Genomic DNA, 72089 nt, shown 5'->3' with positions numbered 1-72089 from the left:
TGTGCCGCCCACTTGTGTCGCTTAACTTAGTCATACAGCTACAGTACCTCATTGCACCTCTTCTATTTCTTTGCATGATGTGCTGTTTGGGGCCTAGTTTTTGAAAAGTGCCATCCTGTCTGACACTGCAGTGCCACTCCTAGATGGGCCAGGTGTTTGTGCCGCACACTTGTGTCGCTTAGCTTAGTCATACAGCAACCTCAGTGCAACCTTTTGGCCTAAAAACAATATTGTGAGGTGTGAGGTGTACAGAATAGACTGTAAATGAGTGGAAATTAATGTTATTGATGTTAATAATACCGTAGGATCAAAATGACCCCCACATTCTGTGATTTTAGCTGTTTTTAAGTTTTTTTCAAAAATAATCCAGATCCAAATCCAAAACCAAAACCCAAAAGGGTGGTTTTGGCAAAACCTATCCAGATCCATAAAACGAGCGGGGATCCAGATCCAAAACCAAAACACAAAACACGAAAAAAGCATGCCGCACATCTCTAGTAATAATGGGGTATGGGGACCTGCTACAGTCAGTGAGGAAGTGGTGTAATAATGGGGTATGGGGACCTACTACAGTCAGTGAGGGAAGTTGTGTAATAATGGGGTATGGGGACCTGCTACAGTCAGTGAGGGAAGTGGTGTAATAATGGGGCATTGGGACCTGCTACAGTCAGTGAGGGGAGTGGTCTAATAATGGGGTATGGAGACCTGCTACAGTCAGTGAGGGAAGTGGTGTAATAATGGGGTATGGGGATCGGCTACAGTCAGTGAGGGAAGTGGTGTAATAATGGGGTATGGGGATCTGCTACAGTCAGTGAGGAAGTGGTGTAATAATGGGGTATGGGGACCTGCTACAGTCAGTGAGGGATGTGGTGTAATAATGAGGTATGGGGATCTGCTACAGTCAGTGAGGAAGTGGTGTAATAATGGGGCATTGGGACCTGCTACAGTACAGACAGTGAAGGAAGTTGTGTAATAATGGGGTATGGGGACCTGCTACAGTCAGTGAGGGAAGTGGTGTAATAATGGGGTATGGGGATCTGCTACAGTCAGTGAGGAAGTGGTGTAATAATGGGGCATTGGGACCTGCTACAGTACAGTCAGTGAGGGAAGTTGTGTAATAATAGGGTATGGGGACCTGCTACAGTCAGTGAGGGAAGTGGTGTAATAATGGGGTATGGGGATCTGCTACAGTCAGTGAGGAAGTTGTGTAATAATGGGGTATGGGGACCTGCTACAGTCAGTGATGTAAGTAGTGTAATAATAGGGTATGGGGATCGGCTACAGTCCGTGAGGGAAGTGGTGTAATAATGGGGTATGGCAACCTGCTACAGTCAGTGAGGAAAGTGGTGTAATAATGGGGTATGGAGACCTGCTACAGTCAGTGAGGGAAGTGGTGTAATAATGGGGTATGGAGACCTGCTACAGTCAGTGAGGGAACTGGTGTAATAATGGGGTATATGGACTTGCTACAGTCAGTGAGGGGAGTGGTGTAATAATGGGGTATGGGGAGCTGCTACAGTCAGTGAGGGAAGTGGTGTAATAATGGGGTATGGGGACCTGCTACAGTCAGTGAGGGAAGTGGTGTAATAATGGGGTATAGGGACCTGCTACAGTCATTGAGGGAAGTGGTGCAATAATGGGGTATGGGGATCTGCTACAGTCAGTGAGGGAAGTGGTGTAATAATGGGGTATGGGGATCGGCTACAGTCAGTGAGGTAAGTAGTGGAATAATGGGGTATGGGGATCGGCTACAGTCAGTGAGGGAAGTGGTGTAATAATGGGGTATGGCAACCTGCTACAGTCAGTGAGGAAAGTGGTGTAATAATGGGGTATGTAGACCTGCTACAGTCAGTGAGGAAGTGGTGTAATAATGGGGTATGGGGACCTGCTACAGTCAGTGAGGTATGTGGTGTAATAATGGGGTATGGGGATCTGCTACAGTCAGTGAGGAAGTGGTGTAATAATGGGGCATTGGGACCTGCTACAGTACAGACAGTGAGGGAAGTTGTGTAATAATGGGGTATGGGGACCTGCTACAGTCAGTGAGGGAAGTGGTGTAATAATGGGGTATGGGGATCTGCTACAGTCAGTGAGGAAGTGGTGTAATAATGGGGCATTGGGACCTGCTACAGTACAGTCAGTGAGGGAAGTTGTGTAATAATAGGGTATGGGGACCTGCTACAGTCAGTGAGGGAAGTGGTGTAATAATGGGGTATGGGGATCTGCTACAGTCAGTGAGGAAGTTGTGTAATAATGGGGTATGGGGACCTGCTACAGTCAGTGATGTAAGTAGTGTAATAATAGGGTATGGGGATCGGCTACAGTCCGTGAGGGAAGTGGTGTAATAATGGGGTATGGCAACCTGCTACAGTCAGTGAGGAAAGTGGTGTAATAATGGGGTATGGAGACCTGCTACAGTCAGTGAGGGAAGTGGTGTAATAATGGGGTATGGAGACCTGCTACAGTCAGTGAGGGAACTGGTGTAATAATGGGGTATAGGGACTTGCTACAGTCAGTGAGGGGAGTGGTGTAATAATGGGGTATGGGGACCTGCTACAGTCAGTGAGGGAAGTGGTGTAATAATGGGGTATGGGGACCTGCTACAGTCAGTGAGGGAAGTGGTGTAATAATGGGGTATAGGGACCTGCTACAGTCATTGAGGGAAGTGGTGTAATAATGGGGTATGGGGATCTGCTACAGTCAGTGAGGGAAGTGGTGTAATAATGGGGTATGGGGACCTGCTACAGTCAGTGAGGTAAGTAGTGGAATAATGGGGTATGGGGATCGGCTACAGTCAGTGAGGGAAGTGGTGTAATAATGGGGTATGGCAACCTGCTACAGTCAGTGAGGAAAGTGGTGTAATAATGGGGTATGGAGACCTGCTACAGTCAGTGAGGAAGTGGTGTAATAATGGAGTATGGGGACCTGCTACAGTCAGTGAGGTATGTGGTGTAATAATGGGGTATGGGGATCTGCTACAGTCAGTGAGGAAGTGGTGTAATAATGGGGCATTGGGACCTGCTACAGTACAGACAGTGAGGGAAGTTGTGTAATAATGGAGTATGGGGACCTGCTACAGTCAGTGAGGGAAGTGGTGTAATAATGGGGTATGGGGATCATCTACAGTCAGTGAGGAAGTGGTGTAATAATGGGGCATTGGGACCTGCTACAGTACAGTCAGTGAGGGAAGTTGTGTAATAATGGGGTATGGGGACCTGCTACAGTCAGTGAGGGAAGTGGTGTAATAATGGGGTATGGGAATCTGATACAGTCAGTTAGGAAGTGGTGTAATAATGGGGTATGGGGACCTGCTACAGTCAGTGAGGTAAGTAGTGTAATAATGGGGTATGGGGATCGGCTACAGTCAGTGAGGGAAGTGGTGTAATAATGGGGTATGGCAACCTGCTACAGTTAGTGAGGAAAGTGGTGTAATAATGGGGTATGGAGACCTGCTACAGTCAGTGAGGGAACTGGTGTAATAATGGGGTATGGTAACCTGCTACAGTCAGTGAGGAAAGTGGTGTAATAATGGGGTATGGAGACCTGGTACAGTCAGTGAGGGAAGTGGTGTAATAATGGGGTATGGAGACCTGCTACAGTCAGTGAGGGAACTGGTGTAACAATGGGGTATAGGGACTTGCTACAGTCAGTGAGGGGAATGGTGTAATAATGGAGTATGGGGACCTGCTACAGTCAGTGATTGAAGTGGTGTAATAATGGGGTACGGGGACCTGCTACAGTCAGTGAGGGAAGTGGTGTAATAATGGGGTACGGGGATCTGCTACAGTCAGTGAGGGAAGTGGTGTAATAATGGGGTATGGGGACCTGCTACAGTCATTGAGGGAAGTGGTGTAATAATGGGGTATGGGGATCTGCTACAGTCAGTGAGGGAAGTGGTTTAATAATGGGGTATGGGGATCGGCTACAGTCAGTGAGGTAAGTAGTGTAATAATGGGGTATGGGGATCTGCTACAGTCAGTGAGGGAGGTGGTGTAATAATGGGGTATGGCAACCTGCTACAGTCAGTGAGGAAAGTGGTGTAATAATGGGGTATGAAGACCTGCTACAGTCAGTGAGGGAAGTGGTGTAATAATGGGGTATGGGGACCTGCTACAGTCAGTGAGGGAAGTGGTGTAATAATGAGGTATGGGGACCTGCTACAGTCAGTGAGGGAAGTATTGTAATAATGGGGTATGGGGACCTGCTACAGTCAGTTAGGGAAGTGGTGTAATAATGGGGTATGGGGACCTGCTACAGTCAGTGAGGGAAGTGGTGTAATAATGGGGTATGGGGACCTGCTACAGTCATTGAGGGAAGTGGTGTAATAATGGGGTATGGGGACCTGCTACAGTCATTGAGGGAAGTGGTGTAATAATGAGGTATGGGGACCTGCTACAGTCAGTGAGGGAAGTATTGTAATAATGGGGTATGGGGACCTGCTACAGTCAGTGAGGGAAGTGGTGTAATAATGGGGTATGGGAATCTGATACAGTCAGTTAGGAAGTGGTGTAATAATGGGGTATGGGGACCTGCTACAGTCAGTGAGGTAAGTAGTGTAATAATGGGGTATGGGGATCGGCTACAGTCAGTGAGGGAAGTGGTGTAATAATGGGGTATGGCAACCTGCTACAGTTAGTGAGGAAAGTGGTGTAATAATGGGGTATGGAGACCTGCTACAGTCAGTGAGGGAACTGGTGTAATAATGGGGTATGGTAACCTGCTACAGTCAGTGAGGAAAGTGGTGTAATAATGGGGTATGGAGACCTGGTACAGTCAGTGAGGGAAGTGGTGTAATAATGGGGTATGGAGACCTGCTACAGTCAGTGAGGGAACTGGTGTAACAATGGGGTATAGGGACTTGCTACAGTCAGTGAGGGGAATGGTGTAATAATGGAGTATGGGGACCTGCTACAGTCAGTGATTGAAGTGGTGTAATAATGGGGTACGGGGACCTGCTACAGTCAGTGAGGGAAGTGGTGTAATAATGGGGTACGGGGATCTGCTACAGTCAGTGAGGGAAGTGGTGTAATAATGGGGTATGGGGACCTGCTACAGTCATTGAGGGAAGTGGTGTAATAATGGGGTATGGGGATCTGCTACAGTCAGTGAGGGAAGTGGTTTAATAATGGGGTATGGGGATCGGCTACAGTCAGTGAGGTAAGTAGTGTAATAATGGGGTATGGGGATCTGCTACAGTCAGTGAGGGAGGTGGTGTAATAATGGGGTATGGCAACCTGCTACAGTCAGTGAGGAAAGTGGTGTAATAATGGGGTATGAAGACCTGCTACAGTCAGTGAGGGAAGTGGTGTAATAATGGGGTATGGGGACCTGCTACAGTCAGTGAGGGAAGTGGTGTAATAATGAGGTATGGGGACCTGCTACAGTCAGTGAGGGAAGTATTGTAATAATGGGGTATGGGGACCTGCTACAGTCAGTTAGGGAAGTGGTGTAATAATGGGGTATGGGGACCTGCTACAGTCAGTGAGGGAAGTGGTGTAATAATGGGGTATGGGGACCTGCTACAGTCATTGAGGGAAGTGGTGTAATAATGGGGTATGGGGACCTGCTACAGTCATTGAGGGAAGTGGTGTAATAATGAGGTATGGGGACCTGCTACAGTCAGTGAGGGAAGTATTGTAATAATGGGGTATGGGGACCTGCTACAGTCAGTTAGGGAAGTGGTGTAATAATGTGGTATGGGGACCTGCTACAGTCAGTGAGGGAAGTGGTGTAATAACGGTGAATGGGGACCTGCTTCAGTCAATTAGGGAAGTGGTGTAATAATGGGGTATGGAGACCTGCTACAGTTAGTGAGGGAAATGGTGTAATAATGGGGTATGGAGAACTGCTTCAGTTAATGAGGGAAGTGGTGTAATAATGGGGTATGGGGACCTGCTACAGTCAGTGAGGGAAGTGGTGTAATAATGGGGTATGGGGATCTGCTACAGTCAGTGAGGGAAGTGGACTAATAATGGGGTATGGGGACCTGCTACAGTCAGTGAGGGAAGTGGTGTAATAATGGGGTGCAGGGACCTGCTACAGTGAGTGAGGGAAGTGGTGTAATAATGGGGTATGGAGACCTGCTTAAGTTAGTGAGGGAAATGGTGTAATAATGGGGTATGGGGACCAGCTACAGTCAGTGAGGGAAGTGGTGTAATAATGGGGGATGGGGACCTGCTACAGTCAGTGAGGGAAGATATGTAATAATGGGGTATGGGGACCTGCTACAGTCAGTGAGAGAAGTGGTGTAATAATTAGGGATGAGCGGGTTCGGTTCTCTGAGAACCAAACTCTACCGATCTTCATGTCCTGAGCCCGGATCCGATCCCGGCTTGGGACATCCCGCAAGACTCGGAAACCAGAACGGGTCAAAATGTCATCATCCCGCTGTCGGATTCTCGCAGGTTTTGGATTCCATATAAGATGTCGCGCGTCGCCGCCATTTTCACTCCAGTCCTTGAGTGTATTGAGAGGACGTGTCTCTCTCCCCAGTGTCTGTCTGTGCGGGAAAGTGGTGACTTGCTCTATCTTATGCGTGTCATTCCAGTGCGGTCTTGTGCTACATCAGTCCAGTGGTGGTGTCTTGTGCTGCATCAGTCCAGTCACAGTGGTGGTGTCCTCTGCTGCCATATGTCCAGTGCTGCTGTATAAGTCCAGTTCAGTGCAGTGGTGCTGTGTTGTCCTGCATCAGTCCAGTGGTGGTGTCTCTGTGCTGCCATAAGTCCAGTGATACTGCCGTATAAGTCCAGCGGTACTGCCGTATAAATCCAGTGGTACTGCCGTATAAGTCCAGTGGTGCTGTCCTGTGCTGTATATTGGCCCTCATTCCGAGTTGATCGCTCGCAAGGCGATTTTAGCAGAGTTACACACGCTAAGCCGCCGCCTACTGGGAGTGAATCTTAGCTTCTTAAAATTGCGACCGATGTATTCGCAATATTGCGATTACAAACTACTTAGCAGTTTCAGAGTAGCTTCAGACTTACTCGGCATCTGCGATCAGTTCAGTGCTTGTCGTTCCTGGTTTGACGTCATAAACACACCCAGCGTTCGCCCAGACACTCCTCCGTTTCTCCGGCCACTCCTGCGTTTTTTCCGGAAACGGTAGCGTTTTTAACCACACGCCCATGAAACGCCGTGTTTCCGCCCAGTAACACCCATTTCCTGTCAATCACATTACGATCGCCGGAGCGAAGAAAAAGCCGTGAGTAAAAATACTATCTTCATTGTTAAATTACTTGGCGCAGTCGCAGTGCGAATAATGCGCATGCGTACTAAGCGGAATTTCACTGCGATGCGATGAAATATACCGAGCGAACGACTCGGAATGAGGGCCATTATTTACTCCAAATAAAGGTATTATTAATATTTAATCCAAATAATTTTTACAGGGTTTGCCTTGTGTGGTTTAGGAGTACGCTCTTTTGTGTTGCATATTGTTATATAACTCCGTCCAAATAAAAGGGTTATTATTATCCAAATTATTTTTACAGTCTTTGCCATGTGTGTGTGGTTTAGGGGTACACTCTCCTGTGCCGCCAATATTGTGCATGTATTACATCTGTGCAAATTCCAGCATGTCCCATGTTTTGCACATACAATTAATTTGGTGGTGCAGAATTTTTTGAAAAATGACAGGGGCGTGCAGGAGATGTTGTCGGTAGCCCGAAAAATTGCGGGCCACTTTCGACATTCAGCCACTGCCTGCCACTCCTAGATGGGCCAGGTGTTTGTGCCGCATACTTGTGTTGCTTAGCTTAGCCATCCAGCGACCTTGGTGCACCTCTTTTTTTCTTTGCATCCTGTGCTGTTTGGGAACTAGTTTTTTTTAAGTGCCATCCTGTCTGACACAGCAGTGCCACTCATAGATGGGCCAGGTGTTTGTGCCGCCCACTTGTGTCGCTTAACTTAGTCATACAGCTACAGTACCTCATTGCACCTCTTCTATTTCTTTGCATGATGTGCTGTTTGGGGCCTAGTTTTTGAAAAGTGCCATCCTGTCTGACACTGCAGTGCCACTCCTAGATGGGCCAGGTGTTTGTGCCGCACACTTGTGTCGCTTAGCTTAGTCATACAGCAACCTCAGTGCAACCTTTTGGCCTAAAAACAATATTGTGAGGTGTGAGGTGTACAGAATAGACTGGAAATGAGTGGAAATTAATGTTATTGATGTTAATAATACCGTAGGATCAAAATGACCCCCACATTCTGTGATTTAAGCTGTTTTTAAGTTTTTTTCAAAAATAATCCAGATCCAAATCCAAAACCAAAACCCAAAAGGGTGGTTTTGGCAAAACCTATCCAGATCCATAAAACGAGCGGGGATCCAGATCCAAAACCAAAACACAAAACACGAAAAAAGCATGCCGCACATCTCTAGTAATAATGGGGTATGGGGACCTGCTACAGTCAGTGAGGAAGTGGTGTAATAATGGGGTATGGGGACCTACTACAGTCAGTGAGGGAAGTTGTGTAATAATGGGGTATGGGGACCTGCTACAGTCAGTGAGGGAAGTGGTGTAATAATGGGGCATTGGGACCTGCTACAGTCAGTGAGGGGAGTGGTCTAATAATGGGGTATGGAGACCTGCTACAGTCAGTGAGGGAAGTGGTGTAATAATGGGGTATGGGGATCGGCTACAGTCAGTGAGGGAAGTGGTGTAATAATGGGGTATGGGGATCTGCTACAGTCAGTGAGGAAGTGGTGTAATAATGGGGTATGGGGACCTGCTACAGTCAGTGAGGGATGTGGTGTAATAATGAGGTATGGGGATCTGCTACAGTCAGTGAGGAAGTGGTGTAATAATGGGGCATTGGGACCTGCTACAGTACAGACAGTGAAGGAAGTTGTGTAATAATGGGGTATGGGGACCTGCTACAGTCAGTGAGGGAAGTGGTGTAATAATGGGGTATGGGGATCTGCTACAGTCAGTGAGGAAGTGGTGTAATAATGGGGCATTGGGACCTGCTACAGTACAGTCAGTGAGGGAAGTTGTGTAATAATAGGGTATGGGGACCTGCTACAGTCAGTGAGGGAAGTGGTGTAATAATGGGGTATGGGGATCTGCTACAGTCAGTGAGGAAGATGTGTAATAATGGGGTATGGGGACCTGCTACAGTCAGTGATGTAAGTAGTGTAATAATAGGGTATGGGGATCGGCTACAGTCCGTGAGGGAAGTGGTGTAATAATGGGGTATGGCAACCTGCTACAGTCAGTGAGGAAAGTGGTGTAATAATGGGGTATGGAGACCTGCTACAGTCAGTGAGGGAAGTGGTGTAATAATGGGGTATGGAGACCTGCTACAGTCAGTGAGGGAACTGGTGTAATAATGGGGTATATGGACTTGCTACAGTCAGTGAGGGGAGTGGTGTAATAATGGGGTATGGGGAGCTGCTACAGTCAGTGAGGGAAGTGGTGTAATAATGGGGTATGGGGACCTGCTACAGTCAGTGAGGGAAGTGGTGTAATAATGGGGTATAGGGACCTGCTACAGTCATTGAGGGAAGTGGTGCAATAATGGGGTATGGGGATCTGCTACAGTCAGTGAGGGAAGTGGTGTAATAATGGGGTATGGGGATCGGCTACAGTCAGTGAGGTAAGTAGTGGAATAATGGGGTATGGGGATCGGCTACAGTCAGGGAGGGAAGTGGTGTAATAATGGGGTATGGCAACCTGCTACAGTCAGTGAGGAAAGTGGTGTAATAATGGGGTATGTAGACCTGCTACAGTCAGTGAGGAAGTGGTGTAATAATGGGGTATGGGGACCTGCTACAGTCAGTGAGGTATGTGGTGTAATAATGGGGTATGGGGATCTGCTACAGTCAGTGAGGAAGTGGTGTAATAATGGGGCATTGGGACCTGCTACAGTACAGACAGTGAGGGAAGTTGTGTAATAATGGGGTATGGGGACCTGCTACAGTCAGTGAGGGAAGTGGTGTAATAATGGGGTATGGGGATCTGCTACAGTCAGTGAGGAAGTGGTGTAATAATGGGGCATTGGGACCTGCTACAGTACAGTCAGTGAGGGAAGTTGTGTAATAATAGGGTATGGGGACCTGCTACAGTCAGTGAGGGAAGTGGTGTAATAATGGGGTATGGGGATCTGCTACAGTCAGTGAGGAAGTTGTGTAATAATGGGGTATGGGGACCTGCTACAGTCAGTGATGTAAGTAGTGTAATAATAGGGTATGGGGATCGGCTACAGTCCGTGAGGGAAGTGGTGTAATAATGGGGTATGGCAACCTGCTACAGTCAGTGAGGAAAGTGGTGTAATAATGGGGTATGGAGACCTGCTACAGTCAGTGAGGGAAGTGGTGTAATAATGGGGTATGGAGACCTGCTACAGTCAGTGAGGGAACTGGTGTAATAATGGGGTATAGGGACTTGCTACAGTCAGTGAGGGGAGTGGTGTAATAATGGGGTATGGGGACCTGCTACAGTCAGTGAGGGAAGTGGTGTAATAATGGGGTATAGGGACCTGCTACAGTCATTGAGGGAAGTGGTGTAATAATGGGGTATGGGGATCTGCTACAGTCAGTGAGGGAAGTGGTGTAATAATGGGGTATGGGGACCTGCTACAGTCAGTGAGGTAAGTAGTGGAATAATGGGGTATGGGGATCGGCTACAGTCAGTTGGGAAGTGGTGTAATAATGGGGTATGGCAACCTGCTACAGTCAGTGAGGAAAGTGGTGTAATAATGGGGTATGGAGACCTGCTACAGTCAGTGAGGAAGTGGTGTAATAATGGAGTATGGGGACCTGCTACAGTCAGTGAGGTATGTGGTGTAATAATGGGGTATGGGGATCTGCTACAGTCAGTGAGGAAGTGGTGTAATAATGGGGCATTGGGACCTGCTACAGTACAGACAGTGAGGGAAGTTGTGTAATAATGGGGTATGGGGACCTGCTACAGTCAGTGAGGGAAGTGGTGTAATAATGGGGTATGGGGATCTGCTACAGTCAGTGAGGAAGTGGTGTAATAATGGGGCATTGGGACCTGCTACAGTACAGTCAGTGAGGGAAGTTGTGTAATAATGGGGTATGGGGACCTGCTACAGTCAGTGAGGGAAGTGGTGTAATAATGGGGTATGGGAATCTGATACAGTCAGTTAGGAAGTGGTGTAATAATGGGGTATGGGGACCTGCTACAGTCAGTGAGGTAAGTAGTGTAATAATGGGGTATGGGGATCGGCTACAGTCAGTGAGGGAAGTGGTGTAATAATGGGGTATGGCAACCTGCTACAGTTAGTGAGGAAAGTGGTGTAATAATGGGGTATGGAGACCTGCTACAGTCAGTGAGGGAACTGGTGTAATAATGGGGTATGGTAACCTGCTACAGTCAGTGAGGAAAGTGGTGTAATAATGGGGTATGGAGACCTGGTACAGTCAGTGAGGGAAGTGGTGTAATAATGGGGTATGGAGACCTGCTACAGTCAGTGAGGGAACTGGTGTAATAATGGGGTATAGGGACTTGCTACAGTCAGTGAGGGGAATGGTGTAATAATGGAGTATGGGGACCTGCTACAGTCAGTGAGGGAAGTGGTGTAATAATGGGGTACGGGGACCTGCTACAGTCAGTGAGGGAAGTGGTGTAATAATGGGGTACGGGGATCTGCTACAGTCAGTGAGGGAAGTGGTGTAATAATGGGGTATGGGGACCTGCTACAGTCATTGAGGGAAGTGGTGTAATAATGGGGTATGGGGATCTGCTACAGTCAGTGAGGGAAGTGGTTTAATAATGGGGTATGGGGATCGGCTACAGTCAGTGAGGTAAGTAGTGTAATAATGGGGTATGGGGATCTGCTACAGTCAGTGAGGGAGGTGGTGTAATAATGGGGTATGGCAACCTGCTACAGTCAGTGAGGAAAGTGGTGTAATAATGGGGTATGAAGACCTGCTACAGTCAGTGAGGGAAGTGGTGTAATAATGGGGTATGGGGACCTGCTACAGTCAGTGAGGGAAGTGGTGTAATAATGAGGTATGGGGACCTGCTACAGTCAGTGAGGGACCTGGTGTAATAATGGGGTATGGGGACCTGCTACAGTCAGTGAGGGAAGTGGTGTAATAATGAGGTATGGGGACCTGCTACAGTCAGTGAGGGAAGTATTGTAATAATGGGGTATGGGGACCTGCTACAGTCAGTTAGGGAAGTGGTGTAATAATGGGGTATGGAGACCTGCTACAGTCAGTGAGGGAAGTGGTGTAATAATGAGGTATGGGGACCTGCTACAGTCAGTGAGGGAAGTGGTGTAATAATGAGGTATGGGGACCTGCTACAGTCAGTGAGGGAAGTGGTGTAATAATGAGGTATGGGGACCTGCTACAGTCAGTGAGGGAAGTGGTGTAATAATGAGGTATGGGGACCTGCTACAGTCAGTGAGGGAAGTGGTGTAATAATGAGGTATGGGGACCTGCTACAATACATTCACTGATCTAAGTTAGAGGTGAGGGGACATGGTGTAATCAGTGAAGGGGAAAAGATTTTTACTGTAATAGAATATAAGGGGGAAAGCAACAAATAATGAAAGTGGCATAACTCAGGAATGAAAATATAGTGCTATGTATTGTATGAGGGAGGGGGCCCTAAATCAGTATCTTCCTTAGGGCCCCATGATGTCTAAATCTATCTCTGGGGAGATGCATCAAATCTACTACAGGAGACAAGGGGAAAAGTTGCCCATATCAACCAATCAGATTGTAGCTCTAATTTCGTATAATGCCCTAGATAAATGATAGAAGCTGATTGTTGCCATTGGTGATTTCTCCATTTGTACTCTTTAGAAGTTTTGATACATCTCTCTCTAATTACCACAACAGTTCTATGGCAGAACTTCTCTTTATTATGGAATCAAATGTTCTTACTGCTAATGATAATGGATCTGTCACTCACCTTTTGATGAATAGCTGCCCATCATGCAGGAGACAGTCTGATTCTACTCTGTGTATCCTAGTAGGGAATAAACAGCAACTTATTCAGGATAAATAACAGTTACTGTGATAAATGTATATCACCACAGAGAGTGCATGCATAGAACCAGTATTGGAAACAAGATCAATTTAATAATATATATCAGCAACATATATAAAAACAATATACATACCTCCGACATGTCCCGATTTTCGCAGGACAGTCCCATTATTTTGGGTCTATTACGCTATCACTCCCGTGGGCCTCAGTGTACCCGTGGCGGTGGGCGAGGTGATTTGGGAGACTATTCCAGTGAGCCAGAGGGACTGGTGGGTATGGCGAGCAGCTCACAGAGTGCTGGCCATGCTCCCACTGTGACGGAAATGGGAGGCGTGGCTCGCGTTCACATCATTCACGTGAAGCCATGCCCCCTTTTCATTAGAACACACCCCTTTTCACGGCGCATAAGGTCCCACTTTCAAGACTCCAAATATTGGGAGGTATAAATTAGAGATGAGCGCCTGAAATTTTTCGGGTTTTGTGTTTTGGTTTTGGGTTCGGTTCCGCGGCCGTGTTTTGGGTTCGACCGCGTTTTGGCAAAACCTCACCGAATTTTTTTTGTCGGATTCGGGTGTGTTTTGGATTCGGGTGTTTTTTTCAAAAAACCCTAAAAAACAGCTTAAATCATAGAATTTGGGGGTCATTTTGATCCCATATTATTATTAACCTCAAAAACCATAATTTCCACTCATTTTCAGTCTATTCTGAATACCTCACACCTCACAATATTATTTTTAGTCCTAAAATTTGCACCGAGGTCGCTGGATGACTAAGCTAAGTGACCCTAGTGGCCGACACAAACACCTGGCCCATCTAGGAGTGGCACTGCAGTGTCACGCAGGATGGCCCTTCCAAAAAACACTCCCCAAACAGCACATGACGCAAAGAAAAAAAGAGGTGCAATGAGGTAGCTGTGTGACTAAGCTCAGCGACCCAAGTGCCCGACACAAACACCTGGCCCATCTAGGAGTGGCACTGCAGTGTCACGCAGGATGTCCCTTCCAAAAAACCCTCCCCAAACAGCACATGACGCAAAGAAAAAAAGAGGCGCAATGAGGTAGCTGTGTGAGTAAGATTAGCGACCCTAGTGGCCGACACAAACACCGGGCCCATCTAGGAGTGGCACTGCAGTGTCACGCAGGATGTCCCTTCCAAAAAACCCTCCCCAAACAGCACATGACGCAAAGAAAAATAAAAGAAAAAAGAGGTGCAAGATGGAATTGTCCTTGGGCCCTCCCACCCACCCTTATGTTGTATAAACAGGACATGCACACTTTAACCAACCCATCATTTCAGTGACAGGGTCTGCCACACGACTGTGACTGATATGACGGGTTGGTTTGGACCCCCACCAAAAAAGAAGCAATTAATCTCTCCTTGCACAAACTGGCTCTACAGAGGCAAGATGTCCACCTCATCATCATCCTCCGATATATCACCGTGTACATCCCCCTCCTCACAGATTATCAATTCGTCCCCACTGGAATCCACCATCTCAGCTCCCTGTGTACTTTGTGGAGGCAATTGCTGCTGGTCAATGTCTCCGCGGAGGAATTGATTATAATTCATTTTAATGAACATCATCTTCTCCACATTTTCTGGATGTAACCTCGTACGCCGATTGCTGACAAGGTGAGCGGCGGCACTAAACACTCTTTCGGAGTACACACTTGTGGGAGGGCAACTTAGGTAGAATAAAGCCAGTTTGTGCAAGGGCCTCCAAATTGCCTCTTTTTCCTGCCAGTATAAGTACGGACTGTGTGACGTGCCTACTTGGATGCGGTCACTCATATAATCCTCCACCATTCTTTCAATGTTGAGAGAATCATATGCAGTGACAGTAGACGACATGTCCGTAATCGTTGTCAGGTCCTTCAGTCCGGACCAGATGTCAGCATCAGCAGTCGCTCCAGACTGCCCTGCATCACCGCCAGCGGGTGGGCTCGGAATTCTGAGCCTTTTCCTCGCACCCCCAGTTGCGGGAGAATGTGAAGGAGGAGATGTTGACAGGTCGCGTTCCGCTTGACTTGACAATTTTGTCACCAGCAGGTCTTTGCACCCCAGCAGACTTGTGTCTGCCGGAAAGAGAGATCCAAGGTAGGTTTTAAATCTAGGATCGAGCACGGTGGCCAAAATGTAGTGCTCTGATTTCAACAGATTGACCACCCGTGAATCCTTGTTAAGCGAATTAAGGGCTGCATCCACAAGTCCCACATGCCTAGCGGAATCGCTCCCTTTTAGCTCCTTCTTCAATGCCTCCAGCTTCTTCTGTAAAAGCCTGATGAGGGGAATGACCTGACTCAGGCTGGCAGTGTCTGAACTGACTTCACGTGTGGCAAGTTCAAAGGGCATCAGAACCTTGCACAACGTTGAAATCATTCTCCACTGCACTTGAGACAGGTGCATTCTACCTCCTATATCGTGCTCAATTGTATAGGCTTGAATGTCCTTTTGCTGCTCCTCCAACCTCTGAAGCATATAGAGGGTTGAATTCCACCTCGTTACCACTTCTTGCTTCAGATGATGGCAGGGCAGGTTCAGTAGTTTTTGGTGGTGCTCCAGTCTTCTGTACGTGGTGCCTGTACGCCGAAAGTGTCCCGCAATTCTTCGGGCCACCGACAGCATCTCTTGCACGCCCCTGTCGTTTTTTAAAAAATTCTGCACCACCAAATTCAAGGTATGTGCAAAACATGGGACGTGCTGGAATTTGCCCATATTTAATGCACACACAATATTGCTGGCGTTGTCCGATGCCACAAATCCACAGGAGAGTCCAATTGGGGTAAGCCATTCTGCGATGATCTTCCTCAGTTGCCGTAAGAGGTTTTCAGCTGTGTGCGTATTCTGGAAAGCGGTGATACAAAGCGTAGCCTGCCTAGGAAAGAGTTGGCGTTTGCGAGATGCTGCTACTGGTGCCGCCGCTGCTGTTCTTGCGGCGGGAGTCCATACATCTACCCAGTGGGCTGTCACAGTCATATAGTCCTGACCCTGCCCTGCTCCACTTGTCCACATGTCCGTGGTTAAGTGGACATTGGGTACAACTGCATTTTTTAGGACACTGGTGAGTCTTTTTCTGACGTCCGTGTACATTCTCGGTATCGCCTGCCTACAGAAGTGGAACCTAGATGGTATTTGGTAACGGGGGCACACTACCTCAATAAATTGTCTAGTTCCCTGTGAACTAACGGCGGATACCGGACGCACGTCTAACACCAACATAGTTGTCAAGGACTCAGTTATCCGCTTTGCAACAGGATGACTGCTGTGATATTTCATCTTCCTCGCAAAGGACTGTTGGACAGTCAATTGCTTACTGGAAGTAGTACAAGTGGGCTTACGACTTCCCCTCTGGGTTGACCATCGACTCCCAGCAGCAACAACAGCAGCGCCAGCAGCAGTAGGCGTTACACGCAAGGATGCATCGGAGGAATCCCAGGCAGGAGAGGACTCGTCAGAATTGCCAGTGACATGGCCTGCAGGACTATTGGCATTCCTGGGGAAGGAGGAAATTGACACTGAGGGAGTTGGTGGGGTGGTTTGCGTGAGCTTGGTTACAAGAGGAAGGGATTTACTGGTCAGTGGACTGCTTCCGCTGTCGGCCCAAGTTTTTGAACTTGTCACTGACTTATTATGAATGCGCTGCAGGTGACGTATAAGGGAGGATGTTCCGAGGTGGTTAACGTCCTTACCCCTACTTATTACAGCTTGACAAAGGGAACACACGGCTTGACACCTGTTGTCCGCATTTCTGGTGAAATACTTCCACACCGAAGAGCTGATTTTTTTGGTATTTTCACCAGGCATGTCAACGGCCCTACTCCTCCCACGGACAACAGGTGTCTCCCCGGGTGCCTGACTTAAACAAACCACCTCACCATCAGAATCCTCCTGGTCAATTTCCTCCCCAGCGCCAGCAACACCCATATCCTCCTCATCCTGGTGTACTTCAACACTGACATCTTCAATCTGACTATCAGGAACTGGACTGCGGGTGCTCCTTCCAGCACTTGCAGGGGGCGTGCAAATGGTGGAAGGCGCATGCTCTTCACGTCCAGTGTTGGGAAGGTCAGGCATCGCAACCGACACAATTGGACTCTCCTTGTGGATTTGGGATTTCGAAGAACGCACAGTTCTTTGCGGTGCTACTGCTTTTGCCAGCTTGAGTCTTTTCATTTTTCTAGCGAGAGGCTGAGTGCCTCCATCCTCATGTGAAGCTGAACCACTAGCCATGAACATAGGCCAGGGCCTCAGCCGTTCCTTGCCACTCCGTGTGGTAAATGGCATATTGGCAAGTTTACGCTTCTCCTCCGACAATTTTATTTTAGGTTTTGGAGTCCTTTTTTTACTGATATTTGGTGTTTTGGATTTGACATGCTCTGTACTATGACATTGGGCATCGGCCTTGGCAGACGACGTTGCTGGCATTTCATCGTCTCGGCCATGACTAGTGGCAGCAGCTTCAGCACGAGGTGGAAGTGGATCTTGATCTTTCCCTAATTTTGGAACCTCAACATTTTTGTTCTCCATATTTTAATAGGCACAACTAAAAGGCACCTCAGGTAAACAATGGAGATGGATGGATACTAGTATACAATTATGGATGGACTGCCGAGTGCCGACACAGAGGTAGCTACAGCCGTGGACTACCGTACTGTACTGTGTCTGCTGCTAATATAGACTGGTTGATAAAGAGATGTAGTAGTAGTATGTATGTATAAAGAAGAAAGAAAAAAAAACCACGGGTAGGTGGTATAAAATTATGGACGGACTGCCGAGTGCCGACACAGAGGTAGCTACAGCCGTGGACTACCGTACTGTACTGTGTCTGCTGCTAATATAGACTGGTTGATAAAGAGATGTAGTAGTAGTATGTATGTATAAAGAAGAAAGAAAAAAAAACCACGGGTAGGTGGTATACAATTATGGAGGGACTGCCCAGTGCCGACACAGAGGTAGCTACAGCCGTGGACTACCGTACTGTACTGTGTCTGCTGCTAATATAGACTGGTTGATAAAGAGATGTAGTAGTAGTATGTATGTATAAAGAAGAAAGAAAAAAAAACCACGGGTAGGTGGTATACAATTATGGACGGACTGCCCAGTGCCGACACAGAGGTAGCTACAGCCGTGGACTACCGTACTGTACTGTGTCTGCTGCTAATATAGACTGGTTGATAAAGAGATGTAGTAGTAGTATGTATGTATAAAGAAGAAAGAAAAAAAAACCACGGGTAGGTGGTATACAATTATGGACGGACTGCCCAGTGCCGACACAGAGGTAGCTACAGCCGTGGACTACCGTACTGTACTGTGTCTGCTGCTAATATAGACTGGTTGATAAAGAGATGTAGTAGTAGTATGTATGTATAAAGAAGAAAGAAAAAAAAACCACGGGTAGGTGGTATACAATTATGGACGGACTGCCCAGTGCCGACACAGAGGTAGCTACAGCCGTGGACTACCGTACTGTACTGTGTCTGCTGCTAATATAGACTGGTTGATAAAGAGATGTAGTAGTAGTAGTAGTATGTATGTATAAAGAAGAAAGAAAAAAAAACCACGGGTAGGTGGTATACAATTATGGACAGACTGCCCAGTGCCGACACAGAGGTAGCTACAGCCGTGGACTACCGTACTGTACTGTGTCTGCTGCTAATATAGACTGGTTGATAAAGAGATGTAGTAGTAGTATGTATGTATAAAGAAGAAAGAAAAAAAAAACAACGGGTAGGTGGTATACAATTATGGACGGACTGCCCAGTGCCGACACAGAGGTAGCTACAGCCGTGGACTACCGTACTGTACTGTGTCTGCTGCTAATATAGACTGGTTGATAAAGAGATGTAGTAGTAGTAGTATGTATGTATAAAGAAGAAAGAAAAAAAAACCACGGGTAGGTGGTATACAATTATGAACAGACTGCCGAGTGCCGACACAGAGGTAGCTACAGCCGTGGACTACCGTACTGTACTGTGTCTGCTGCTAATATAGACTGGTTGATAAAGAGATGTAGTAGTAGTATGTATGTATAAAGAAGAAAGAAAAAAAAACCACGGGTAGGTGGTATACAATTATGGACGGACTGCCGAGTGCCGACACAGAGGTAGCTACAGCCGTGAACTACCGTACTGTGTCTGCTGCGACTGGATGATAAATAATGATATAAAAAATATATATATATCACTACTGCAGCCGGACAGGTATATATTATATAATGACGGACCTGCTGGACACTGTCTGTCAGCAGAATGAGTTTTTTATAGAATAAAAAAAAAAACACCACACAAGTGAAGTCACACGACGAGTGTTTAACTTTTTCAGGCAATCACAATATAGTATACTATACTACTAACTATACTGGTGGTCAGTGTGGTCAGGTCACTGGTCAGTCACACTGGCAGTGGCACTCCTGCAGCAAAAGTGTGCACTGTTTAATTTTAATAATAATATGTACTCCTGGCTCCTACTATAACCTATAACTGGCACTGCAGTGCTCCCCAGTCTCCCCCACAATTATAAGATGTGTGAGCTGAGCACAGTCAGATACGAGTGTTTAACTTTTTCAGGCAATCACAATATAGTATACTATACTACTAACTATACTGGTGGTCAGTGTGGTCAGGTCACTGGTCAGTCACACTGGCAGTGACACTCCTGCAGCAAAAGTGTGCACTGTTTAATTTTAATAATAATATGTACTCCTGGCTCCTGCTATAACCTATAACTGGCACTGCAGTGCTCCCCAGTCTCCCCCACAATTATAAGATGTGTGAGCTGAGCACAGTCAGATATATACATAGATGATGCAGCACACTGGGCTGAGCAGTGCACACAGATATGGTATGTGACTGAGTCACTGTGTATCGTTTTTTTCAGGCAGAGAACGGATATATTAAATAAAACTGCACTGTCTGGTGGTCACTGTGGTCAGTCACTAGTAAACTCTGCACTCTCTACAGTTCTACAGTACTCCTAAGCTCCAGTAAATCAGGTCAATCTCTCTCTCTCTCTTCTAATCTAAATGGAGAGGACGCCAGCCACGTCCTCTCCCTATCAATCTCAATGCACGTGTGAAAATGGCGGCGACGCGCGGCTCCTTATATAGAATCCGAGTCTCGCGAGAATCCGACAGCGTCATGATGACGTTCGGGCGCGCTCGGGTTAACCGAGCAAGGCGGGAAGATCCGAGTCGCTCGGACCCATGAAAAAAAACATGAAGTTCGTGCGGGTTCGGATTCAGAGAAACCGAACCCGCTCATCTCTAGTATAAATATATATATAAGTTAGACAATCTCTTTAGAATGCAAACTCATTTATATAACTGAAAGACCATTGTACTCCATAGGCAATCGCAGGGAGGTTTCCAGTTGCCTGGACACCCCCTTCTCTTGGCAAGTGGCTCAAATTATGACAATAGTAATGAAATATAATACGATTACTAGAGTTGACGCCACATCATGCAGTTTAAAGACCAGAGCAGATCTGCTGCACATGCCCAGTGGTAGCTTCTTCTACTGATTTTGCTGTGTGTGTGGATCTGTGTCCTCAATCAAGTGCACTGGATCAGAGAGTAGCTACCAGGAAGAAGAGACAGAAGCCGTACCATGAGGTGGGAGAATGTGTGCTTAAAAAGTGCAGTAATGGTTCTATTATGTTTGTGTATTTATTATGGTATGTGTAACCTTTTCCTGACAACTTATTTATATTATGTAAATGTTTGACACTGCCTATACTATAGACCATCTATAGTGTTAAATATTAATACTGTATTCCAAACAGTATCCAGTATACAAAAAGACCAATGTTTACATTAATGTCCAGGGTCGTTACTAGGTTATTCTACCGCTCCCCCAGACTCCCACACTTGCTCCAATGTTCCACAGAGTGGGAGATTGTAAGCATCATTTGGAAACCCCCCTTTAGAAATCCTACTTTTGCCACTGTACTCCGATCAGGAAGGAGTAATTACAGGTGAGCCCTGACGAAGCTGTCAGAGTAACGGCGGAACACGCGTGTGGGCAGCGTGTCTCCACGTGTTTCTATGTCCATGTTAGAATAAATGTTTAGTCACCTTATCCATCAATATGCTTAGTTAGATAGAATATCAGTATGAGATAGCAGGATAAATGATTATTGAATCTTGGAGAGTCACATCTCTGCTCAGCAGTTAATAATACTGTGAACTGACAGGCAATGCAGCATTAGTTGTCAGAATCACTGAAGGCATAGCTCTAAATTACTAAAGGCACGCTGGGTGTTTATTTGTTAAAGTGATAGTATCACTGAGCATTCATGACATATTTAAGCAGCTGCAACTGCAACTGTATTACCTAGCGTTTGTGATATAATTGAACAGATATAACTATAACAAATAGTGTCAAACAATTGCTTAAATCAGCTCAATACAATCATCATGTGCAGTGAATGCTACCATCATTATTAGGAGGCAGTTGATATACTAACACTGAATTATATAGAAGGTTTTCCCTATTCATTATGTATTAATATAGTGAATTAATAAGTAACATAGCATTAGCTGAAAAATCCTTTTGAGAACATATAAGGAATAAAAGGCACAGGCCCTCATTCCGAGTCGTTCGCTCGGTAAATTTCTTCGCATCGCAGCGTTTTTCTGCTTAGTACGCATGCGCAATGTTCGCACTGCGACTGCGCCAAGTAATTTTACTATGAAGATAGTATTTTTACTCACAGCTTTTTCATCGCTCCGGCGATCGTAATGTGATTGACAGGAAATGGGTGTTACTGGGCGGAAACACAGCGTTTTATGGGCGTGTGGATAAAAACGCTACCGTTTCCGGAAAAAACGCGGGAGTGGCTGGAGAAACGGAGGAGTGTCTGGGCGAACGCTGGGTGTGTTTGTGACGTCAAACCAGGAACGGCAAGCACTGAACTGATCGCAGATGTCGAGTAAGTGTGAAGCTACTCTGAAACTGCTAAGTAGTTTGTAATCGCAATATTGCGAATACATCGTTCGCAATTTTAAGAAGCTATGATTCACTCCCAGTAGGCGGCGGCTTAGCGTGTGTAACTCTGCTAAAATCGCCTTGCGAGCGAACAACTCAGAATGAGGGCCACTGTCTCAAGCCAAGAAAGATACATAGTATCTCTATATGACAAATTTGGCAGTACCACCAAGCACGTGTGATACAATTGAGCAGATGTAATTGCAACAAATGTTTCCAATAAACTCTTCATGTCAGTCAAATAACATACAGTGATATATGTGATGTAATGTGGCAGTTACAAACACAATAATATTCTAATCTTGGAATCTAATTAAATCCTCTTTTGAATCGTTGCTATCTACTTATATTAAACAAAGGTTTTTTTTCTTTCCCTTGAAATAAATATATGAGACAGTTAATGGTGATGTACAATTTAGCAAGGTGCTGATACTTCCTAAAAAAATGAAGGTATCTTCCTTCTATGGATAATAACATTCTGAATACTTAATATGTACAATTGACTGTCATGTATTTAATTATGATTGATACAGTCTTCAATAAATGAAGGTGCCTCCCTTCTAAGGACATAATGATATGAATATCTGACAGACTGTGATATACTGTATTTGATTTATTATAGACAAATGAGGGAGAGACATATCCTCATACAATATATTGGACACCATAATAATAACAATATAATAAAGGACCACCTTTTCAATAATATGCTTGGATGCTTGATGATGATGTACAGTCTAATAGCTTGATCATATATTAATGGGTAGAGAGGTGTCACTAATCCCTCATAATGAGGATATTTGCTCCTCTAGGGAAAATAATATTGTGAATACCTGACTACCACAACTGACTGTTACACATCTAATTACTATTGATCTCAAGCATTTGGATATTAACGAACTGCACTCTGCATAGAAAGTGTGAAAAGATAGTGGATCCAATTAATTAAGAAGGTATCACCAGCCCTTACAAATGAAGATGCCTACCTTTAAGGGGCAATAATAGTGTGAATACCCGAACATCATAAGAGAGTGCCATATACTATATTGATATGAACAACTGAGGAAGATATTCCTCCCCTCAGAGTGTATTACACATCAATAATAGATTCACAGCATCATCCTATATTCTATATTATATCACATTCCTGATCTAATCAGATACAGCAACGAATAATTAATTATACCCAATTTGAAACTAAATAGCCTAGAATAAACTTACATTTAGGGTATTACTACAATTGACACCGATGCCTCCTCCATAAATTTGAGAAGGACTAAACAGACGAACGAATACTGATTCAATTATGCAATAATAGACTATACTTACCTGGACATTAGAATAAAACACGTGGACACACATTTTAATCTTAAAATCACCTTTATTTTCATTTTGCACTTTATATGTTTGGTTTATGTCAACATTTTAACCTCTATGTTTCGCTTATACTCACGGTCATGTGTAAGTAATATACACCAGTTTTAAATGGATATCAATAAAAGTTACATTTTATCAAAATATTGGTAGATGTGATAACCAAATCTAGTCTCCCTTATGTGCGCTGACAATACAGTTCTTTTCTTCTTCTTTCCTGTATTTACGATATACTGTAGTTGGTAGCACCCCCAATGTAGATGGTAATTACCACTAATTCGATAGGGGTTTATGATGGAACGGATGTTCCAAATATAGATGAGATAAAGATAGTGTGTGTGCAGATACAATTTTTTGTATTCTACCGCTCCCCCAGACTCCCACACTTGCTCCAATGTTCCACAGAGTGGGAGATTGTAAGCATCATTTGGAAACCCCCCTTTAGAAATCCTACTTTTGCCACTGTACTCCGATCAGGAAGGAGTAATTACAGGTGAGCTGTGTGTGTGGATCTGAGTCCTCAATCAAGTGCACTTGACCAGAGAGTAGCTACTAGGATGAAGAGACATAATCCGTACCATGAGGTGGGAGAATGTGTGCTTAAAAGGTGCAGTAATGGTTCTATTATGTTTGTGAATATATTATGGTATGTTTAGAGTGGGAGATTGTAAGCGTCATTTGGAAACCCCCCCCTTTAGAAATCATGCATTTGCCACTGTACGCCAATCAGGAAGGAGTAATTCCAGGTGAGTTAATACTTGTTCCTGAGAAACAGTGAATCCAGGACTCAGTAATGGGAGTTATTCAGATGGGGTCGGAGTTACTATCACTTCCTTGGAAGCAGCAGTGGTAGCGCTGTATAGTAATGCACCAGGAGGCGTCTATTACATGAGTAAACAGAGAAGGGCCTCCCTTTGTCCGAGAAAGCAAGTAGGGAGAGCAAAGAAGTAAACCTGTTTTGGGGGGCATTCTTTGTTAAATTATATAATTTAAAATATAACTTTTATTATTTACAGAATAAAAAAAGATACAGAACACACACACATTATCACTGAGTGAATGATATCTTACTGTGATGTCACAACAACAAAAAATACCTCTAATTAAACATTAATTAATGCTTCAAATATAACTCACATAGAGGGGCAAAAAGAAAAGACTGATTAAAATTCGTAACAATTGTTATTAGGGTAAAAAATATTAAATAAATGTGTAGGACATACACAAAAAACCATCTGTCCGTCCATTACACATCAATATTAGTGTCCTAAGGGCCTAATTAAGAGTTGATCGCAGCAGCAAATTTGTTAGCAGTTGGGCAAAACCATGGCCCTCATTCCGAGTTGTTCGCTCGCTAGCTGCATTTAGCAGCATTGCACACGCTAGGCCGCCACCCTCTGGGAGTGTATCTTAGCTTAGCAGAATTGCGAACGAAAGATTAGCAGAACTGCGAATAGAAATTTCGTAGCAGTTTCTGAGTAGCTCGAGACTTACTCCTACACTGCGATCAGTTCAGTCAGTTTCGTTCCTGGTTTGACGTCACAAACACACCCAGTGTTCGCCCAGCCACTCCCCCGTTTCTCCAGACACTCCAGCGTTTTTCCCTGACACGCCTGCGTTTTTCCGCATACTCCCAGAAAACGGTCAGTTTCCGCCCAGAAACACCCACTTCCTGTCAATCACACTACGATCAGCAGAATGATGAAAAAACCTTGTTAGGCCGTGAGTAAAATACCAAACTTTTGTGCAAATTTACTTGGCGCAGGCGCACTGCGAACATTGCGCATGCGCAGTTTGCGACTAATCGCTCCGTAGCGGAAAAAAATAATGAGCGAACAACTCGGAATGAGAGCCAATGTGCAGTGCAGGGAGGGCAGATATAACAGTTGCAGAGAGAGTTAGATTTGGGTGGGTTCTTTTGTTTCTGTGCAGGGTAAATACTAGTGATGAGCGGGTTCGGTTCCTCGGGATCCGAACCCCCCTGAACTTCACCCATTTTACACGGTTCCGAGGCAGACTCGGATCCTCCCGCCTTGCTCGGTTAACCCGAGCGCGCCCGAATGTCATCATCCCGCGGTCGGATTCTTGCGAGATTCGTATTCTATATAAGGAGCTGCGCGTCGCCGCCATTTTTCACTCGTGCATTGGAGATGATCGTGAGAGGACGTGGCTGGCAATCTCTCAGTTTCTATGCTCAGTGTGCTGCAAATATCTGTGCTCAGTGTGCTGCAAATATCTGTGCTCAGTGTGCTGCAAATATCTACGTTCTCTGCCTGAAAAACGCTCCATATCTGTGCTCATTGCTTTATTGTGGGGACTGGGGACCAGCAGTATTATATAGTAGGAGGACAGTAGTATAGTGAACCACCTTTCATCAAACTTTTGACAGGTGCTCCACCCCCTTTTAAGCCCCGCCCATTTTTAATTGTGTTTAATATAAAACTGATATCAAATTATATAAAACTGATATCAAATGATTATTGATTGGTCATTAAGAACAGAATCCGACCCTTAGACAAGCCGCATTTATATTAAATGGCTAATCAAAAAAAGCTTATGAAAAAGGCGTATTATACGGTATTAAAACCGGGGAGTTATTGCGGTGTCGATAAATATTATAAGGCGAATAAAGGCAAGTTCAAAAGAGCGGAAATTAAAAAATGGTTTCAAGTACAAGACGCTTACACATTACATAAGCCGGCACGAAAAACCTATAAAAGGAACATGATTTGCGTATCGGATATAAATCAACAATGGCAATGTGATCTGGTCTCGCTCATAGACATTGCAAAGTACAATGATGGTTTTAAATATATATTAACCATCATCGATATATTCAGTAAGAAAGCATGGGCGGCTGGTCTAGCATCCAAGAATGCGACAACCGTCGCTAATGCTTTTGAAAAAATATTCCAACAGGGATGCGTGCCAAAGAAGTTGCAAACCGATAATGGTAAAGAGTTTGTAAACAAAATCTTTAAAAAAGTGTTAGAAAAATACGGCATACATCATTTCACAACCAATAATGAAGGGAAAGCGGCCATTATAGAACGCTTCAATAGGACTTTAAAAACAAGGATGTGGCGTTATTTCACAGCGCGGAACACGTACAGATATATAGATGTCTTACAAGATTTCATAAACAGCTATAATAACACATATCATAGAACGATTAAGTGTACACCATGTGCTGTGGGGCCCTCTAACGCTTTGAGAATTTTCAAGACGACGTACGGCGATTACTTTAGAACTAAGAAACTTACACCACGTTTTTACATCGGTGAACATGTACGCATATCCAAATATAAGGATATATTTCAGAAAGGGTATGAACAGAATTTTTCTGAGGAAATATTTGTCATACAGAATGTGAACACTAAAGGTGTTAAGCCGCTTTATAAGTTGACGGATCTCTACGGCGAAGAAATTACCGGCAGTTTTTACCACGATGAATTACAAAGCGTGCCAAAAAACTATAATAGAATATACAAAGTGGAAAAGATTTTAAAACATAAGACGGTCACCGGTCGAAAATACGCGTTAGTCAAGTGGCGCGGGTACCCCGCAAAATTTAACAGTTGGGTTGATGCATCAGAGATAAAAGATATATAAAACGTGCAGCACGCTAAACAAGACGAGCGATGGATGACAAATCGTTTTACATAACATTACCCAGCAATGCCTCAGCGGATACTTTTCCGCAAAATAAGATTTCAAACTATACAACAAAGCTTGCAAAGTCGATACACTTAAGCGGTGAGTGGGAAGTCGCTCTTACAGAGATACAATATCCACACACGTGGAATACCTTGGATATACAAGATTGTAAGTTACAAATAACACAGGATGTTATGTTTTCCAATCCAGTTGTGGAATTTGCAGCCGTGTGCGTTAAACCTGGATTTTATAAAACAATCGACTCGCTACTGGACGTAATCAACACGGAAATAGGGCGACATAAACTGGATGGGGGATTAAGACTAGTGTACGATCCGCTTGAACGCGTAGTAACATGCGATAGTAAGCGGCTGTATCATCTTACAGCCGGTGATAAACTGACGACGATCCTTGGATTACAACCTAAAACTAAGATTTCTAAACCATGCGCCGACATCAAAGACATCAAAGGCCGCACAGTTGAAATTAAGGGATATAACAATGAGATGTTCTTGTTCTGGTCGTTCTTTATCTCTATGGCTACAGTGTCAAAATGCGCTTTGCATAATGGTACGTAATCGGGTTTCTCATATCGTTTTGTGACCTCCTCATTGTTATATCCCTTAATTTCAACTGTGCGTAGTAGCGGTACGTAGCTATCACCGACCCGCTGGTGCTCGATAATGTCAGTATACACATACAGCGTATACTGGCCGCCTTTGATGTCGGCGCATGGTTTAGAAATCTTAGTTTTAGGTTGTAATCCAAGGATCGTCGTCAGTTTATCACCGGCTGTAAGATGATACAGCCGCTTACTATCGCATGTTACTACGCGTTCAAGCGGATCGTACACTAGTCTTAATCCCCCATCCAGTTTATGTCGCCCTATTTCCGTGTTGATTACGTCCAGTAGCGAGTCGATTGTTTTATAAAATCCAGGTTTAACGCACACGGCTGCAAATTCCACAACTGGATTGGAAAACATAACATCCTGTGTTATTTGTAATTTACAATCTTGTATATCCAAGGTATTCCACGTGTGTGGATATTGTATCTCTGTAAGAGCGACTTCCCACTCACCGCTTAAGTGTATCGACTTTGCAAGCTTTGTTGTATAGTTTGAAATCTTATTTTGCGGAAAAGTATCCGCTGAGGCATTGCTGGGTAATGTTATGTAAAACGATTTGTCATCCATCGCTCGTCTTGTTTAGCGTGCTGCACGTTTTATATATCTTTTATCTCTGATGCATCAACCCAACTGTTAAATTTTGCGGGGTACCCGCGCCACTTGACTAACGCGTATTTTCGACCGGTGACCGTCTTATGTTTTAAAATCTTTTCCACTTTGTATATTCTATTATAGTTTTTTGGCACGCTTTGTAATTCATCGTGGTAAAAACTGCCGGTAATTTCTTCGCCGTAGAGATCCGTCAACTTATAAAGCGGCTTAACACCTTTAGTGTTCACATTCTGTATGACAAATATTTCCTCAGAAAAATTCTGTTCATACCCTTTCTGAAATATATCCTTATATTTGGATATGCGTACATGTTCACCGATGTAAAAACGTGGTGTAAGTTTCTTAGTTCTAAAGTAATCGCCGTACGTCGTCTTGAAAATTCTCAAAGCGTTAGAGGGCCCCACAGCACATGGTGTACACTTAATCGTTCTATGATATGTGTTATTATAGCTGTTTATGAAATCTTGTAAGACATCTATATATCTGTACGTGTTCCGCGCTGTGAAATAACGCCACATCCTTGTTTTTAAAGTCCTATTGAAGCGTTCTATAATGGCCGCTTTCCCTTCATTATTGGTTGTGAAATGATGTATGCCGTATTTTTCTAACACTTTTTTAAAGATTTTGTTTACAAACTCTTTACCATTATCGGTTTGCAACTTCTTTGGCACGCATCCCTGTTGGAATATTTTTTCAAAAGCATTAGCGACGGTTGTCGCATTCTTGGATGCTAGACCAGCCGCCCATGCTTTCTTACTGAATATATCGATGATGGTTAATATATATTTAAAACCATCATTGTACTTTGCAATGTCTATGAGCGAGACCAGATCACATTGCCATTGTTGATTTATATCCGATACGCAAATCATGTTCCTTTTATAGGTTTTTCGTGCCGGCTTATGTAATGTGTAAGCGTCTTGTACTTGAAACCATTTTTTAATTTCCGCTCTTTTGAACTTGCCTTTATTCGCCTTATAATATTTATCGACACCGCAATAACTCCCCGGTTTTAATACCGTATAATACGCCTTTTTCATAAGCTTTTTTTGATTAGCCATTTAATATAAATGCGGCTTGTCTAAGGGTCGGATTCTGTTCTTAATGACCAATCAATAATCATTTGATATCAGTTTTATATCATTTGATATCAGTTTTATATTAAACACAATTAAAAAGGGGTGGGGCTTAAAAGGGGGTGGAGCACCTGTCAAAAGTTTGATGAAAGGTGGTTCACTATACTACTGAGGACAGTGCAGAGTTTTGCTGACCAGTGACCACCAGTATGCTACGTTCTCTGCCTGCAAAACGCTCCATATCTGTGCTGCATTGTAGTATATAGTAGGAGGACAGTGCAGAATTTTGCTGACCACCAGTATATATATAGCAGTACGGTACAGTAGTCCACTGCTCTACCTCTGTGTCGTCAAGTATACTATCCATCCATACCTGTGGTGCATTTAAGTTTTGCACAGTATATATATATATATATATATATATATATATATATATATAGTAGGACAGTGCATAATTTTGCTGACCACCAGTATATAATATATAGCAGTACGGTACAGTAGGCCAGTGCTCTACCTACCTCTGTGTCGTCAAGTATACTATCCCATCCATACCTGTGGTGCATTTAAGTTTTGCGCAGTATATATATAGTAGGAAGACAGTGCATAATTTTGCTGACCACCAGTATATAATATATAGCAGTACGGTACAGTAGTCCACTGCTCTAACTACCTCTGTGTCGTCAAGTATACTATCCATCCATACCTGTGGTGCATTTAAGTTTTGCACAGTATATATATAGTAGGAGGACGGTGCATAATTTTGCAGACCACCAGTATATAATATATAGCAGTACGGTACAGTAGGCCACTGCTCTATCTACCTCTGTGTCATCAAGTATACTATCCATCCATACCTGTGGTGCATTTCAGTTGTGCGCAGCATATATAGTAGTAGGCCATTGCTATTGATATATTACTGGCATATAATTCCACACATTAAAAAATGGAGAACAAAAATGTGGAGGGTAAAATAGGGAAAGATCAAGATCCACTTCCACCTCGTGCTGAAGCTGCTGCCACTAGTCATGGCCGAGACGATGAAATGCCATCAACGTCGTCTGCCAAGGCCGATGCCCAATGTCATAGTAGAGAGCATGTAAAATCCAAAAAAATAAAGCTCAGTAAAATGACCCAAAAATCTAAATCAAAATCATCTGAGGAGAAGCGTAAACTTGCCAATGTGCCATTTACGACACGGAGTGGCAAGGAATGGCTGAGGGCCTGGCTTATGTTCATGGCTAGTGGTTCAGCTTCACATGAGGATGGAAGCACTCATCCTACTGCTAGAAAACTTAAAAGAGTTAAGATGGCAAAAGCACAGCAAAGAACTGTGCGATCTTCTAAATCACAAATCCCCAGAGAGAGTCCAATTGTGTCGGTTGCGATGCCTGACCTTCCCAACACTGGACGGGAAGAGGAGGCCCCTTCCACCATTTGCACGCCCCCTGCAAGTGCTGGAAGGAGCACCCGCAGTCCAGTTCCTGATAGTCAAATTGAAGATGTCACTGTTGAAGTACACCAGGATGAGGATATGGGTGTTGCTGGCGCCAGGGAGGAAATTCACAAGGAGGATTCTGATGGTGAGGTGGTTTGTTTAAGTCAGGCACCCGGGGAGACACCCGTTGTCCGTGGGATGAATATGACCATTGACATGCCTGGTCAAAATACAAAAAAAAAATCACCTCTTCGGTGTGGAATTATTTCAACAGAAATGCGGACAACTGGTGTCAAGCCGTGTGTTGCCTTTGTCAAGCTGTAATAAGTAGAGGTAAGGACGTTAACCACCTAGGAACATCCTCCCTTATACGTCACCTGGAGCGAATTCATCAGAAGTCATTGACAAGTTCAAAAACTTTGGGTGACAGCGGAAGCAGTCCACTGACAACTAAATCCCTTCCTCTTGTAACCAAGCTCCTGCAAACCACACCACCAACTCCCTCAGTGTCAATTTCCTCCTTACACAGGAAAGCCAACAGTCCTGCAGGCCATGTCACTGTCAAGTCCGACGAGTCCTCTACTGGCTGGGATTTCTCAGATGCATCCTTGAGTGTAACGCCTACTGCTGCTGGCGCTGCTGTTGTTGCTGCAGGGAGTCGATCGTCATCCCAGAGGGGAAGTCGGAAAACCACTTGTACTACTTCCAGTAAGCAATTGACTGTCCAACAGTCCTTTGCGAGGAAGATGAAATATCACAGCAGTCATCCTGCTGCAAAGCGGAAAACTCAGGCCTTGGCAGCCTGGGTGGTGAGAAACGTGTTTCCGGTATCCACCGTTAATTCACAGGGTACTAGAGAATTGATTGAGGTACTGTGTCCCCGGTATCAAATACCATCCAGGTTCCATTTCTCTAGGCAGGCGATACCGAAAATGTACACAGACGTCAGAAAAAGAGTCACCAGTGTCCTAAAAAATGCAGTTGTACCCAATGTCCACTTAACCACGGACATGTTGAGCAGGGCAGACTCAGGACTATATGACTGTGACAGCCCACTGGGTAGATGTATTGCCTCCTGCAGCAAGAACAGCAGCGGCGGCACCAGTAGAAGCATCTCGCAAACGCCAACTCGTTCCTAGGCAGGCTACGCTTTGTATCACCGTTTTCCATAAAAGGTACATAGCTGGCAACCTCTTACGGAAACTGAGGAACATCATCGCAGAATGGCTTACCCCAATTGGACTCTCCTGGGGATTTGTGACATCGGACAACGCCACCAATATTGTGCGTGCATTACATGTGGGCAAATTCCAGCACGTCCCATGTTTTGCACATACATTGAATTTGGTGGTGCAGAATTATTTAAAAAACGACAGGGGCGTGCAAGAGATGCTGTCGGTGGCCCGAAGAATTGCGGACCACTTTCGGCATTCAGCCACCGCGTGCCGAAGACTGGAGCACCAGCAAACACTCCTGAACCTGCCCTGCCATCATCTGAAGCATGAGGCGGTAACGAGGTGGAATTCAACCCTCTATATGCTTCAGAGGATGGAGGAGCAGCAAAAGGCCATTCAAGCCTATACAGCTACCTACGATATAGACAAAGGAGGAGGAATGCACCTGACTTAAGCGCAGTGGAGAATGATTTCAACGTTGTGCAAGGTTCTACAACCCTTTGAACTTGCCACACGTGAAGTCAGTTCAGACACTGCCAGCCTGAGTCAGGTCATTCCCCTCATAAGGCTTTTGCAGAAGAAGCTGGAGACATTGAAGGAGGAGCTAAAACAAAGCGATTCCGCTAGGCATGTGGGACTTGTGGATGGAGCCCTTAATTCGCTTAACCAGGATTCACGGGTGGTCAATCTGTTGAAATCAAAGCACTACATTTTGGCCACCGTGCTCGATCCTAGATTTAAAACCTACGTTGTATCTCTCTTTCCGGCAGACACAAGTCTGCAGAGGTTCAAAGACCTGCTGGTGAGAAAATTGTCAAGTCAAGCGGAACGTGACCCATCAACAGCTCCTCCTTCACATTCTCCCGCAACTGGGGCTGCGAGGAAAAGCTAAGATTTCCGAGCCCACCCGCTGGCGGTGATGCAGGGCAGTCTGGAGCGAGTGCTGACATCTGGCCCGGACTGAAGGACCTGCCAACGATTACTGACATGTCGTCTACTGTCACTGCATATGATTCTGTCACCATTGAAAGAATGATGGAGGATTATATGAGTGACCGCATCCAAGTAGGCACGTCAGACAGTCCGTACGTATACTGGCAGGAAAAAGAGGCAATTTGGAGGCCCTTGCACAAACTGGCTTTATTTTACCTAAGTTGCCCCCCCTCCAGTGTGTACTCCGAAAGAGTGTTTAATGCAGCCGCTTACCATGTCAGCAATCGGCGTACGAGTTTACTTCCAGAAAATGTGGAGAAGTTGATGTTCATCAAAATGAATTATAATCAATTCCTCCGTGGAGACATTCACCAGCAATTGCCTCCAGAAAGTACACAGGGACCTGAGATGGTGGATTCCAGCGGGGACGAATTAATAATCTGTGAGGAGGGGGATGTACACAGTAAAAGGGGTGAGGAATCGGAGGAAGAGGAGGAGGTGGACATCTTGCCTCTGTAGAGCCAGTTTGTGCAAGGAGAGATTGATTGCTTCTTTTTTGGTGGGGGCCCAAACCAACCAGTCATTTCAGTCACAGTCGTGTGGCAGACCCTGTCGCTGAAATGATGGGTTCGTTAAAGTGTGCATGTCCTGTTTATATACAACATAAGGGTGGGTGGGAGGGCCCAAGGACAAATCCATCTTGCACCTCTTTTTTCTTTAATTTTTCTTTGCATCATGTGCTGTTTGGGGACTATTTTTTTGAAGTGCCATCCTGCCTGACACTGCAGTGCCACTCCTAGATGGGCCAGGTGTTTGTGTCGGCCACTTGTGTTGCTTACCTTAGTCACACAGCGACCTTGGTGTGCCTCTTTTTTTCTTTGCATCATGTGCTGTTTGGGGACTATTTTTTTGAAGTGCCATCCTGCCTGGCACTGCAGTGCCACTCCTAGATGGGCCCCGTGTTTGTGTCGGCCACTTGTGTCGCTTAGCTTAGCCATCCAGTGACCTCGGTGCAAATTTTAGGACTAAAAATAATATTGTGACGTGTGAGGTGTTCAGAATAGACTGGAAATGAGTGGAAATTATGGTTATTGAGGTTAATAAAACTATGGGATCAAAATGACCCCCAAATTCTATGATTTAAGCTGTTTTTTAGGGTTTTTTGTAAAAAACACCCGAATACAAAACACACCCGAATCCGACAAAAAAATGTCGGTGAGGTTTTGCCAAAACGCGTCCGAATCCAAAACACGGCCGCGGAACCGAATCCAAAACCAAAACACAAAACCCGAAAAATGTCCGGTGCACATCTCTAGTTCTTACTCCTATAGAACTGACGGCTCAGTCCAATATATCGTGAATCCGACTGTGTAACACCCGCTGGAGGATAGTCCCAAAGGTAGGTAAATTTAAACAGGGTTCTCACCAGAGCTACAGATGTCTTGAATACTGCAGTATGTAGTGAAGCAAGTAGTAGGAGATCATCCACATAGATAGCTCTATCCAATCCAGAAATGTGACCGGCATGTATAGGTAAAAAAGTCTTGCAAATTGGGGTGACAAGGGGCCCACCAACGCGTTTCGCTGCCAAGCCTTGCAGCTTTTTCAAGGTGATTCTTGGGCTCAAAAGACAGTGTATTTATACCGTACTAATCACATAATCGATGTCACCTGACAGAACAATCCATTATAATAAAAAAGTATCAAAAACATTTAATTAAATATATACTCATTTAATCTTATGACTTAGAAGAAGACAGACCAAACAAAATCAATATTTTAACAAAGCATAAATATTCAAAATAATTTATTTCCATAAATACAGGTTCACTTCCGGATGGTGGGATCCGAGTGCGGTCATATGACTCCCGGTCTATGACGTCAGATCCGGACTTTGACACACACTCTGCGTCTCACCAATCTTAAATTAGTGGAAGTGACCACCCGGAGTATCGTAAATTCACATTGAACTCAAATTAAACACCCTCAAACATTAGAACGAGATGGTAATCTCACTATGGATTTTACAGTTAATCAAACAACTGCTATTACATCTCAGTGTAATCTTTTTCGTATAGCAAGAATATCCAATATATAAAAATAAATAAATAGCATTGCAGTCGTCATGGTGAGACACAAGTGTGGTCATGTGACTTCCGGTTTATGATGTCAGATCTGGGCTTTGACACGCACTTTGCGTCTCACTGGTCTTAGATTAACGGAAGTGACCACCCGGTATCCTACTAATTCATATTCAACTAAAATTAGACATACTCAAACATTAAAACGGGATAATTATCCCAATATATATGTTACAATTCCTAAATCCAGCCAATGCTATTGTATCTCATCAAATAGATTAATATATAACATCACCTTACCTAAGTTCCATCCTGCCTCATATACTATTTAAGACGTACAAAGAAATCACATGATGTTCAAATGACGTTTTCTAGGTTACCATGGTAACAAAAAAACCCAGATTACATTAATGGTCAAATAGAGTTAATAACCTCACTATACATAGGCCGGGAGTAAATCTCAAAAGAAGAAAGAGTGCTAATAAAGGAAGAAAGGGGGGGGGGAATATAATAACCAGCGAAAGATACAGTATTATCCCAAGGTAGGTCTTAAATTACAATATTCAACTCCACTGATTCGTTCAAACCTGCAGGAAAAATACAGTTCATCTTTAGCATCCAGAACACCTCATGCTTACGCAATTTTGTATAATGATCTCCACCTTGTGTGGTTTTAGGAATATGTTCCAAACCTAATAATTTTCACACTTAGGATTTCCCTTATGAAAAGCATTATAGTGTTTTGAAACACTATGCGTTAAAACGCTCTTTAATATGTTTCTACGGTGTTCTAAAAAACGTGTTTTAAAAGGTCGGCTAGTTCTCCCTATATAGTTTAACCCACAGCCGCAAACTAACAGGTAAATTACATATGACATCATACAGTTTATGAAACTTTTTATCTCATAGGGTATATCCTCACATTTTGTTTTGACTGTGAATGAGCAATCCAGAGTATATTCAAAGGTGATACATCTACTTTTACCACATTTGAAAAAAACCCTTTACAGTATTTTTCTATTACATTGTGTAAGCCAACTGCTTCCACTTGTCCCTTCAACTCTTGTCTCCCTAATGGCCTTCAAACAACTCAGTGCTAAAGCATTCTTTAAGGTTTTATTTCTCCGAAAAATGAAACGAGGTCTATCCGGAAGGATATTGCATAAAGTGCTGTCATGATGACAAGTATTGAAAGTAGAGATAAAGGAAATATCATTTTCCCATATGTTATCTTTCACTTTTTTCTTAGATACCATCAATGTTCCCCTATCCAGAACTCTGTCTTTAGCTTGTCTGTCAAAAGATGCTAAGTTAGAACAGTTGCGTCGCAAACGAAGCAACTGTCCTTTAGTTATGCTTTTCTTCCATGGTAAAAAATGTGCACTCGTATAATGAAGATAGGCATTGGTGCCCACTTCTTTTACAAAGTTACATGTTGAAATCTTATTGTTCTCAATTGTAAGAGTGACGTCCAAAAAATTAATAGTGGAAGGATGATATGAATAGGTAAATGAGATATAATAAAGATTACTATTGAGAAAAGTGACAAAAGAGTGAGCAGAATCGTGATCCCCATTCCAAATAACAAGCAGACCATCAATATAATGGCTATAGAGTACCAGGTGCGCCAAGGTCACCTCCCCACACGAGCTGGTCCTCGAGCTCGCCCATAGAGGTTGATGTAACTCGGCGTGAACCTGGTCCCCATGGCCGTCCCCATCACCTGTAAATAAAAAGTGTCCAAAAATAGAAAATAATTGTGGTTTAAAATAAAATGGATAGAATCAAGGATAAACTGTTGATGTTTCTATCAGCGTCCGGGGTCTTACTGGATCGCTGGGGCCGCGGGGCGGGCTTCACGGGCGGCTGGGCAGCGGTGGTGGAGGGCTGCGGCGCTGGGTTCAGGAGTACAGGCAGCGGTAATGGCGCTGAGGGGGTCCACTCGTGGCGGCGGGACGCCGCTGCAGCGGCTCCCTCTTGCTAAACCGTTGCCTAGGAGACCAGGGGCAGTGAGCAGCATGTTGTCTGAAAAGGTCTGCATTACTGGGTGCCGCCATATTGGAGACCAAGTTTCTGACATAATTCTTGTTCCTAGTTTTCCAGCCAATCCAGGGAGACGTCTTCCTATAAAAGGGGGCTGGTTTAGGACAGGGATGCCAGTGCTTCAAGTTACAACCCTGTTGTAGGTGCCTTAGGCTGTGCTCCCAGGATTCCTGCTGTATTCTGGTACTTCTAACCCTGCTTTGCCAGTTCTCAGTTGCTGCTGCAGTCCTGCCGTCCCTATCCTGCTGCTGCCCGTGGAGACGCTCTTGAAAAACCCGGTCCAGTAAGACCCTTTGGGCACGGACGACGCCGGGTCTCTTGCTTCGTCCTCCAAGCCACAGTCTGCAGATTCTTGCTCCCAGCCAAGTCCTCGAACCACCGTTCACAGTCCTCAGCTCGTTATCTCCAGCTTCATCTTTCTAGCCACAGTCTACAGTTTTCAGTCTCCAGCCACGACCCAAACTACCGTCCACAGTTCTCAGCTTCTCATCTGCAGTCTCATCTTATAAGTCAGTCCACGGTTCTTGTCTTCAGCCATGTTTTTACCCTCACTCACAGTTCCGCAGTTCTTTGTCTACAACTACGTTCTCAAGTCACCGTTCACCAACCTCAGTTCTCTACCTCAGCTCTGTACATAATAAATACTTTCCATTGATTCTCAAACCCCGCCTACGTCCTTCATTGCTCCGTGTCCCACGCGAAGGAACTATATCCAACCCCCTCATCTTGTTCTTCCACAGCCTGCTACCTCCTTGGGCATATCTCAGCTGCCGGATTCTCAAACTTTGCTAGACATGACAGTTTCTCTGTAAGGTCACCATCCTGGGTCAGTCATGTAGCGACTGCCCGTATTCCTAACTCATGAGGTATATTCGTATACAGACTCTGTATGTCAAGAGTCAAGAAAACGTATGAGTCCTTCAATTCAATTGGATTAATGAGATTCAAAAAATGGGTGGTATCTTTGATGTGTCACCTTAACTGAGAATTTAGAGGTTAAAGAATTTACACCAGAAATAATAGGACGACCAGGGGGTGACGTAAGGGATTTGTGAATTTTAGGGAGGTATTGTGGGATGAGAACAAAAAAGGAAATGTAATTCGTCTTTAGTAATTACTTCATCTTCGAAGGCCTGGGACAGGAGGTCCTGAAGTACAACCAAAAAACTGTGGGTGGGAACTTTACTTAGTGTATTATAAAACTCTGTATTCTTAAGCTTCCTGCACATAGTCTACTCGATCTTGTATTATAAGGCCACCTCCTTTATCTGCCGCTTTTACTACAATCAAGTTATCTTTCATGAGTTTACGCAAAGCCTTCTCCTCCCATTTTGATAAATTAGATTTCTTTTTTTTTAAATTTTAGTGATATCTATAGTATACATAGTTTATTAAATTCATCAAGTGAAGTTTTGTAGAAACTTTTGATGTTAGACCCTTTAGATTTAATAGGATAAAAATGTGACTTATTTTTCAGGCTCTTCCTATCAATATTAATATCGAATAAGGGTTTGAGTTTGGGGGAAACTTCAATTTCACTCTCATCTAGGAGGTCAGAAAGGACCTCTAAGGCAACTGTATCACCAGTATCCAATAAAATGGGAAAAGCCTCCTCTCTGTTCTTATTCAAAGTTCGTTTGGCAAAAAAAAATTCCTACAGAGGGTTCTGATGAATCTATTTAATTCCACAAATAAATCAAAAATATTTGGGGGAGCAGATGGACAGAATTTTAGTCCCTTTGCTAGTAGTTCTAATTCATTATCCGATAATTTTCTAGATGATAGATTGAAAATATTTTTAATCTGGCAAGCTAGTCTTGATCTTTTTAATCTCTTAAGTGTCTTCTTCCTACCACCCCTGTTTCCTCTAAACTTGAATTTCTTCTCCGTTTTGGTGGTTCTCTTTGCCACTCTCTGTCTCTGTCTTGGAGCTGTCTCTTTCGTTGATCTAAAAAACGTTCAGATGTAGAATCACTATTATCGGACCTGAATTTTGGTCTTGCCCCTAGATCGGAGCAATTTACTCTGGTATTATCCTTAGTGGTCCTATTAGCCATAATTAATAATGCTTCTCTGGAACTACTGGGTTGAGGCGCATTATCGTATTATTGCAAGACATGGGACGTACTGGAATTTGCCAACAACTGTCACCCCTGGTGCCTGATTTAAACAAACCACATCACCATCAGAATCCTCCTCTTCAGCTTCCTCCTCAGCGCCAGCAACACCCATATCCTCATCCTGGTGTTCTTCAACAGTGACATCTTCAATTTGAATATCAGAAATTGGACTGTGGGTGCTCCTTCCATTTGAGGACGTGCAAATGGTGGAAGGAGCCACCTCTTCCCATCCAGTGTTGGGAAGGTCAGGCATCGCAACCACCGACACACTTGGACTCTCCTTGGGTATTTGTGATACCATCTTAGAACGCACAGTTCTTTGCTGTGCTTTTTCCAGCTTAACTCTTATCATTTTTCTAGCGGGAGGATGAGGGCTTCCATCGTCATGTGAAGCTGAACCACTAGACATGAACATAGGCCAGGGCCTCAGCCGTTCCTTGCCACTACGTGTCGTAAATGGCATATTGGCATGTTCACGTTTCTCCTCGGGCCATTTAAATTTATTTTTTTAGGGTCATTTTACTGAACTTTGGCTTTTTGGATTTTACATGACCTCTACTATGACATTAGGCATCAGCCTTGGCAGATGACATTGATGGCATTTCATCATCTATGTCATGACTAGTGGCAGCAGCTGCAGCACTAGGAGGAAGTGGTTCATGATCTTTCCCTATTTTATCCTCCAAATTTTTGTTCTCCATTATTTTTCTGGCGTTATATAACAGAATATGCGGCACAGGAGAGCGTGCTCCTACACCACACAGAGCAAACCCTGTAAAAATGATTTGTATAATAATAACCCTTTTATTTGTAGCTATTATAATAATATGCAGCACAGGCGAGTGTACTCCTAAACCACACACACAGGGCAAACCCTATCAAAATTATTTGGATAATAATAATAATAATAACCCTTTTATTTGGAGTTATTATAATAAATAATATGCAGCACAGGAGAGCGTACCCCTACACCACACAGGGCAAACCCTGTAAAAATTATTTATATAATAATATAAGTATATAACCATTTTATTTGGCATACATAATATACAGCACAGTACACCACTACTGTACTGATGCAGCACAAGACAGCATCACTGGACTGGACTTGTACAGCAGCACTGGATTTATGGCAGTACAAGACAGCACCACTGGAATGATACAAAAGAGTAGGTCACCGCCCCACACCCCACGCCACTTTCCCGCACAGACACTAAGGAAGGAAACACGTCCTCTCGCTACTCTCTCCAAGACTCGAGTGAAAATGGTGGCGACGCGTGGCTCCTTATATGGTATCCAAAACCCGCGGGAATCCGACAGCAGGATGATGACATTTTGCATCGTTTTGGTTTTTAAGTCTGGTGGGAAGACCCGAGCTGGATTCGGATATGGGCTCGGGACGTGGGGAGGAGGGTCGGTTCTCAGGGATCTGAACCTGCTCATCCCTACTTAGAAGGCACAGTCCTTTGCTGTGCTTTTGCCAGCTTAACTGTTATAATTTTTCTAGCGGGAGAATGAGGGCTTCCATAGTCATGTGAAGCTGAACCACTAGACATGAACATAGGCCAGGGCCTTAGCCGTTCCTTGCTACTTCGTGTCTTAAATGGCATATTACCAAGTTTACGTTTCTCCTCAGACGATTGAAAATTATTTTGGGGGGTCATTTAACTGAACTTAGGCTTTTTGGATTTTACATGCCCTCTACTATGACATTGGGCATCGGTCTTGGCAGACGACGTTGATGGCATTTTATCGTTTATGTCATGACTAGTGGCAGCAGCTTCAGTACTAGGAGGAAGTGGTTCTTGATCTTTCCCTATTTTATCCTCCAAATTTTTGTTCTCCATTTTTTTTCTGGAGTTATATAACAATATGCGGCACAGGAGAGCGTACCCCTACACCACACAGGCCAAACCCTGTAAAAATTAATTGGATTAAATATTAATAACCACTTTATTTGGAGTAAAGAATATACAGCACAGGACAGCACCACTTTTACGGCAAAACCACTGGACTTATATGGCAGTACCACTGGAATTATACAGCAGCACCACTGGTCTTATACGGCAGCACCACTGGACTGGACTTATACGGCAGTACCCCTGAACTTATATGGCAGCACCACTGGACTTATATGGCAGTACCACTGGTCTGGACTTATACGGCAGTACCCCATGACTTATATGGCAGTACCTCTGAACTTATATGGCAGTACCCCTGGACTTATACGGCAGATCCACTGGACTTATGCGGCAGTACCACTGGCCTGGACTTATATGCAGTACCACTGGAATTATACGGCAGCACCACTGAACTGGAATTATATGGCAGTACCCCTGGACTTATACGGCAGCACCACTGGACTTATACGGCAGAACCCCTGGACTTATACGGCAGTATTACTGGACTGGACTTATACAGCAGCACCACTGGACTGTACTTATACGGCAGTACCACTGGACTTATACAGCAGTATCTCTGGACTGGACTTATACGGCAGTTCCCCTGGACTTACACGGCAGCACTACTGGACTTATACAGCAGTACCTTTGGACTGGATTTATATGGCAGTACCACTGGACTGGACAAATATGGAAGAACCACTGGACTTATACGGCAGCACCACTGGACTTTTATGGCTGCACCACTGGACTGGACTTACACGGCTGTACCCCTGGACTTTGATGGCAAAACCATTGGACTTATATGGCAGGTCCACTGGACTCGACTTATATGGAGGAACCCCTGGACTTATACGGCAGTACCCCTGGACTTACAGTATACAGCATGACCCCTGAACTTATATGGCAGCACCGCTGGACTGGTCTTAAACGGCAGTACCCCTGGACTAATACGGCAGCACCACTGGACTAGACTTATACGGCAGTACCACTGGACTGGACTTATACGGCAGTACCACTGGACTGGACTTATATGGCAGCACCACTGGACTGGACTTATACGGCAGTACCCCTGGACTTATATGGCTGTACCCCTGAACTTGTGTGGCAGTACCACTGGACTGGACTTATGGCAGCACCACTGGACTTATGCGGCAGTACCACTGGACTGGACTTATACAGCAGTACCCCTGGACTTATATGGCAGTACCCCTGAACTTATATGGCAGTTCCCCTGGACTTATACGGCAGAACCACTGGCCTGGAGTTATTTGACAGTACCACTGGAATTATACGGCAGCACCACTGAAGTGAAATTATATGGCAGTACCCCGGGATTTATACGGCATCACCACTGGACTGGACTTATACGGCATCACCACTGGACTTATATGGCAGCACCACTGGACTGGACTTATATGGCAGCACCACTGGACTGTACTTATACGGCAGCACAGGACACCACCACTGGACTGATGTAACACAAGACAGCACCACTGCACTGGACTGGACTTATACAGCAGCACTGGACTTATGGCAGCACAGGACACCACCACTGTGACTGGACTGATCCAGCACAAGACACCACCACTGGACTTATGCAGCACAAGACAGCACTGGAATGACACATAAGAGCAGGTCGCCACCCCATGCACCACACCACTTTCCCGCACAGACACTGAGGATACACGTCCTCTCGCTACACTCTCCAGGACTGGAGTGAAAATGGCGGCGACGCGCGGCTCCTTATATGGAATCTGACAGCGGGATGATGACGTTTTGACTCGCTCTGGTTTCCGAGTCTGGCGGGAAAACCTGAGCCAGGCTCGGATCAGGACTTGGAGCATTTAGTTCTGGGGGTTCGGTCCTCAGGGAACCAAACCTGCTCATCTCTAATTGATTGATTTATATATATATATATATATATATATATCAATCAGTCTAATGGCCTAATGCAGCATGGATTGCAAAAGCAAAACCATGTGCAGTGCAGGTGGGGCAAATATAACATTTGCAGAGAGAGTTAGATTTGGGTGGGTTATATTGATCCTGTGCAGGGTAAATACTGGCTGCTTTATTTTTACACTGCAATTTAGATTTCAGTTTGAACACGCCACACCAAAATCTAACGCTCTCTGAACATGTTATATCTGCCCACCTGCACTGCAACATGGTTTTGCCCATTAGAGAAAGAGTTTGCTTTTGTGATCAGGCTTGAATTATGCACTAAGGGGGTCATTCTGGCCCATTTGCTCTCTGCTTCTTGTCGCAGCTGAGCCAACGGTTCCCTACTGCGCATGCGCCCCCCGGAAGACCGTACCGGGAGGGGGCGCAATGGCGGCATTTGGCTGCTGTTTTGTGGGTGCGGTCCGGCCAACGCAGGCAGGGCCGGACCTAATGGGGGGCGGGCCGCAGCAGCTGCGTGACGTCACACGCAACCGCTGCGGGCCGGGGAGCGATGAGTAGCTCCCGGCCAGCACGCTAAAGCTGCGCTGGCCGGGAGCTACTCTTGAAGTGCAAAGGCATCGCCGCTGTGCGATGCCTTTGCACTTCTGCAGGGGGGCCGGCACTGACATGTGGGGCGGACTAGTCCTGTGCTGGGCGTCCCCCCGCATGTCAGTGGGAATGATCATAGCTGTGCTAAATTTAGCACAGCTACGATCAACTCGGAATGACCCCCTAAGTCAGGTGCACATATTGTTTGCGACCACACCAGGCAGTGAGTTACCCGATCTGGTTGCAAATGATTCGACCAGTGAGATACAGAGAGTGTCCGACTGCGGATCATAATCTTCCTGCAGCCGTCACTCACAGAGGGACCCCCTGGCCTGTCTGTCTCCCTGCACCCTCCCCCAGTGTCTGCCATGTTGCCAATTGCTGTCGATCAGTCAGTACAGCAGGTCCCCCCACCTGGTGGCTGCCCGGGATACATTAAATGAAACCTTCCAGCCCCCTCCCCCCCTCCCCACCAGTGTGTACCTGGGGAAATCAAAGTTGCAATGGTCACAATGTTTTTTTTATATTCTGATTGCAATGATCCGATGTTCCAAAGTTTGAAAAAATACTTTTTTTTTTTTACAACTATAAAAAAAATACAAACTTTTTTTTTTTTATAGAATCATTTTGGATACATGTTCTTCACCTAATTCACTCATAAACAAAAACTGACAATTTCGGAGTGGTTTTTGGAGAAAAAGTTGACAAGTTTAGTAGTTAAAGTTTCCAGAAGGCACAATGTTGAAAGCCAAGTCTGAGGGTTCCCTTTATAGCCATTTCATAGACAGAGACTTATGACTGAGAGGCCAAGGGGAATATGTAATAGGATGCGAGTTGCCGGCATTGTAGGATTGTGTTGGTTGTTTTTGTCTTTTAATTGAATGCCGCTTTAAAAATCGGAATCCCGCAGCACCGGCAACTCGCATCCTGTAACATATACCCCAGATCTTCAACTCAATAAGAAGATATTTATTTAAATATTTCAAACTATCCCACTTTTTGTGTGCTAGTCCTGCTTCTCTGTCATTGTCCTACTACTATCCTATCTGCAGACGGGCAGTGTCGGGGGGAAAGGCTGGAAGGGCACAATCTCACCTGCTAATCTGCTGTGGGGTAGAAAGGATAAATGGGCACAAGGCATGTCCACGTGTAGGGGCGTTTTAAGAGAGGAGGGGACCTGCGTGCAGCCTCCATTACGAGCCCCCTCCTCTCCAGCAGCAGTAGGCTCTGGCATTATGCCAGAGTCTACTGCACGTGCGCTGTTCTCCGGGAACATGGCGGCCGTGCCTTGCTCCCGGGGACACCTTCAATGTGCATGCACAAATCACTCAGAAATCAGAATCAGCTTTATTGGCCAGGTGTACTCACGTACACAAGGAATTCTTTGTGGTACAATGCATCACCAAGCAGCAACATGTAGGGGGAATACATAGCATAACAAGGGGGAAAAACGTAGCATACATTACAAACATTACACGTATGAGTTTATACTGCACATTGCAACTGTACGATAGACTCAACATATTAGACATATTATACATGTAAAACTAAAAACGAGGACTACTTGGCAGAGCAGCACTGAGGCAGCCATCCGCGGCGCCATCTTGAACTCAAACAATGCACAACGCCCATTTTTGGGGGATTTGTGCCCGCACAGAAGTGCCACCATTGTGTGACTCCAGAGGGGCAACTGCATGGTGTCACATGCAGCCGGTACAAAATAAAAACTGCGGCTGACCACCTGGCAGTGCAGCTAGGTTGCACTGCCATGGGTCAACCTAAGTTCCTATGTGTTCGCAATCAGACTGCGGACGCATCAGGAGGATTCGTCACACATGCTTGGCAGCCTTGTACTGTGCTGGGCGGCCAACAGCATGTGCAGAGATGAACGCAGATCTGGCTGTGTATGCAGCGTTGTGCGATCATCTCTGAATAACTCCCATAGACTTCCCATACTATCCATATAAAGCAGGGCACTCGTGAATTATCCAGGTTCTGGGGCTGGCTGACTTCAATCCAGAATTTCACCTGGTTTTAATCATCCACAGAACCTGTGTAATCTATGTGTGTCCCAGTTTAAAGGGATAGTATAGTAAGCCTTCATATACAGTATGAAGTGCTTAAGAATGAGAATCATATCCTCACAGCAACTTCACTTACTGTACTTGAATACGAGAGCCTCATTATATTCACCTGGTGTGAAAACCAGTCCTTTATTTATATCAAAAGATATGTTAGGAGTGATACCAACCAATCAACTTGTGTCTAATTCACTCCACCAGCTGCATAGCAGTATGGTCAGATATAGGATATTTACCTGTATTACAGCAGAGATACAATATTGAGAGAGATGAAAAGACATGGGTTCCAATGTTTACACAGTGTCTAAGTCGACAGTTATTAATTTGACCCCATATGGTCGACATGCATTAGGTTGACACTGACAAAATGTTGATATGTATTAGGTCGATGCTGGAATAGGTCAACACTGGAATATGTCGACATATACAAATTGTTGACATGGCAATGGTCCATAGACATATGGTCGACACATGGTGACATCATATAATTTGTTTTGCATTTTTTTACACTTTTTTCATACTACACATGCATACCTCCCACCATGACCCTCTCCAGGAGGGACAGAATGCTCTGCTCCTGGACTTCCCTTTTACTGTATGATTGCCATCACCTGTACTGAAACACCTTTCTTACCCAATTACCTGTTCAACACAGGTGCCGGCAATCATACAGTAAGAGATAAATCCAGAAGTAGAGCATTGTGTGCCTCCTGGAGAGGGTCATGTTGGGAGGTATGCATGTGGACTACAACTGGGAATAGCATACCTCCCAACATGACCCTCTCCAGGAGGGACAATATGCTCTGCTTCTGGACTTTCCTGTTAATTTCTGATTGCCGGCACCTGTTTTGAACAGGTTAATGGATAAGAAAGGTATTTCAGCACAGGTGATGGAAATCACAAATTGAGAGGGAAGTCCAGGAGCAGAGCATTCTGTCCCTCCTGGAGAGGGTCATGTTGGGAGGTATGGAATAGTAAGCGGGCCAAGCGCAGCAAAAGTGGAGCGAGGCACCTTGGCTTCAGAATGGTGAGGGAAGTGAGCGATGTAAGGGGACAAGGTACACTAACTGGGGTCCCTGTGCTCTGAAACGAAAGCCCCAAAATAAAATCTTGTGTCAACTTTTTTTGAGCTGACCATTTTCCATATCAACCGTTCCATGAGTCGACCTTTTGTCAGTGTACAATGTTAGAGATCTATTTAAGAATAGATCAAACCAATGTATGGCCCTCATTCATAATTGATCGCTCTCTAGCTACTTTTAGCAGCCGTGCAAGCGCATAGTCGCCGCCCACAGGGGAGTGTATTTTTGCTTTGCAGGAGTGCAGCCGAGCGGCCACTAACACATTTTGTGCAGAAGAAGACCAGCCCTGTAGTTACTTATTCTGTGCGATGATTGCTGCGTCGAAGGACCCGGAATTGACGTCAGATACCTGCCCTGCAAACGCCTGGCCACGCCTGTGTTTTTCCAAACACTCCCGGAAAACGGTCTGTTGCCACCCATAAACTCCCACTTCCTGTCAATCTCCTTGCGGTCAGCTGTGAGACTGGATTCTTCGCAGGATCCATTGCACAACAACGATGCTCTTTGTACCCATACGACGCGCATGCGCATTGCGGCGCGTGCACAGTTTCACCATTTTTTTTTACCTGATCGCTGCGCAAATCCGTAGCGAGCAATCAACTCGGAATGACCCCCAATATCAGAATTGTGTGTAAATACACTACAGTGTCTTTGGAACCAATTTCATATTAAAACTACACAGCAGCTCAACACACACACACACACACACACATTTGAATCTGCTACATGTCAGAACTGTGCAGCATTTAAATAGTTCAATACATGTAACGCCAATCATATATTAAAAGGGAAATCCAGGTAGAGAACATTTTGTCCCTCCTGGAATGGATCATGTAGAGAGGCATCCACAATGTAATATACACCCCACTTTCGCCGGGACCCCTGTCTTAAGTGCCCCGAGCCCCCTAGAAGGCTTAATCCGGCCCTGCACCCTGTGTATGCCGCTCTGTCACCCCATGTATATGTGCCACAGTCACCCTGTGTATGTTCCTCTGTCACCCCATGTATCTCACCGTATATGTTCCTCTGTATGTCACCCTCTGTATGTCCCTCTACCACGCCCCTTTTAATAAGACCACACTCATTTTCTGGAGCACGCACAAATATACCTAGTTCCATTAACCCCCCCCCCCCTACCCCTATCATGCTGCCTCCTGTCATTTTCTTCTGGATCTGCCCTGGCTGACAATAGAGCTAAGGTGATAGCATAAGATCCACACCACAGTATATATTACACAGGGCAGATTACTTACATTACCACCACACATACCCATTCTGCATCATACTCTTAGACACAAGCAGCGCTGAGTACTATGCATATTGCTTATATCTGACCTGATTTATGCCTAGATATAAATGGTGTCAATTGCATTAAGCTCAGTATGAGCCTGTGCAAGCAATGGATAATAGGATTAATAATATAAGTGATTACAAAAGCTGACACTCACTTGTGAAGGAGGAAGTGGCCATCACGCAGCAGGTAATGAGATCTTACTGTACATGTCCTAGTAGGAAATAAAATACAGATTATTGCACATAAATCTGGGATACTTTCCAAAGGCTTCATTATTACTGACTACTGCAGAGGTCACTTTATACGCATCAGCCAATCAGCAATTAGGATGAATTACCGGTAACCTCTCTATAATGCTTTAATTACAGGATCTCTATTTAGAACAGGGGCAGGCAAACTGCAGCACTCCAGCTGCTGTGAAACTACATATCCCAGCATGCCCTGCCAGAGTTTTAGCATGCCCTAACAGGGCATGCTGGGATGTATAGTTCCACAGCAGCTGGAGGGCCACAGCTAGCCTACACCTGATTTAGAAGATAGTCCAGAAAACATTTACACCTGAGTAGCCTTACCTGAGTTCTGGCTCTGGACTGACTGCGTTAATAACAGATGTATGAGAAATAGGTCTGGTGTAAACTGAACAAGAATCTACAGAAATGAAAGAAAAAAACCCACAGAGTTATTTCCTGATATTTGCAGAACTAACGTCTGATGACAGAGCAGCGTCTGCACAGCCCCCAGGGCAGGGAGTCACACACTGCATTCCTCCTCATACTCTCCTATATACTGCCATCAGTGTACTGTTACATGCATGGAGACTGACCTTAACCAATGTACCCCATTGGGAAAATGGTATAAATATATAGAGGAATTAGTATTGTTTACAATAGATGTACTATTGTGAGTATTGTATATATATATATATATATATATATTTATTTATATTGTGTGAGTGGTAGGAATGGGGACTGTTAATGCATGCACTGAGAGTACTCTCGAGGCGAGAGTGCAGCACCGCGTGGAGAAAGGTCTAGAAGATTGGAGAGCACGAGGAGATAAATCGCTCGTGAGGCAGCGGTTGGTGATGTGACGCAGCCGGGGAAGGAGAGAGAAACGAGCGGTGAGAGAGGAGAGAGGCCGGAGGTGCTGCTGGGGCAGCGGGAGGAAAGGAGTGAGAACTCAGCTGATCGGAGCCGCATCACACTGCATGCCCGCTAGTGTTAAATGTGAAGCGGGAGTACCGGAGCTGAGAGACGGGGGAGCTGCTGTGCAACGTGGAGGGCTTCTGCAGCGACACCGTAGTCGATGTGAAAGGAGTTTCTGGACAGACCTCGAATAACCCGGCTACCGACGAGACTGCTATATCCCCTCATGATCGCTTGAGGCGGCCCCTGCTGTATATTTGGAGGTAGGAGCTGAAAGCTTGGAAGCGGGGAAAGTGGACTAATACTAGACAGGCAAGCCTAGTATCCCTTAAACTCTGTTGGGGGGGAGTGATCCACAGGCAGAGGAAGATCTGCATCACATAACCAGGGGAGTGGCTAGTGTAGAGTCAGCCAGCTGCTAATGAGAAGAGGAGAAGTGAAAAATGAAAGTGGATTGCTACATTGATATATTACTGCTGAATGCTAAATAACTAGCCACTTACAGCCCCATTATAACTCTGACTCTGGCAATATACCCCCAGTAACCTTTAAGCTGTGGTCTGTTAGAAAATTACAAAGGTATAGTGGAACTGGATGAGCTACTTACATGTTGTAGCCCAAGTATAGAAATTATCTCGGGTACCCTGGTGACCGGTTGGGTCAAATTATTTAACAGTGGGATTAATATCCAGAATAGCCTCCCAATGTGAACTGTGATCACCATAAAGGCTAACACTTAATTGCTACAGTTGAAATACATATTTACCCATGAGGATATACTGACGCTGAGACTCAGTACAGAAGTTCCTGATTCAATGTATACTCAATTATACTGATTCGTATAATATTCACTACAACCCCTTCGGGAGCAGCTTAGTCGACTGAGGGGTTATACGTAGGAATGTGTATTCTCATTCTACACAGTGTGCTCAGTGGGTCTTTCCATATGGATTACTCCGTTGTAAAAGACTCTATCATCATATAGGCTTACCCAATGAGCTGAACAGACATAATTCTTTAATTGGAATTACAAAACAAAGAAGTGACCAGCGGAAATAAGGCCAGGAGGATCGGTTGACTATCTGACTACTATTAAGTATCTTACCCATCTCCGAGGTATAAAGAATTTCAACTCAGGATCCTATTAGGGAACACAGTAGTTGCCAAAGATTGACTCTAACTTTCTTTAAGAAAAAAAAAAAAAAACCTAAAGGGCCCCAACGAGTGCACTATCAAAACTAAATTACCCGGGTTAATATACAATTATAATAGGAGGAGAGGAGAGAGGTTTTGTTTTTGTATTGCATGCAATGGTTTTTATTGTATAGGTTCCTATATATAATTGTATAAATTGGAAGCTTTAGTTATGTAACATTTTGCACAATATATGTGAAAGTTAAAAGGACTGGATAGTTAATACAAATTTTTAAATATATGTTATTAAAGATATTGTACTTACCAGCTAAACGGGTCCTGATCACTGTTCCACGAAGCCTGAAAAGAAAAGAAACAAGGTAAACCATCATTATATATATATATATAAATGTAATTATAATATACTCCCATTATATTTCCATTTGTATAATTACTTTAACCTAGACAAGTTAGGCTTATCCCAAGCCGGCCTGACTTTTAACTCTTTGCTTGGGTGGAGGCACTTCTATATTCAATAATATTCATTGTGGACCTGAAACAAATAGGGTTACATTTTTGGAGGCACTGCTGAGATCCTGAACCTTTCTACAACTCCTGTTTTATTTTAGGCTAACATGGAGATCGTAAACGGACAGGACATATATCGATGGTGTAGCCAAAATAGATTGGAACCTACTTGCAGTTTTGTTATAGGGGGAGATTTTCAAACAGTGACGGATGAAGATGTGATGAAAGCAGTGAATAGATTGTATGGGCTAAAAATTCCATATATAGTAGATAGGTGGAGAGGGCCCAGCGAAGATACAGTTACTTTGCTAATTAGCAATAGATCTCCTTTGGATTTCACTTTATTACCAAGTAGGATTATGATGGAAAACATTTCAGACAAGAAGTTTCAGCTGATCTGGCCAGATGCTAGTCCTGAAGAAGAGGCCGCGTCATTCGGTGATGGGGCTGGTACAGAGCAACCCAATTTAGTGGGGGAACCTATTCTCCCTATAGTTAGTAATATGGGTAACGGATCGGCCCCCATTAAACTAAACACTACAGAGTCACCCGCCGAAGCGGTGGTAGAGAAAGTCGTCAGCCAGTTAGAAAGATGGCATTTTGAGGGAGGATATAGAAACATAGAATTTGTCAGCAGATAAGAACCACTTGGCCCATCTAGTCTGCCCCTTTTTTTTTTTATATTATTTTTTATCACTAACCTTATTTGATCCTTATTTCTTTGTAAGGATATCCTTATGTCTATCCCATGCATGTTTAAATTGCTCTACTGTCTTAGCCTCTACCACCACTGATGGGAGGCTATTCCACTTGTCCACTACCCTTTCTGTGAAATAATTTTTCCGCAAATTTCCCCTGAACCTCCCCCCCTCCAGTCTCAGTGCATGTCCTATTGCTTCTCTTCATTTGGAGAATGTTTCCCTCCTGGACTTTGTTAAAACCCTTCATATATTTGAAAGTTTCTATCATGTCCCCCCTTTCCCTTCTCTGCTCCAAACTATACATATTGAGATTTCTTAGTCTTTCTGGGTATGTTTTGTGATGTAGGCCATGCACCATTTTAGTTGCCCTCCTTTGTACAGTTTCTAATGTATTAATATCCTTTTGAAGATATGGCCTCCAGAACTGAATACAGTATTCTAGATGAGGCCGTACCAATGACCTATACAGTGTCATTATTACTTCTTTCTTTCTGCTGCTGATTCCTCTCCCAATGCAGCCAAGCATCTGACTAGCCTTCCTCATTGCCTTGTTACATTGCTTACCTGCTTTTAAGTCATCTGAAATAGTGACTCCTAGATCCCTTTCCTCCTCAGTAGTTTCCAGTATAGTGCCATTAATACTGTATTTAGCTTTAGGATTTTTGAGACCCAAGTGCATGATTTTGCATTTTTTGGCATTAAACTGTAATTGCCAGACTCTTGACCATTCCTCTAGTCTACCTAGATCCTCAATCATTTGTTTTACCCCACCTGGTGTGTCTACCCTGTTGCATACCTTTGTGTCATCTGCAAAAAGGCATACTTTCCCTTTAATGCCATTTGCAATGTCACCAATAAAGATATTAAAAAGCACTGGTCCAAGTACAGATCCCTGGGGTACTCCACTGGTAACATTTCCCTCCTGTGAATGCACTCCATTTACCACAACTCTCTGTTTTCTATCCTTCAACCAAGATCTTATCCATTCAATAATCCTAATATCCAATCCCAAACTTTCAAGTTTATTTAGCAGTCTGCGATGTGGAACTGTGTCAAAAGCCTTACTAAAGTCTAGATAAGCTATATCCATGGCTCCACCTTTATCCATCACTTTAGTCACACAATCAAAAAAGTCAATAAGATTTGTTTGACATGATCTCCCCCCAGTGAATCCATGCTGTTTGGGATCCAGTAAATTGCCGCATTTGAGATAATCTACAACTCTTTCTTTTAAGAGTGTTTCCATCAATTTCCCTACTACTGATGTAAGACTCACTGGTCTGTAGTTGTTTGCCTCTTCCTTGCTTCCACTTTTGTGCAGTGGGACTACGTTTGCTCTTTTCCAGTCCCCTGGAATTTCTCCTGTAGCTAATGACTGGTTGAATAATTCTGTCAATGGTGCTACCAGCACCTCTTTAAGTTCTTTTAGTATCCTTGGATGTATCCCATCTGGCCCCATAGATTTGTCCACTTTCAGCTTTGAGAGTTCTGTTAGGACCTTCTCCTCTGTAAATGTACTTGTTTCATTTTCCTGAATATCCCTGCAACTTAACTGTGGCCCCTTCCCCTCTCTTTCAGTAGTAAATACTGAGCAAAAATAATCATTAAGATGATCTGCTATTAAATTGTCTCCTTCAACAAGACTCCCAGTGTCCGTCTTTAGTTTTATAATTCCGCCTTTTGTTTTTCTCTTTTCGCTTATATACCTAAAAAAAGTTTTGCCTCCTTTACCCACTGACTGGGCCATTTTCTCCTCAGCTTGTGCCTTTGCACATCTGATGACCTTCTTTGTCTCCTTCTGTCTAACAAGATATATCTTTTTGTCTTCATTATTTTGTGTCTGCTTATATTTCCTAAAAGCCATCTTTTTTGCTCTCACAATATTTGCTACTTCTTTTGCAAACCACACTGGCTTCCTTTTCCTTGTGTTTTTCCTAACAGTTTTGATACAAAGGTCTGTTGCCTTCAATATTGCACATTTTAATGTTTCCCACCTCTCCTGCACTGTTTCCAAGTTCCTCCACTCTGCCAAAGAATCACTTACACATTTTCCCATCCCTACAAAATCAGCCTTCCTAAAATCCAACACCTTTGTTTTTGTATGGGACAAGTCAGTCTCTGTCTTAATGCTGAACCATACTGCTTGATGATCACTGGATCCCAGCTTTTCACCCACTTTTAAGTCCGATAATCTGTCTCCATTTGTAAGTATTAAGTCTAATATTGCGTCTTTCCGAGTGGGCTCCCTCACCAATTGGTGGAGGGATGCTCCCTGAAGGGAATTTAAAATGTTCCTACTTCTAGTGGAACTAGCAACAGACACCTCCCAGTTTACATCAGGAAGATTAAAGTCTCCCATGATTATTACCTCTCCTTTTAATGCCATTTTAGTTATGTCCTGCAATAGGTTCTTGTCAAGTTCCTCTTCCTGACCTGGTGGCCTGTATATCACGCCAATACGAATAATCAACTTTTCCCCTGTTTCTATGGTCACCCAAAGGGCCTCTGTTTTTTCTTCAATACTTTGTATTAATGTAGTATTTATGGCATTTTTTACATACATTGCTACCCCTCCTCCGATTTTTCAAACTCTGTCCTTCCTAAATAAAGTATATCACGGTATAGCTATGTCCCAGTCATGATTTTCATTGTACCATGACTCTGTAATTGCCACAATGTCTAGATCATCCCTTGTCATTATTGCAGTTAGTTCTGGGATTTTATTTCCTAAACTCCTAGCATTTGCACACATAGCTTTTAGAGTTTTGTTTGTGCTCCTAGCTATGTTCTTCCCTCTGCCTATTTTTATTTGGTTTTGATCTGAATTATCTTCTGTTGCTGTGGATATGCTTCCTATTCCCTTTGCCTGCAGAAACAATACCTCTGTGTTGGGGAAGCAGATTTCTTTATTCCTATTTGGTTCACTGCCCCCCTTTGTTAGTTTAAATAGTTCTTGATGAAGCATCCAAACTGTTCAGTTAGTATTCTTGTTCCCCTTGAAGATGGGTGCAGGCCGTCACTTTTGTATAAGCTCCTATCTTGCCAGATGGTGTGACTATGGCCTATAAATCCAAATCTCTCCTCATTGCACCATGTCCTTAGCCAAACATTGAAGTTTCTGATGCAATGAGTTCTGTCTTCCCCTCTGTGTACTGGCAATACTTCTGAAAAAGATACAGTGGTTGCCACCTGTTTCAGAGCAGTCCCTAACTTCCTAAATTCATCTTTTACAGCCATGAGTTCAGCATTTGCCAGGTCATTTGTCCCTAGGTGGACAATGACATCCACCTCCCCATCTTTTCTTGCTACCTTCACAATTCTTAGCATGCGCTCTTTATCCCTTGGAGCTGTGGCTCCAGGTAACCACCTTACTTGTTTCTCTACTTCATTTGCATTTCCCAGATGTATTCCTCTAATAATGGAATCTCCCAAGAGAAGTGCAGTCCTTTTTGGAGATTCAATTTTCCTGTTCCATTTCCTGTTCCTATAGTTGGTAGATGTCCCCATATCCTCCTGTTCTGTAGTGCCTCTATTAGTTGTATCTTCCAGCCCTGCAAGAGTAGCATACGAGTTTTGCAATGTCACCGCTTGCGGGAGGTGTCTGTGTCCCTCTGGAAATCTCTGCCCTTGAGAGCCCACAGTAATCCAGGCAGAATGTCTTCTGGTGGCTCTCTGAGGCAGTGGAGGCTTCAAAGACACAGACATCCTACAAATCTCAGCATGCAGTTTTGCTATCTCCTCCTTCAGCAGAGAAAATTGCTCACAGATTGGACAGCAGCTGAGTCTCCACGCTGCCTCTTTCCAAACAAATGCTTTACATCCATTGCACTGCACAAGGCCAAACATTGTATCAGATGTGAATGGTATTGCACATTTGTGTGTTACTTGGTGTATTTTAAAACTCACCTGTTGCTGTATTCTAACTCACCTGCTGCTGTTTCAAACTCACTTAATAAGCCAAGCCTCACTTTATAATGCACGCCTCTCACAAAGAGCACGCTCTCTGAGTCTGGTCACTGTTTATATAGTTTCTCAGGTAGCTGTTCTATTCAGCCCCTCCTCCTAATCACTTCACACCTAGATTCAGCCACTCCTCCTCCTAGTTTCTCTTCACACTCTAAGAAAGCACAAGTGAAAGCACAGAGACAAACACAGCCAAATTCTCACTCCTTTTTCACACAATATTACAATCCCTATATGGATAGACAGAGAATACTCACCTGCTGCTGTTTCAAACTCACTTAATAAGCCAAGCCTCACTTTATAATGCACGCCTCTCACAAAGAGCATGGTTACGAATCTTTTCCGGTATTACTCCAGTGCCGGCGGGTGAGGAGACGTATGAACTGTGGCGGGAGGCCGCCATTCAGCATTCAGCATTCCGAGGAGTGGCAATGTCCAGAGCATAACAAGAGGCAACGAGTAGTGGAGAGCTTGAGGGGTCCAGCCATGGGTGTAATTCAAGCCACCCGGAGAAGCAATCCACAGGCCACTTTAAGTGATTACATTGAGGCTTTAGATTTTTCATATGGAACCGTGGAAGATGTTGGAGATCTTTTATCTCGACTGAATAGCACTTTTCAGGAGTATGGGGAAACGTTGACCCACTACATATACAGAGTTGATCGATTAATTTAAAAGATTGTCGATAAAGGTGGTATCCACAAAGAACAAGTGGATGAAAGACGTATCATACAGGTACTTAAAGGAGCACTTACTAATAGCCCAGTGGCGCAGAAGTTACGGTGCACCTTGTCCAAAACCACCCCCCTCACCTTGAACGAATTGGTTAAGGAGGTTAAACTAGAAGAGGTCCAGATCGAGAAGCGGGACAAAGCCATAAAGAAAGTAAAGGTAGTGTTACCAACTGCCGAAAAAATAGAAAAACCAATCATGGATGACAGGTTAATCAAACTATTGGAAGAGCAAAATAGTAAAATGGATCAGTTGATTGCCCTGCAGACCACCAGTATAGTGAAACCGAATTTGTCAGCTGGTATGGGACGAGGACGTATACGAAGGGGAGACAGCAGATTACCCATAGTTTGTTATTCGTGTGGACAGCCTGGACATCGTTCATTTGAGTGTCCTATGAATACTCGAAGTCGACAGGGAGGTAGATCTTATAATCAGTGGATGCCAGATCTGCCGGAAAACTCCAATGGGAGTCCTGTGACCCCCTCACAGGCTCCCCGATAATAACAGTAAATGCTATGGGGAGTGTGCAGTGGTTGGATGATGTGCCAGAAAGTCTTATGGGGCCAGCACCTGTTGTAAGAGCTATGATCAATGGACATGAATGCTCTGTACTCATGGACAGTGGGTCACAAGTGTCTATCATCTTTGAGACCTGGTATCAGACCCATTTGACCGACATTCCCATACTACCTCTCAGTGGGCTCACAATATGGGGCCTTAGCGAACAAAAATACCCGTATTTGGGATATATTGTCACCAGGATAACATTTGATCCAGGACTAGGTATAGCTAATTAAACTGTCCCTCTAGTAGCCTTGGTTTGTCCGGATTCCCCAGGAGATAATGGAAGGTTGCCAGTAATTGTGGGGACTAACACCAATTTGTTTAAAAACCTAAAATATTGGTGTGAGAAGCAGGGGCGGGCCCATTCCTGTGAGGTGATTGACTTAAATGGAGGATGCAATATGGTTTGTAGTGATGTGAACTCCCATGATAAAGAGGTAGGAAGGACAGATGCACATGTTAACCCCCCTATATGTCTGGAGATATGCTTTAAGGGCAGTGATATTAATTCCAATGACAAATGCAAGTTACTAGAGCAGTTGTATATGCGAGAAAAAGTATTCTCTCGAGGAGAGTGGGATTTAGGGACGGCCAAAGATGTAGAACATAATATTAAATTATTGGATGACACCCCGTTCAGAGAGAGATCAAGGCGGCTAGCTCCAGCCGACTTTGAAGATGTTCGGAAACATTTACGAGGATTGCTAGAAAATCAGGTTATAGCAGACTCTGAAAGTTCGTATGCATCACCTATCGTTGTGGCACGGAAAAAGAACGGGGAAATACGACTTTGTATTGACTATCGCACCTTGAACAACAGGACTGTGACAGACCAGTATACCGTACCTAAGATAGACGAAGCACTGGATTGTTTACAAGGGAGTCAATGATTCTCGGTACTCGATCTCCGTAGTGGATATTATCAAATACCCATGAGTGTAAATGACAGATGCAAGACAGCATTTATATGTCCTATAGGGTTCTTCGAGTTTTTAAAAATGCCGCAAGGAATAAAAGGAGCGCCGGCAACCTTCCAAAGGATGATGGAAAAAACGATTGGCGATATGTGTTATAGGGAAGTATTAGTATATCTGGATGATGTGATTGTATTTGGAAGGACTCTCGAAGAACACAATGTTCATCTGCTAAAAGTGTTAGACCGTCTGCAGGCTAAAGGACTAAAATTATCCATTGAAAAGTGCTGCTTGTGTCAGTCTGTGGTAAAATACTTGGGACATATTGTCAGTAGACAGGGAATTGCAACTGATCCTGACAAAGTACAAGCTGTGAAGGATTGGCCCAGGCCCACCTGCTTGAAGGAGTTAAGATCTTTTCTGGGATTCTGTGGGTATTACAGGAAATTTGTTCCACAGTATTCTAAGATGGCTCAACCCCTTACTTCGCTAACCAAAGGATACCCGCCTAATAACTTGAAGAAACAAGCTAACCGGAATCTGACAAACCAATATTTAAGGCCCCAGGACCCGTTTGGTGACAGGTGGGATGAGTTATGTGAAGAGGCGTTTAACCAATTAAAGTGGAGTTTGATCAAGGCTCCGGTACTAGCCTATGCTGATCCTTCCATCCCCTACCATGTCCATGTAGATGCATCTTACGAGGGACTTGGGGGAGTGCTATATCAGGAGCAAAGTGGTGATATGAAACCCATCTCCTATGTTAGTCGAGGACTGTCTACTAGTGAACGAAACTATCCAGTGCATAAATTAGAGTTCCTCGCTCTGAAATGGGCAGTATCGGACAAGTTCCACGACTATTTGTATGGGGTGCCATTTACGGTACTTACGGATAATAATCCCTTGACGTATGTACAGACGACAGCCAAACTTGATGCCACTGGACACCGGTGGTTAGCGACCCTGTCCAATTACGAGTTTACCATCAAGTATAAACCGGGAATTAACAACATCGATGCGGATGCCTTATCCAGAATGCCACGACAAGAAGATCCTGGACAGCACTCATCTGAAGAATGGATCGAAGTTCCTGCAGCTACTGTGAAGGGATTATGTTTCCAAATTAGAGAATTGCGGGACATTCCAATCCCGGCAGTGGTTTCCATGGGTGCTTCAGTGGATGCCCTGCCTCCCTTATACTGTTGGCTAGATTATGCCGATATGGATGGTTTGGATGTAGTGACTCCTAAACATATGAGTCAAGAGCAGCGTGCCGATAAGGATATATATCCTATCCTGCAGATGGTAGAGCGGGGGTTGAATAACCTCTTGGAGGTACCCATGACTCCCAAAGCAAGGATGTTAGTCCGACAGAAAAGAAAGTTGACTATTCAGCAAGGTATATTGTTCAGGAAAACTCGGAAACTGGATGGTACCTATAGAATGCAATTAGTGCTTCCTAGCAAATACATTGCTATGGTATTGAAATCTTTCCATGATCGTCATGGACACTTAGGGTATGATAAAACCCAGGGGCTGATTTCTGAGCGGTTCTATTGTCCTTACATGAATAGGGATATAGAAGTGTACTGCAAGACTTGTGGAAGTTGCATTGTTCGAAAAAAGTTGCCGGAAAGAGCTGCACCATTGGTTAACATCGTTAGCAATGGGCCGATGGACCTAGTATGTCTTGATTACCTGTCTTTGGAAGATCCTGGAGGAAAGGAAAGTAATATCCTAGTGGTGACAGATCACTTCACAAGATATGCCCAGGCTTACGTGACTACTAATCAACAAGCAGTAACAGTAGCTCGAACTCTATGGGATAAATTTTTCATCCATTATGGATTACCATCACGAATCCACACGGATCAGGGGAGAGACTTTGAGAGTCGGCTCATTCGGGAATTATGTGATTGCTGTGGCATTCGGAAGTCTAGAACAACTCCGTATCATCCCCAAGGGGATCCCCAACCTGAACGGTTTAACCGTACCCTATTAAACATGTTGGGCACCTTAAGTGATGAAAAGAAATCCCGTTGGAAACAGTATCTCTCACTGTTGGTACACTCTTATAATTGCACCAAGAATGAGAGTATTGGATATTCTCCGTATATGTTAATGTTTGGGCGAGAAGCAAGACTCCCAATCGATGTGAGTCTAGGAACTAAGATTAACCATCATTGTACACCTTCACATAGCCAATACATACGACAACTTAGGCGACAGTTGGCAGGAGCCTATCAGACAGCTCAGCTAGAAGCCCGGAAATTGGGAGAAAAGAACAAACAACGATATGATGCTCATGTGAAAGAAAATAAGTTAATACCTGGAGATAGAGTATTAATTAGAATGCTTGGGTTACCTAGGCGTCGGAAGATTAGTAACCGGTGGAAATCACAACCCTATGTCATAGTGAAACAGCTTCCCAATATTCCTGTATATCAACTAAGGCCAGAGAATGAGGCAGGACCCATACTTACATATCATCGACAACATTTATTACCGATAGTGCCTGGAGTCAGATGGGAAGAGACTGGTATAGATTCGAGAAACTTACCAAGAGACGGTAATGGTAATAAAGAGCCCTCTATACCAAGGACGAGGGAAATGCCAGCATCTGAGCCAGAGTGTGTTAATCAGGAGGAATGGTACGAACCAGTATGGTATTATAAAGAAACCGGGCCGATGGATAATAATAAAGACAGGGAGGAAAAATGCGACCAAGAAGAACCACTCTGGAAAACAAGTACGACAGAATGGGAAAGAACCAGGGGTGATAATAGTCCAGACAGAGAGTGTACTATGCCTGATGCTCAGGATGACCAAGTGGCAGAAGAACAGTTCTCCCCTGTAACGCCATCAGAAACAAGTGGAGAAAACACCCGACCACAGAGGACTAGAAGACCTCCTACCATACTCACTTATGATAGATTAGGTATACCTAATGAGACCCCGTTGATCGTTTACCCTAGAATAGTAATGCCATGGCCCTATTTTGACTATAATTTAGTTAATATGCATGATCTTGGGGTTAATAATTATATATGATGATCTCTATATTGGCAAAGGGGGAGATCATCAGGGGGAGAATGTACCCCGTTGGGAAAATGGTATAAATATATAGAGGAATTAGTATTGTTTACAATAGATGTACTATTGTGAGTATTGTATATATATATATATATATATATATATATATATATATATTGTGTGAGTGGTAGGAATGGGGACTGTAATTGCATGCACTGAGAGTACTCTCGAGGCGAGAGTGCAGCACCGCGTGGAGAAAGGTCTAGAAGATTGGAGAGCACGAGGAGATAAATCGCTCGTGAGGCAGCGGTTGGTGATGTGACGCAGCCGGGGAACGAGAGAGAAACGAGCGGTGAGAGAGGAGAGAGGCCGGAGGTGCTGCTGGGGCCGCGGGAGGAAAGGAGTGAGAACTCAGCTGATCGGAGCCGCATCACACTGCATGCCCGCTAGTGTTAAATGTGAGGCGGGAGTACCGGAGCTGAGAGATGGGGGAGCGGCTGTGCAACGTGGAGGGCTTCTGCAGCGACACCGTAGTCGATGTGAAAGGAGTTTCTGGACAGACCTCGAATAACCCGGCTACCGACGAGACTGCTATATCCCCTCATGATCGCTTGAGGCGGCCCCTGCTGTATATTTGGAGGTAGGAGCTGAAAGCTTGGAAGCGGGGAAAGTGGACTAATACTAGACAGGCAAGCCTAGTATCCCTTAAACTCTGTTGGGGGGGAGTGATCCACAGGCAGAGGAAGATCTGCATCACATAACCATAGGAGTGGCTAGTGTAGAGTCAGCCAGCTGCTAATGAGAAGAGGAGAAGTGAAAAATGAAAGTGGATTGCTACATTGATATATTACTGCTGAATGCTAAATAACTAGCCACTTACAGCCCCATTATAACTCTGACTCTGGCAATATACCCCCAGTAACCTTTAAGCTGTGGTCTGTTAGAAAATTACAAAGGTATAGTGGAGCTGGATGAGCTACTTACATGTTGTAGCCCAAGTACAGAAATTATCTCGGGTACCCGGGTGACCGGTTGGGTCAAATTATTTAACAGTGGGATTAATATCCAGAATAGCCTCCCAATGTGAACTGTGATCACCATAAAGGCTAACACTTAATTGCTACAGTTGAAATACATATTTACCCATGAGGATATACTGACGCTGAGACTCAGTACAGAAGTTCCTGATTCAATGTATACTCAATTACACTGATTCGTATAATATTCACTACAACCCCTTCGGGAGCAGCTTAGTCGACTGAGGGGTTATACGTAGGAATGTGTATTCTCATTCTACACAGTGTGCTCAGTGGGTCTTTCCATATGGATTACTCCGTTGTAAAAGACTCTATCATCATATAGGCTTACCCAATGAGCTGAACAGACATAATTCTTTAATTGGAATTACAAAACAAAGAAGTGACCAGCGGAAATAAGGTCAGGAGGATCGGTTGACTATCTGACTACTATTAAGTATCTTACCCACCTCCGAGGTATAAAGAATTTCAACTCAGGATCCTATTAGGGAACACAGTAGTTGCCAAAGATTGACTCTAACTTTCTTTAAGAAAAAAAAAAAAAAAAACCTAAAGGGCCCCAACGAGTGCACTATCAAAACTAAATTACCCGGGTTAATATACAATTATAATAGGAGGAGAGGAGAGAGGTTTTGTTTTTGTATTGCATGCAAGGGTTTTTATTGTATAGGTTCCTATATATAATTGTATAAATTGGAAGCTTTAGTTATGTAACATTTTGCACAATATATGTGAAAGTTAAAAGGACTGGATAGTTAATACAAATTTTTAAATATATGTTATTAAAGATATTGTACTTACCAGCTAAACGGGTCCTGATCACTGTTCCACGAAGCCTGAAAAGAAAAGAAACAAGGTAAACCATCATTATATATATATATATATATATAAATGTAATTATAATATACTCCCAGTATATTTCCATTTGTATAATTACTTTAACCTAGACAAGTTAGGCTTATCCCAAGCCGGCCTGACTTTTAACTCTTTGCTTGGGTGGAGGCACTTCTATATTCAATAATATTCATTGTGGCCCTGAAACAAATAGGGTTACACCATTTTAGAGCTAAAGGCAGGGCTGAAACTAGGATTTTCGTCACCCGGGGCAAGGCAGTAATTTGACGCGCCCCCCAAAAAAAAAAAAAAAAAAACAAAACCCACAAAATAAAAAAAAAACAGACAAACAAACAAACCATATCACACTAAAATGATCAGATCATAAAAGTTTTGAAAAAAGGGGATACTATTGGACAATATTCACCTATGTGCCTCAAATGCCCTATGCGTCACATGCCCCACCAGCGTGTTTAACTACATGCTCCTCTGTGTTTCCCATACAATGCACTATATCATAACACTTCATCACTGCACTACATTCCCCTATCCACTGCACTACATTGCTATAATATATCCCCTACATGCTGAAATACATCACTACACTACATGCCCCTATGCACTGCACTACATACCCTATATGCTACACTACATCACTACACTACATTCCCTGATATATGCTACACCACATCAGTGCACTACATGCCCCTTTATATTGCAATGCATTACTACACTATATACGCTATATGGTACACTACATCACTGCACTACACCACCCTATAAGCTACACCAAATTCTCCCATCTGGGAGGCAAAGCGGAGGTTAATATTGCTAACTGGGAGCACAGTGCGCTTCTATACCCCTAGTTACGGCCCTGCTAAAGGGATTTGCTTTAAAATACAGGAATAGAATGTGAAATCTGGAAAGTCACAGGACCATGATGTCCATACCTTCAGCCATCATTTCCAAGCATCTGAGGACAATAAGTCATTATACAAATACCAGAGCTGATATTTGTAATTAGTTACCAGAGAGAAAAGAGAGTAAAGATGATTCACACTTCTTATGTGCTGCTCTTGGACGGCTAGTAACAGATCATCCACGTACAGTACAATGATGTTTCTGCTCTATGTACCTGTGGTAGGGACAATGATAAGTCTTTAAACATACTAAGGGGGTCATTCTGAGTTGATCGCTCGCTAGCTGTTTTTAGCAGCCGTGCAAACGCATAGTCGCCGTCCACGGGGGAGTGTATTTTTCGCTTAGTAAGTGTGCGAATGCCTGTGAAGCCGAGCTCTGCAAAAACATTTTGTGCAGTTTCTAGTAGCTCAGAACTAACTCAGCTGCTGCAATCACTGCAGTCTTTTTGGTCCCAGAATTGACGTCAGACACCCGCCCTGCAAACTCTTGGACATGCCTGCGTTTTTCTAAACACCCCCAGAAAACGGTCAGTTGTCTCCCACAAATGCCTTCTTCTACTCAATCTCCGTGTGATCGGATGTGCGAATGGATTCTTTGTTAAATCCATCGCTCAGCAACGATCCACTGTGCACCCATACGATGTGCCCTGCGAATTGTGGTGCATACGCGTGGCAAGTAGTGACCTGATTGCTGAGCTGCTAAAACCTGCAGCGTGCAATCAGGTCGGAATGACCCCCAAAGTCAATTTCAAGTAGTACAGCATCTAACGTATTGTACCAAAAAAACCTAATGTGCAATAACACACCTCTTCTTAGAAACACTCCTCACAGTGTTTGGGTTCCATGTAAATTTCTGCTAGCAATTCTCAATTCAATAAATCTCAGTCAAAGTCTGGTTGGTATAGTATTAAATCATAAATGACAATATCGCAATGACTAAATGTAATGTTCCTCACCATAGGACAGAAGATTCAGTCCCAGATGTCTCTATATATATATATATATAACAACAACAAGACAGGCTTTATAACATGCAATGGTCCTATCTTCATTCAGCTTTTTACAGAAGATCCATTTATTCTTTACTGTTTTGTGGTGGCTTTGCCTGGTGACTATAGTACGTGCACCACTTTCATTAGGAGAAGTCATCTCTTTGTCTGTTGCTGATTTCCATTCTTCCCAGTCGTTGCATGACTTTGCTTCCTGAATATTTTGACGTTCATAGAATGTTCTGTTAGGAAATTCCTTAAAGTATCTCTTGGGTGGTTTTCCTTTGTTGTTTTCCTCAGAGCATTGACTTGAGTGTGGATATCTGCATTGTCGGCTTTTGTTTTATACATACTTTTTTGCTGCTGGAATAACCAATGTAACAAACTTGCTTTGTAGTTCAGCTTTATTTTAGGTGTTCCTGTTTCTTGGAATACAACATCTCATCTCATATGGGTCTGGTTAATTCCCCCAGCAGTCTCCACTAGCATGGTCTGAACTTGCCTTCTATGTTTCGATGAAGTACACATGTGTGATTCTTTTAAGTCATCAATTGTGCTGGTTGCGGCCCTCTGGCTGGGTCTACTGGCCAGTGTGGAAGAACTGATGGAGTTAATATCAGTGACGTGCGGTGAGCTCACTGGCTGGGGAGGCACTGGCAGCTAAACACCCCCCCCCACACACACACACCATTGTGGGGAAAAAAAGTGTAGTCCCCCCACACACATTAAAACCAGCACAGAGCAGAATCAGCCAGGGGGGGTAATACCATAGCAGGGGAGACACTCAGTTTGGGGTCCCCCTGCCATGCCATTAAAGTGCCCCCCCGAGCCAGTCAGCCCAGGGAAATTAAAATGGGGTCCCCCCTCCCGAGCAACAACCAGCACAGGTATGATAGCCCAGTGCTATGGATTCATTGTATGCTAATATTGTTCTTTACAGGTGGCCTACAGGTCCCAGCAAGCCTGACCCAGCATGCTGGCACTTGGAGAACCACAAGTGCCGGCGTGCCCGGACATAAAGGACCGGCTGGCACCTGTAGTCCACTTGTAAAGAAAATATTTTAAAAAAACACGGTCTTTAAAAAAGTTTTCTTCACCTGGGGGCGGCAGCCTTTTAAGGTCTTTTGCGTCGCTGCCTTCCCAGGGCTTCAGGCGTCTTCACCTGGGGGGGTGCCATCCCCCCAGGGCTTTAGCATCTTCCTCTGGCGTCTTCACCTGGGACGCGGCGGCCTTTAAGCTCTTTTGCATGGTCGCCGCCTTACCAGGGCTTCCAGCATCTTCACCTGGTGGGCGGCGGCTGTTAAGCTCTTTTGCATAGCCACCGCCCATCCATGACTTCCACGGCGTCCTGTCTCTTCAGGCGCTCTTCCCTGTACCTCCTCCGCCGTCGGACTGACAGCCGCTGCCTCGTGCTGACTTATATAAGTCAGTGGGAGAGGGCGGGGCGATGATGTGGCGAGCCATGATTGGCTCGCGGTGGCCATCTTGAATTTGAAAAATTACGCTGAAGCACCATTTTTGAAATGAGTACTGCTCCGCTGCCAAACTCTGCAGAATGGCCCCTCCACCACATTCCACCGCCCGCACCTCCGCCACCCAGCCCACCACATTCCGCACCTCCGCCGCCCCCGACGCCCACACAGTGATTGACAGCGGATCCAGTGACGGATCTGCTAGCCAATCACTGTAGCCTCACTCACAGGGGTGTGCTTTCATAGGTTAAAAGCACGTCCCTGTATGAAAGCGGCACCTCTAAGGGTGCCGCTTTCCCATGTAATTTCAATGGGATTTTCCAGCTCATGGCTTGGCCCTGCCCGCCCCTTGCTCCCATATCTTTCCCCATTCACAACGGGAGGCACCACGATCGGTGCCTCCCAAACACACTTTACACCTTATAATGATGATTAAAATAATAAAGGAGATACTTATGACACAGAATATGTGTCATAAGTATCTTCTTTGTATTCTTGTAGGCACTGCCTCCCCTGACTGCACGTACCTGGTTAATATGCACTGGAGTGTATAACTGGTACAGAAGACAATGGTAACAGACTGGAATCAAAGGTGCATGTATTGGCTATAACTGATGGTGTTACTATTAGGATGGAACTGATTATGTTAATATCAGACTAGAACTGAAGATGTTACTATCAGACTGGAACCGATGATGTTAGTATCAGACAGGAACTGATGAAGTTACTATTAACACAGAGCTGGTATGAGATGATAACCTGTTCATACAAGGACTGAGCATTACACTGTGTAGAGATGGTATTCACAGGTACACTTAAGTCAGACATGAGCAGCAGGTAACTCTGTGTTAGGCTGAACACATCAGTTGTACTGGATAGGCTGAACACAGCTGGTCTTGGAATTGTCAGTCTGGGACTGACAATGCTTCAGGTGAATGCAGTCACAGAGGATGTTACTGAGGTCAGAGGCATACCACCCTACCTGACCCTCTCCAGAAGGGACAGAATGCTCTGCTCCTGGGCTTCCCTCTTAATTTATGATTGCCATCACCTGTGCTGAAACACCTTTCTTATCCATTAACCTGTTCAACACAGGTGCCGGCAATCATACAGTAAGAGAAAAGTCCAGAAGCAGAGCATTTTGTCCCTCCTTGAGAGGGTCATGTTGGGAGTTATGCAGAGTGGAACTGACTAAAGCTCAGAAGTAGTATTGCAGGGATCAGGCTGAACCTGAATGAGAATACAGACAGTGGACAACTATAGTCAGAGGTCCGGAGCCTGGAACATTGCTCAGGAAGTGACGGTTTGTTCAAGGCATTGGTAACTAGTCACTGCCTTCTTTATATCCCCCTGGCTTGGGGTGATTGGTGAACTGACCACAGTGGATGCCGACAGGTATCATGGTGGTGCCCACAGTCCAGATTGGAGGCCAAACAACATAGTTCATGAAGTGGGGTACACTGGGCACAGCAGTGAAACAAAAGAGCCGGACAGTCAGCATGAGAGCCTGACCTCCGCAAACTAGTGCACCATGGTGCAGGTAAGATTCATTGTGCCAGATGCCGATTCCTGACACAAGGTTTGATGGTTTGGGGCATATTATAAGGCTTTGTCATATCAGTGGCACATGTGACACTTTCTACCAATAAAACAATGATTGTAAGTGGCATCCATGTTCTCCTATATTTTGCCAACATGGACTGGAATACCCTCGTGTTTTGCAAACATTGACTGAACTCAACTTAGAAATTCATGTCACTGGCCAAACTTGACTAAAACATGAATAAAAATAAAAATTATTTCATACACCTTTGAAAAATGCTATTCCAGAAAACACAACAATAGTAAATTTCCTTGTTTGATTCTGAAAAATTCACCCATACCAGATTGATCACTACCCTGTTTTATCTTGGGTAAGATTCTTAGTAAATCTAGCCTCTAAAAGGAAGTGTCAGGGCAAGTTTAGTGTTAGCATGCTTTCCAGCCATAAGCAACCTATTCCCAAGCTTACCCGGCTGAGAGTTATAACGTTATCGCTAATGAGCAAATATTTGTTTTGCTTTTAGTCATTGTTAATACTATTTTATTATTTTATTGCTTATTGACACAAGCTAACATGTTTTTGCTATAGATAGCACATACATAGCACTCAGATTTCATGACTCCTTAATTGATATACCAACAATCTTTGCTGAGGCTGGTAGTAATACTCAGGGCTGCCTCATAAACACACCGGACAAAATAATATGGAATGTAGAAAGCCAAGTGGTATAAGTTCAATGACGTGGACGTGAACATGCGTGTAGATGGTGACACTAAATCTATTGGAAGAGCATTGTGAATGTCTGAGGTATTAAGATAATGCAAATTTGTTGAGGTATTGTTTCTTTTTCGGGTGGAACCATGTGTCGTACAGGTGATGTGACTGAGTGGCAAAAGGGAGCCATTGTTTTGGCAGAGAGCTTGGCCATAGCCTGGAGGAGGTGGTGGCGTTTGTTGGTGTGCCATCGAAGACAGTGAGTAGTATCCATCTACAGTGGAAGATACATGGACTCCAAGAATCTCAGTGGTGGAACAGTGGCCGAAAGTCAATCATGACAAATTGGGACCGCAGGCATTTAGGACACCTATCAACGACTAGTCGGTTCAACACTGCTCCAACAGTACAATGCCAGACACATCCAAACAGTCTGAAAGTCCCAGATCTGGCAAACTGGAGGGCCACGTGAGATGTGGCACATCAGTCTGGTGCTCTGCAAACCAATCCAAGCCGTTCGGCCACTGTTCCACATCTGCGATTCTTGGTGTCCATGATTCTTCCACTATAGATGGATACTACTCAGTGTCTTTGAAGGCACACCAACAAACGCCGACACCTCCTTCAGGCTATAGCCATGCTCTCGGCCAAAGACAATGGCTCCCTTTGCCACTCAGTCACGTCACGTGTGCGACTCATGGTTTCACCTGAAAAAGAAACAATATATAAAAAAATTGCATTATATCAATACCACAGACCAGTGTTTTTCAACCACTGTGCCATGGCGCACTAGTGTGTCTTGGGCGGTTCTCAAATGTGCCACCAAGGATGCCCGTCATTACTTCACTTTATAATTTTGTGCTTGGACAGCACTGGGCCCTTCCAAATGACACAGATGCAGCGCAGCTAATGACCTATGGAGACATGGCATGACGTCATAGGTCACGCATGCCACGTCGCCTTCCCCCCCACCTGTCCAGTGCTGCTCCCTGCTCCTTACTGCCGATCCCAGCTTCAGGACAGAGAAAGGCTCTGTCTTGACACTCCTATTTCATAAACTCCTGCCGCTGGCAGAAGGAAAGCTACTTTCACAGCTGCTGTAAGGGTCAGTGTGTTTTAATTTATGTTATTCATTTGGGGGACAATATTTGTAATTGCTTGGAGAATAGTGTGTGCCATTACTGTGGGGGACAATGGGGGTCATTCTGAGTTGGTCACTCGCTAGCTACTTTTAGTAGCACTGCAAACGCTTTTCGCTTAGCATGTGCAGCAGAGCGCCTGCAAAACCTTTTTGTGCAAAACAAGACCAGCCCTGAACTTATTCTTCTTGTGCGTTGAATCTAACGTTGGAGGGTTGGCTTTTGACGTCAAACACCCGCCCAGCCACGCCTGCGTTTTCCCTCTCATGCCTGCGTTTTTCTAAGCACTCCCTATAAACGCTCAGTTGTCACCCAGAAACGCCCCTTTCCTGTCAATCTTCTTGCGGCCGCCAGTGCGAAGGAAAACCTCGCTAGAACCTGTGCAAAACCACAATTGACATTGTACTCGTATGTCGCGTGTGCGCATTGTGGGGCATATGCAAGCACAGAAGTGCCAATTTTTTGCCTCATCGCTGTGCTGCGAACAACGGCAGCTAGCGATGAACTTGGAATGACCCCCAATGTGTATCATTACTGTGTTGGACAATGTGTTTTTTTTTACTGTGGGGGCCAATGTGTGTAATTGCTGTGGGGACAGTGTGTTTAATTGCTGAGGGGGACAATGTGTTTAATTGCTGTGGGGGACAATGTGTTTTGTTACTGTAAGGGAGCCAGTGCATTTGTTTTATTACTGTGGGGGCCAGTGTATTTAATATATGGTGATATTTGTTATTATATATTTGCTAAAAAAAACTGATGGTGTGCCATGACATTTTAAAATCTTGTTTAGTGTGCTGCGAGTTTAAAAAGGTTGAAAATCAGTGCCTCAGAAATTCACAGTGATCATCCAATAGTTTTAATGTCACCATCTATATCAGGGCTGGGGAACCTTTGGCCCTCCAGCTGTTGCTGAACTGCACATACCAGCATGCCTTGCAACTGTTTTGCAATTTGGCAATGCTAAAACTGTTGTACGGCATGCTGTGATGTGTATTTCAACAACAGCTGAAGTGCCAAAGGTTCCTCATGCATGATCTATATGCATGTGTGGCACCCCGCTGCTGGGGGACCCCTGTGGAGTACCACTGGTGACTGTAAGCAGTAACTGTCCCTGGGCTACTTATAAACTGAATACGCTGGATACGGGACTGTGCACTTCTAACTTGGTTGCTAGGCATCCTGGGTGACACAGTGGAAGGTAACCTGGAGGGTGTTGAGACCCAGTAGGGACCGAGAACGCCTGGAGAGTGAGCACGGGAAGACTAGGAGTGAGGAATTTGCTGGCGCCAACTGGTGACGTCAGACGCCGGAAAAGTGTGTGAGGAGAAGACAGACAGAGCCTGAGACAAGTGAGGAGATACGTGCGGGACTTGCGCTCCCCTAACCACTGCACCTGTGACCCAAAGGGAGCCAGTGGAAAGAGTGGCGGGTAGTGACACCTGCCCCGCCAAGTCAGATCCCGGTGACTGGCTGAGTTTGGCAATGCGGCTGCACCCATACTATCCCAGGAGAGGGGGAGGAAAAGCTGCACGTGAGCACGGCAAGAAAGGGGGGTGACTTGGGAGCCAGAGACTCCGGCGTATCATGTGACTGGCGACATGACTGGCAGGAGCCGGCAACGGCAGCAGATGCAGAGGTACCAGGGTGGCCATAACCTCTATCAACCAGGCTTAATGCCACCCGGCCTCACTAGACTGCTCCTGTTCTAGTGGCTCTGACCCAATTCATGCTCAAAACCAAGGCCAGTAAGACCCACACCAGCCCGTGACGAAGGGCTCCTGAGTTGAGAGAGACACTGGGAAAAACGTCTAGAGACTTTGCTAATCTCCCTGTGCCCTCATTATAGGAGACTACTCTCTTTTTGTGTGAACGGTATATGTGACAGGTGAGCAGCTCAAATCAGACTCTTGATGGTGACAGGTAATCCCTGTCCTGTTGCTCCTTTCAGTGATCTTTTTATGGAAAATCTGTTAATCCAAATTACTGGGACAATAGAATGTTTATCGGCTTCACCGAACTGTTCTAACTACCTATATTGAAGTTAAGCTGTGAAGGGTTAAATATTCAGAAGTAAACCCGTGTTGACTTAAGGCTACCAATAAGTTTACAATCATCTGCTCTGTATCGAGCAGATAGGTATTGAGCCTTGAATAGCCCAGACCTACTTGTGGATAGTGACTCTATCCCAATTCCGGATAAAGCCGGGCTTATTGCCCAAGGTGACTTTTGCACATTGATTTGAAAAAAATTCTTCTTGAGGAAACACTACCAGAAAGTCCTGTGCACAGGCCGTACTCATGAGTTCACGTCCTCAAGTGGCAGAATAAGAGGGTACCTGGTGTTAGGTAATACACCGCATGCAGTCATGGGTAATTCCATTGTGATATTGACATTGTGTGAAATTTATGGTTTTATTGACAACCGGTTTACTGACGTTAGTGCTACTGTTACGCTAAGTCAGGATCAGCGCGACTCCCTCCTCTACTATACAGGTGGAGTATTATTTGGTGCCCATTTACCCGGTGCATCACCTGACCTTGCCTAATAATATTAATAACATCAGAAAGGAAAAGAGTATGGTTACAGAAGAAATATTGATCTCATGTGTTGTGTGATATGGAATGTTGAAACCTGTTTTGCTACACTAAAGTACTTACCTTATATGTGCAATTGTCCCAGGGTCAGCCTACCTAAGGCTAAAGTTTCTACAACCCATTATTACTCAAAATAAAGTTGAAGCAGTTAAGCATTTGTCGTTGGTTATTCATCACAAATACACAAGCCAAG

The sequence above is a fragment of the Pseudophryne corroboree genome, chromosome 3 (genome assembly GCF_028390025.1).
Source record: "Pseudophryne corroboree isolate aPseCor3 chromosome 3, aPseCor3.hap2, whole genome shotgun sequence".
Classification (NCBI taxonomy): domain Eukaryota; kingdom Metazoa; phylum Chordata; class Amphibia; order Anura; family Myobatrachidae; genus Pseudophryne; species Pseudophryne corroboree.
Note: the sequence above shows the minus strand (reverse complement) of the source record.